This window comes from Sorex fumeus, unplaced genomic scaffold (assembly GCF_029834395.1).
Source record: "Sorex fumeus unplaced genomic scaffold, SorFum_2.1 ptg000015l, whole genome shotgun sequence".
In the NCBI taxonomy this organism is placed as follows: domain Eukaryota; kingdom Metazoa; phylum Chordata; class Mammalia; order Eulipotyphla; family Soricidae; genus Sorex; species Sorex fumeus.
In genome coordinates this window covers 19460353-19531987 of record NW_026606072.1, presented here as the reverse complement: position 1 = coordinate 19531987, position 71635 = coordinate 19460353, and the positions used below count along the sequence as shown (strand labels likewise).

The 71635-nt window shown below is 45.3% G+C and overlaps 2 protein-coding genes across 2 annotated transcripts; one reads left to right on the top strand and one right to left on the bottom strand.

The window, feature by feature from the left end:
• Positions 1-19554: 19554 nt before the first annotated feature.
• On the bottom strand, positions 19555-22673 carry LOC130021300 (transcriptional regulatory protein AlgP-like). Its single transcript, XM_056112030.1, has 2 exons — positions 22274-22673; positions 19555-19781 (listed from the first exon to the last, which is right to left on the bottom strand). The coding sequence occupies exons 1-2, from the start codon at positions 22671-22673 to the stop codon at positions 19555-19557; spliced, it is 627 nt and encodes a 208-aa protein (XP_055968005.1).
• On the top strand, positions 22668-55637 carry SNX18 (sorting nexin 18). The gene is made up of 2 exons (XM_056112074.1): positions 22668-24253; positions 52313-55637. Exons 1-2 carry the CDS (start codon positions 22672-22674, stop codon positions 52564-52566), a joined length of 1836 nt encoding a protein of 611 aa, XP_055968049.1. The 5' UTR covers positions 22668-22671; the 3' UTR covers positions 52567-55637.
• Positions 55638-71635: the final 15998 nt, after the last annotated feature.

The following is a 71635-nucleotide window of genomic DNA, read 5'->3' as shown; positions in this document are numbered from 1 at the left end:
GATATCAGAGACACTATTAGTACTCTCCCCCATAAATGACTCTGGTCCTCCTGAAAGATCCCAGAAAAGGACAGTGTAGGTCTGATCCAGTGCTCCTTTTCTAGAAAGGTATGTTCAGTTCTGTCCCTTGACTGACTCACTGTCAATGCTGTGATAATGTAGAACTATGCACACAGCATGTACCACATATTAAACATGGGTCTATACTATGTCTGTCACCACAGGAAGCAATTGGGGAAAAGGTATGTAGCAGAAGTCACAATTTCTTAAACTGAATTTGAATCATCATCACAAGATAATTAATGCAATTAAAAGCACATTCACTTTTATCATTTCCAATGTTTGACCGTTGAATATGAGATTTAAAAAATTTGAGCAGATTCCCCAGGAATCCAGACATTAGTTTTTATTTTCTCCAGAAGGAAAACTCAGAGTCACTTGATCTGCTACGACCTGGGACTTGGCTTCAGTCAAACACAGCTGTTGTTGCCTGGAATAAAATAGGATAAATCTCAGGCCTGGCCGGAGGCTTTGGAAAACCAGTAAACAAATAGAATGTAATTGGGCCTCATGAGCACACGGGGTCCACTGCTTGCCCAGATATCGTGATAAAGCTGCCTGTCTGCATGCATCTGCCTCTCCCAGAGACAGGATTAAACCCCTCGATGCTGTTGCTCTTTCAGAGGCTTAGCTAATGGAATCAACTAGCTTATTTATCTCTAGAATAAAGTAGTAATTGAAGAAAAGCAACATTAACAGATTCATTTAGGGACCAACAGCTGCTCCAAGATCCCAGAGGAGAAGGGGAAATTTAATTCCTGATTCCAATCTAAGACATTTCTAGATTGAAAGTGTCCGCTTCTCAACTCAATTGAAATAAATATTTGGACAATATAAACAATATGTCAATTTTCCATGAACTTTTTATTCCCCAGACCTTTTTTAAAAAAAATTAATAATGCTATGTTTCACAGACTTTAATAAAAAGCTTGAAAGGTGAAGTTTTGTAGAAAACTGAAAATTCTTGGTACTAAATACAAAAATAAATCTCACTGATAGTATGTGCTCCTTATTAATATTTCGTTTTTACTTTTGCTTACATTAAAATCGTATACTGAATCAGAGTCAGAGAAGTACAGCAGGTTAGGTGCTTGCCTTGCATGCAGCTGGCCTGGGCTCAATCCCTGCTACTCCATACATTTCCCTAAGACTCTTCAGGAGTGATTCCTGAGCACAGAGCCAGTAAGTCCTAAGAATTATGTCCCCCCCCCCCACAAAAAAAAACCCACAATCAAATAGAAAAAGAAAAATAACCATTTGCTTTGACTTTAAAAATATTTTTCAGGTAGGGGAAGAAGAGACAATAGAGGGGTTTAGGGATATAACTTGCATGCAGCTGAACCAAGCTGAATGTCTGGTGCCTCATGGTCCTGAGCATCACTGGTGTAATCTTGGAGGATTCTGGGACATAGCTGGGGTGTCTCACATAATCCCTGGCACCACAGGGTCTAAGCAGTACTCAGTTTTTGAACTCTCACATTGAACCAGTGGCCAAGTTGATAGAGAATCCTCAGACCTCCTGAGCACTGCTTGGGAGGTCTCCCAAAATGTTTTGAGGTATAACTGACATTTAATTTTAAATTAGTTCCATGTATGTAAAATAATCTTTAGATGTTTCTTTGTGCTGAAAAATATCCCTGTGATAAGTGTAGTTAACATCTGTTATCACACAGCTATAAGGTTTTGCGTTATGATAAGAACATTTTAGGATTTAGTCTGTTAGCAACTTTCATCTATACAATTCCATATTATTGACTATAGTTTCCATGAGTACATCTCTATGACTTTTAAAATTTAATTACTTAAAATTTGTAGTAACTTTGAACTCCTTAAACTGTTTGAAAGCCCATTCCCCAATTCTACCAAATACTCATCAGTACTCCATGAGTTTGATTTTCTTAATATTCCACATGTAAGCGAGATCATATTATATTTGTATTTTCCTGAAATTTCACTTAGTAAAATGACTGCAAAGGGGATAATGTTCTTTATAATAACTAAATAATATTCCACTGTGTCATATGCCTGCACATTTTCTGCACATTTTTACCTCTTGATGGATACTAAGTTCATTTGTCTATCTTGTGACAATCTCTGTGATAATCTATATTTGGTATCTTACTATGAAATCTCCTAGGGTAGCTAATAAATTTCATATCCTGCCATCTTGTGTGCTTTATTAATTACTCTCTGAACCCTCACTTTATTAATTACCCTCATCTGAACACTTCATAGATGAGGCCATAGAATTTATGCAAAGTGACATCAAGGGGGTACCAAATATGTTTTTGAATTTGTGCTTCTGTTTTCCTTGGGAAAATAATGGAAGTAAAATGGCTAAATTGTATACAGTTGTATTTTTTGTATTTTGAAGACCTTAATGTTCATATTCACTTAAGAGCGTGGGGGGTGGGGGGAGAGTTGTTTTGCTGCCTCCCCCCCAGTGGTGCTAAGTGTTTAGTCCTGGCTCACCAGGGATCACTCCTGACAGCGACTGGGGGACCTTGTGTGCAGCCAGGGATTTAATCAGGGTTCGCTAATGCAAGATAAGATCCTTAGGTCCTGTATTATCTCTCCAGCCTATTTGCACATTCCTGAAGAATAAGGTTTAAATAGTTTTATTTGAGGATAAGAAGTTTTTCGCACTGAAAGTAGACTATAGACCAAACATGATTGCCACCCATTGCCTCTTTTGCAAACCACAACACCCAAGAGGAGAGAGAGAACAAAAGGGGATGCCCTGACACAGAGGCAGGGTGGGATGGGGGGAATGGGGGGTGGGAGGGATACTGGTATCTGTGGTGGTGGGAAATGGGCACTGGTGGAGGGATGGGTATTTGATCATTGTATAATTGAAACCCAAGCACAAAAATTTGTAAGTCTACAACTGTACCTCATGGTGTCTCACTAATAAAAATTAAAAAAAAAATTAACACCAAAAAAAAAAGAAGTTTTTCACAGAAGATCAATATGGATTGTTTTTCCTCTATATATTATAATTAGAACTAAAGTATTATTTTCTATTCCTCATATGAAAACAATAAAGGCAACTTGTAAAAAAAAGCAGCTAGACTAGAAAATACTGGGCATTAAAATGAATAGTTCTAAACTCATTGTGATTTTAGTGAACAGCTTCAGATTCAAGAGAATCTTGGGACTAATTTTAAGACCCATGATATAAAGCACATGCCTGCTCAATTTGGAGGATAGCATTGCTTACAATGCAGGGCAATTTTAACACAGCTCGATGTGAGTCATGAAGGCATACTTTCATTCTAGGAACCATGATGGAAACCCAAGGCTATTCCATTTAAAGAGCTTCCTTTGCTAGAACATAGACTTATACCCTGAACACACACACACACACACACACACACACACACACACGGGATGAGGTCACCACAGGTATAAGGCCAACTGGTTTATTTATTTATTTATTTATTTATTTATTTTTGGGTCAGACCTAGTGATGTTCAGGGGTTACTCCTGGCTCTTCACTCAAGAATCATTCCTGGTGGTGCTTGGGGGACCACATGAGATGCTGGAAATCGCACATGGGATGCTGGAAATCGAACCCAGGTCGGTCGTGTGCAAGGCAAATGCCCTACCCACTGTGCTATGGCTCCAGCCTCACGACCAACTGGTTTCTTTATGAAATAAAATGGCTTTTTATAGTTTGCCGTCTTAAATGACCCCACTAATTAAATTCAGTAGAAGAGGATGGAGACATAGTGCGCCAAGTGGAATTGAAAAAAGAGTCTAGTGCATCTAAAACATGCTATGCTATACTCCATTTAGCTGTAAACCACATTTAAATTATTTATTTTGAACCCTGATGACCTCCCATTGTCAAGGTGAACAGGTCACCTCTCTAACAGTGAAAGAAACTCCTGGGAGTGACTTACGTCAGGGAAACAGTAATTGGCATCACTAGACAGTTCCTGGTTTTATTTGCCAATCCTGACCTGGGTTCAGAACCTAAATAAGCCATCCTGTGTAGCTGTAAAGTCTTGAGGAAGTGATGTGACTTTCTGGAACTTTTATGGCCTCATCTATGAGGGTAATTAATGTGAAATGTGTTTGCTACTCTGGGCGAGTTCATGGTAACAAACCAGACACAGATTCTCTCAGATTTTCATGCCTCTTCTCTACTTAAGAAAATCCTAAGAGGAGCTGGAGAGATAATATTTCTTCGGGTAAGGCTCTTGCCTTGCACGCAACTGGCCAGCAGACCTGGGTTTGATCACACACCACCAGGATCAATTTCTGAACGCAAGATTACAGGAGTAATTCCTGAGTATTGTTTGGTGTGGCCCATAGAACAGGACCAAATCAAAACAAAGGAAGATGGAAGGAAGGAAGGAAGGAAGGAAGGAAGGAAGGAAGGAAGGAAGGAAGGAAGGAAGGAGGAAAGATAGGAAGGAATAACAAACAGAGGAAAAAGAGGAGAGAGAGAGAGAGGGAGAGAGAGAAGAAGAAGGAGGAGGAAGAGGAGGAGGAGAAGGAGGAGGAGGAGGAGGAGGAGGAGGAGGAGGAGGAGGAGGAGGAGGAGGAGGAGGAGGAGGAGGAGGAGGAGGAGGAGGAGGAAGAGGAAAAGAGAAGCATGGAAACCACTGCTGTGTTGCTATTGGGTTTTGACAGATCAGAGAGGAGATAGTGTCCTCTAGTGGTTAACCGTGATAAGCCCAAAGGGCACTGGTGTTCTGCTTGGGAAAAACAAGCCAAAAATACAATGTCAGGCTATCAAGTCAAATATAATTACTAATTGGGAAGGATTTGATCAATAAAGAGAAAATTCCATTGTCTGTTGTACATTTGAAACTTAGTAATAGCAGGAACTTAAAAGAATCAGGAACAACTGTCTTGTTTCCTAATCAAACGTGGGTTACACTGACTCCTTTTTTGTGCTCACAAATATTCTATAAAACAATGATTTCAATGCAGACACTTTGTCAAATGGTGGAATAGATACCAACCAAGTTACCTACTGAAGAACAACTAGAAATAAACAAAACTGCCTCTAAAATCCCTCATTCACCTTGTTCGCTAGTTTCTCTGAGGCACATAAACCCGAGCATCGGAAGGCAGGTGGTTGAGGTGCGGAATGGAATGGAAGGGCTGGGATGGATGCCCAGGGGTTGCAGAGAGCAGCAGCAGCCTGTGCGTGGAGAAGGGGAGTGCCAGTCCATGGGAACAGCAGCCCACCTTCACACGGAGGAGAGACTAGCTGTGCTGCTGGAGAAACCGCTTCCTAGGACAAACAACAAGCAGTAAAACCAGAGACCCGGTTCCTTGGGCTAAGAGCAGCTGGACCAGCGGAGTTTCCTGCTGACAGGAACAGTTCAAACAGGAGGTGGAAGCCCAGTGACAGAGACGCAGGGCAGCCTGGGGCAAGAAGCGAGCTGGGGCTGGAGAATCAGCGTCATCCCAACCTGCTCCTCTAGGTGGCTCCAAGTCCCCACTGGCAATACAGTGAGAGCAACTGAAGTTTCTGTCCCTCCCTCTCCCACTCCGCCCGTCCTGGGCAGGACCATGGGAACAAAGGAGAATTCCAGTATTAAAGCGCACCACTGCCTTCTGGAAAACCAGAGAATTTAACCCAGAGGCATAAGCTGGAGAGTTCTGCAGAAAACCTTTGCAAAATTTAGGAATGGAATTCCCGCCAAGAAATTGAGTTTCCAAGAACATAAGTTTTCTTGGAAATAAGTTTTCTCCAAGAGAAATAAGTTTGTCTCTGGAAGACAAAACTGAAGGAGGTAACTAAGAATGGAGCCACCATAACAAAACTTAGTGACGTTATCAAGTAAACAGAAAAGCAGGGAGGGCCAAGATTTGGAAAAAGCGCTGCACGAGCACAGAAAGTTCTTCACTAAGAGACTGGAGATATTTTTAAAATTCTAAAGGGCAATGCCTGATATGAAGAAAACATGGAATGAAATTAAGTGTGCTCTGGAAAGTATAACAAGTAGCTCCAGTCTCACAGAAGAAAGAGTATATTGAATCGAAGTTGAATTCATATCAGTGACTCCCATGGAAAAGAAGGGGGAGAGTTAGAACAAAACAAAGAAAATATATTAGCAACATTGGATTTCAATAGAAGGGTAAATATCAGAGTACTAGGAATAACTGAAGGTGGAGATTGGGAGAAAGGAACTGAGACCATCTTTCAAAGAAATTCTAGTTGTGTTTCTGAGTCTAAGGAAAGAACTAACAATTAGATGTTCAGGAAGCTGAAAGAACATACAAATATTTTCTTTTTCTCTTTTTTCTTTTTCTCTTTGGGTCACATTCGGCGATGCACAGTGGTTAGTCCTGGCTCATGCACTCAGGAATTACTTCTGGTGGTGCTCAGGGGACCATATGGGATGCTGGGAATCGAATCTGGGTCAGCCACGTGCAAGGCAAATGCCTACCCACTGTGCTATCACTCCAGCCCCCATAAAAATATTTTAATCCAAAATGATCTGCAAAGGTATATCATTGTTGAAGTATTAATAGTAATAAAGAAAAGACATTGAAAGCTATTGGGGAAAAGAAAAAGGTAACGTGTAAAAGCACCTTATTAGGCTTTCATCAAACTTCTCAGGAGAGACGCTAGAGGCTAAAAAAATCAACTTTTATGTAACTAAGATACAAAATCTACTGGTCAAGGAGACTTGATTCTATGAAGTTATCATTAAAGTATGATGGGGAAATAAGGGCTGTTCAGGCAGTTAAAAACTGAACTTGACCACTGCCAGACTTGCTCCACAGGAAATGAAGAAATATTCGGAGTTGGTTTCTACATGAAGAGAAGAAACAAATAATCATGAGATATTGAGCAAGGAGAGAAACAGTAATACAGGAGCAGGAACAGAAACAACGGTGATAAGAGACAATAAGAAATGATGAAAGGAAAAGAAAGGACCACTCCAGTCAATTGATGCTGAGTCAATACTAGCACAAAGTAGACATTTTTAGAGACAGATAATAGGAATGCAATCTCCTTGGTTACCACAAAACAAAAATCTGGGGCAGAGACATTTAGAAGAAATGTGAGAGAAGCAAGGAAAACCATCCTCATGAAAAGACAGAAATAAGGTGAAGGTGAGGATGGGGTGAACAATTGACGTAGAAAAAAATGAGAAAATGGCAGTAATCTAGTTTGGCAGTCATACATAAATAAACTACTATAAGGCAGTGGTATGTGAAAAAAAAAATCACCTAACACCATGTTAAGCAAAATAAACCAGAGGGAGAAGGACAATACCAGATGATCTCACTCATCTGTGTTATACAAGCAAAACAAGGGAACAGACAGGATTAAATGATGACAAGCCCTTAGCCTCAGAGACTATAAAATCCAGCTCCCGGACGAGAACAGTGCAGTCTCCTGCCCCCGCGCCTGGCTGTTCCTTGCTGGGGCCCCTTGGAGGAGAGCGGGTTGAGCTTTCCTCCCCGCCCCGACCAGGGCTCCGGCAGCCGAAGACCTCCAGGGCCAGCCACCACCATGCTGAGACCACTCTCCGCACACATGAAGGTACTGGCAGAGGGACAAAGCCACGCGGGTTCCGGGGCCGAGATCTCCAAGCCTACTCGGATTGGAGTGGAGCATCCTCCACCCAGATTCTCCAAATTCCAGTAGGTGGGGGTCACACCCACCACCTGGCCCCCTGGCACCGTGTAATCCCATCAACGGCCAAGACTCAGAGACTATAAAATCCAGCTCCTGGAACTGCGCGGCCGCATTTGCGGCCGCGCGACATCTTATCAAGACATCTTTTTTTTATGACATCTTATTATCTTATTCCTACTTTGGACAAACTTGCAGGCTATCGAATGTGGCCTGCCCACAGGGCAGAGTCTGGCAAACTCCCCGTGGCGTACCAAATATGCCAGATACCAGTAACAATGATGGGTCTCATTCTCCTAAATAGCCTTGAATATAATCTCAGGGCTAGGATGAAAGAGACGTTACTGGGGCCTGCTCGAGGCACTCGACGAATAACAGGATGATGAAAATGAAATGAAAAGCCCTTAGCCTTAGTTATAAGAGTGAGATTACCAAGGTAGTGGTGACGGTGAGTCAGATTAAACTAAGGACAGTGATAAGGTATCTCTGGCACTTTGGTGGTGGTGAGGTACAATAACACCAAAACTGTAAGTGCGGGCTGGAGATAAAGTACAGCATGTAGGACGCTTGGCTTGCATGCGGCTTACTCTAGTTTATTGCCTAGTTCCCCAGAGTACAGCCAGGTGAGATTCTTGAGCACAGAGCCAGGAGTTAAGTTCTGAGCACATCTAGGTGTGGTCCCCAAACCAAACACAACAATAACAACAACAAATACCATCAGTGTTAACACTCTGTAACCATGTTGCCTAACTATGATAGCACTGTAGGACTGTCCTCCCACTGTTCATTGATTTACTCGAGTGGGCCCAGTAACGTCTCCATTGTGAGACTTGTTACTGTGTTTGGCATATCGAATACGTCATGGGTAGCTTGCCAGGCTTTGCTGTGCTCTCGGTAGCTTGCCAGGCTCTCTGAGAGGGGTGGAGGAATCAAACTGGGTCGGCCCAATCAGCCGCATGCAAGGCAAATGCCCTACCTGCTGTGCTATAGCTCCAGCCCACCTAACTATAATAATAATAATAATAATAATAATAATCATAATCACAGTCACGGTCCTCCCGTTGTTCATCGATTTGCTCAAGCGAGCCCAGTAACATCTCCATCGTGAGACTTGTTACTGTGTTTGGCATATTGAATACATCACAATAATAATAATAATAATAATAATAATAATAATAATAATAAACATACCCATGCTCTAAATGTGAACTCATCAGTGGATGTATCAGAAAAATCTACAAAAAACCAACTCTGCATAAAAGGATCTCACATAAGCTATAAAGACAAACAGGCTGAACAAAAGGCTGAGTAAAAGGCAAGGAGCTCAGTCAATGCAAAGAAAAGTGAAGACATTGCTATTCTCACATCTGGTCAAACAGACTTTCAACAAATAAGGTATTGAGAGACAACGATAGACTCCAAAAATTGATTAAGGAATCAATCTAGAAAAATGATATAACCTTATTTGATGTGCTTTATGTAGAGGGCACTCAAATGTAAAGGAAACAGGGATGCATTGAGTGGCACACAATAATTCGTGGAGAATTTCAACTCACCCCTTACAGCAATGTAGAGATCACCCAGACAAATATTCCAAATATTCTAAATGCACAATTATATTATCCAAAAGAAGATATCAGTGATTTCAGTTCAGTGGAATGGGCATTATGTGTGTATGAGGATGAGGCAGAACAACACAAGAACCTTAATCTGTATATTGCTTGGCCAGCGGTGGGCAAAGGCACGTTGGAACCTGTTCTCACCCTTTTTTTAAGGACCTTGAAAGGCAGGCAGGAAGGATGTATTGGAGATTTTCTATTTATACTTTAGAGTTTTTAGGGTTTCTCCTCCGTGTATTTGAGTCACTTTGGAAAACTGAAAATGTGACTCACCGGCTCTGTAGACCCTTATGTGAATTGTTTTGATTTCAGTGATAAATCATTGGATTAATTTCTCTACTCTTCTGTCCTCCAGTTTTAATAAATATGTTTTCTTAGTTTGATCAATATGCATAGAAGGGGATGGAGAAAATTGTTAGACATAAACAGTTTTCTCTTTCCTGTTTGACCAGGGAATCTGACCTGTTTGATCTGGATGGCACTTGTCACTTTAAAGAGAACCATGGCTATCTCTAGAGGAGAGTTCTGGTTCAGAGCAGCTGCGAGGGGGTAATCCATGGCCCCAACTTGATTGGAAATGGGGTTTCTTCTCCAGATGTCATTTATAACCTGACCTTTTCAAAGTTCCTCAAAAATTTCCAAGAAAAGTGCTCTAAGAAAATCATTACTTATGATTTTATTTCCAGAAAATGATTTTATTTCCAAGAAAATAATTCATGCTATTCAGTACTGCTTTGCAGGTTTTTAGATATTCTTTCTCTAGCCAGTATTATGTCAGGTAAGAAAGAGTCTTTCAAAGTGAACACTGCAGTGGGAACTGAGTAGAATGTAGACTGTCCTTAGACATATGTGCTTTCTCATGATTTTTTAAATCCCAGGACATTTAACTGACAAATCAGGATTTCTGGCCTCTCAGAAAAATCAAGAAGCATGGCAATAGAAGACCAAATTCTGGCATGTCATCAGATGACAGACCCAGCTCAGGTCTCCTTTATGGGGGGAGGGGGGTTCACCTCAATTCACTGCGGACCCCAACTCTTTGTTGCTCACTCCCCAGGCCCATTTCTGAAACCTACATTTGTACAGATCTCTTGATCTCTTGATTACTTGACATCCCGTTACTCATTGATTTGCTCAAGCGGGCGCCAGTAACACCTCCATTCATTCCTGTCGCATGCTAATGTAGCCCAATGGCATCTGCTCGTTCTAGAAACATGAAGAGCCTCATACTGATCATTCAATCATTCAGTCTTGACGAAGAAGTCCAACCATCTCATAAGTGGGTGGCCACACGATCTTTTGACATCCCGTGAAATCCACTCGGTAATGGCTCTAGTCCAGCGGTCATCTCCAAATCTCATTACGTATCCAGCCCATCTGATTTTTGACACCTTGGCAAATGAGACAGCGTCCCTGATTCTTGACCGTCCACAGAGGTCGGAACTCCAGATTCTTTCTCTCATTTGAGTGAAGCGTGATACTCCAAGCATAGCACTTTTGATTCCTCTTTGGGAGACCCGAACAGTGTTCTCATCCTGTTTTTGTAGGGCCCAGGTCACTGAGGCATATATTAATGCAGGAAGAACAATGTAATCGAAGAGATGTGCCCAGAGCCGGAGGTTCTTCATCCTCTTGGCTATTTCTTCGACGCTCTTGATGGCGTTCCAGGCCTCTCTCTTCCTCCTGTGCAACTCAGGTGTACAGATGAATTAAAAACATTTTTTTTAATTTAATGTAGAAAAAAGTGGAAACTGTTGATACAAGCCTAGGATTAAAATTGATTAGATAATAAAGTTGCAATAGTAATATCAATAGATCTAGAAAATAAATTCATGTGAACACTGTTATAACTGATTTCAGAGTTGGTAAATCCTTGTCTAAGAATTTGCTAAGCTTTTTGTTGCTTCAGGAGGCGTTGCACATGACCATACAGTGCAGGCATTTTCAGATCTATTGTCTGGGGCAAAGAGCAGACAAGGCTACAGGACTGGGTGGTGGTGGGTAGGGCTGCGGAGGCTTCTGCGAGTATGGGGGTTGGCGTCCGGGAGAGGCTACCCAACAGACTCAGAAAAAACACCAGAGTTCTCAGTCCCGGCGCCAGTATCTGAAGTTAATTGGAACTTGGTGTTTCTGCAGAGTATTATTGAGGCAGTGGGGTTGAGCTTTGGTGTAGCTATAGTGGTTACTGGGTGCTGAGTGCAGCTGCCGGAGCCTTAATTTGGTGGGTATTTGGCCTACCTGCCTCCTGTGGATGCTCTGGGGTTTTGGGGGGCGGGAATAAGTGGCATTTCCATAAAGTTTAGCTATCTGGTGAGCATCTCCTGGAAGATTTAGTTGGGATTTGGTGGAGCAGAGGCTGGCCCTGTGAGTGAGTCGAACTGGTGGCAGTCATGGATAGTGGGCCTGTACAAATGACTTTTTGCTTTAAATGTGCTTATAGGGACCAGAGCGATAGTTTAACGGGGAGGATATTTGCCTCCATGAGGCCAGCCTGAGTTCCTTCCCTGGATCTCCAGTCCCTGGAGCCCTGCATTTGTGATTCTTGAACACAACTGGTGTGACCCCAAAACAAAACAAAAGTGCTTAGCATCAATTTCATTTAACTATCTATTACTTACTCCTCACGCATGAGTGAAGTCCCACGGAACCCAAACACGGAACTTTGTGACCTTGGACTCTGGGCTCAGCGGGACCTAGGAGCAGACATCCTCTGCCAGCTTCCCCCAGTCTCCTGAGACCCAGGGTTCACACCCATAAGCCACCTCCTGCCAGCGCCAGATAATCTCCTCATTGGCCACCCTCCAGAACTCATGGATGCTTCTCCTGGAAGAGAGCATAAAATGAGGACCCCGTAACCATGCCACTGGACTTTGTGCCAGGCTGTTTTCACTCGGGGCGCCCCAGAGGAGGCAGGTGAGAGCCCGCCCCACCCCAAGGGACCCAGCAGTCGACCTCCTTTACCCAACTGCCGCCACATTCCAGGACCCTTTCCACATGCTCCAGCCAAACCTCACGCATGAGTGAACGTATTCCTGGATACATCATAAGACACTCCCTACCCATTTTCCATACTTACCACACCATATTTGATAGGGTTCAGACAGTAGGCAACAAATCATAGAGGGAAATATATATATATGCATATACGTGCAACAAATCATAGAGGGAAATATCTATCTATCTATCAGAGAACACGGCAAGAGACAGAGAATATCCTGCTCACACGGCAGAGCCTGGCAAGCTACCCGTGGCGTATTTGTATGCTAAAAACAGTAAAAATAGTGAGTCTCATTCCCCTGACCCTGAAAGAGCCTCCAATACGGCAGCTTTGGGAAAGACAAGCAAGGAGAGGCTGCTCAAATCTCAGGGTTGGGACAAATGGAGAGGTTACTGGTGCCCGCTCTAGTAAATCAATGAACAACAGTTTGACAGTAATACAGGGATTACTTAAATAACCATACAGCGATCAACTTTATACCTATCCCATGAAAATTTCATTAGTGCAGTTTTACCCTTTCAAAAGCTAATTTGTAAATGGCAATGCACTTTTGGAATGCTTTATTAAGTTCCTAATGTGCTAAATGTTCCCTACTATGCTCACATTTTTCTCTTTCAAATTACTTTTTTTACTGTAGAGACATTTGTTAGTGTGTTTTGCATAGGGGTCTTAAGGAGTGACAATATGTTGTGAAAATTGATCTTTTGATGTATTTTAATTTAGGTTCTGTCTATTCTTTCAGACAAAAGATTTGGGGGTTTGATTTACTTATCTAAATAGTAAAATTTTTGCTATCTTATTTATTTGGGGGGCCTTGGGACCTACACCTGGCAATGCTTAGTAGCCATTCCTACTAATGCTTGGTGGAAGATCCATGTGGGATGGAACTAGGGTCAACATCATGCAAAACAAAGGCCCTAATCTCTGTACTATCTCTCTAGCTTGTATTTTTTACTTTCTGCCCTCACTGTCATTGTTTTTGTGATGAACAGGGATACCACTACGGGAAGTTGTGTTCGTACATTTTTCAGTTATGCTTCCAGAAGATTGTACATCATGTTGGAGTTCTTGCTCCCTCAGTGATGGTGCTTACCAGTGACTTCTCTCCTTGTTAGTTGCCGTGCTTTTCACACATACTTGCCAGGAATCACACTTCTTAGTTGTGGTACTCATGAACATTTTAGTTATAGAGCTCACTGGGAGCATCACGGTGTTCACACACTGCTTACCAGCAAGGAGGGCTTCCTTCCTGACTGTGCTACACACACATCTTTTGCTGGTGTGCACTGGGGGTTGTACCCCTTTCATTTGTGGTGCTCACATAAACACTTGGTTTTGATGCAATTGGAAATAGTGTATGGCACTGGAGTTCACTGAGAGCAGAGCGGCCTCATGCAAGCAGCTGAGGGTTCTTGATGTGGCAGCACCAAGGATTGAACTCAAGATCTTATGTCCCTCTGAGTTTTAGACCTCTGGGCAAAGATTAGTAAGCAGTGTCTCGATATATTAATACAATAAAGGCATTATTCTAGTTCACGGAAATATAAAAGGAGAGTCCCCGTCAACAGCAGTGGGAGAAAAAATTCAGGGACTCTCTTAGAGTACTAACTGCACTGACCAGTGATTATTTTCTCCCTATTTTATTCTTCCCCTTTGCTTCCTTAACCTTTACATTTTGATTTCACAAATAACTTTATTATTATTATTATTAGTAGTAGTAGTAGTAATAGTAGTATCTGAGCTAAACAATGGAAACAGAAAATTCAACTTTCATGTCCTCCCAAAACATCTCCTTATCAACAACCAAAGTCAGTTAAAATCCGCACTTTATTTTTATTTATTTTTTAAAAATTTTTATTAGTGAGACACCATGAGGTACAGTTGTAGACGTACAAATTTTTGTGCTTGGGTTTCAGTTATACAATGATCGAATACTCATCCCTCCACCAGTGCTCATTTCCCACCACCACAGATCCCAGTATCCCTCCCACCCCCCATCGCCCCCATCCCACCCTGCCTCTGTGGCAGGGCATTCCCTTTGTTCTCTCTCTCCTCTTGGGTGTTGTGGTTTGCAAAAGAGGCATTGAGTGGCAATCATGTTTGGTCTATAGTCTACTTTCCGCATGCTTCTTCCATCCTGGGAGAATCCTCCCAACACCTTATATTTGGTGCTCCCTTCTCTATCTGAGCTCCCCTAGCATGTGTGGCTGGCCTCCAAGTCATGGAGTTAACTTCCTGGTACTAATCTCGACCATTCTTGGGTGTTAGTCTCCTATTTTGTTACTTTATGTTCCCCAGATGAATGCAATCTTTCTATGTCTATCCCTCTCTTTCTGACTCATTTCGCTTAGCATGATACTTTCCATGTAGTACCACTTGTATGTAAATTTTATGACTTCATCTTTTCTAACAGCTACACAGTACTCCATTGTGTAGATGTACCAAAGTTTCTTTAACCAGTCATCTGTTCTCGGGCACTCAGGTTTTTTCCAGATTCTGGCTATTGTAAAGAGTGCTGCAATGAACAAACAAGTGCAGATGTCACTTCGTAAAGTCTGCACTTTAAAACATGTTTATATTTCCTGTAGCAACTACACGTTTGATTAATTCCAACACAAAATATTTACTGACCTCCCAATTCCCATGACGAGTTACAGAAAGTATAGGTATAAACCTGGATCACTTAAGTCACTGGATCATGCTTGTTTTTAAAAACCATCTCACAAAGTCTTGGAATTTCAACTCTGAAATGCATGTAAACGGAATAGAAGGATAGAATGGTAATCAGTCTGAGAAGTTACAGAACTGGTTGATCCTGATAGAGCTTCTATGTTATCATGTTCATTCATTGAACTTGGTGGGTTTCTCAGCATCTTCCCCATTGGTTTTGCTGCGTTCCAGATGTGCTGAGAGTGAATCTTTGTAGTTAGCCTCTCTTACCTCTGCCCCTCACCCTAATCTGAGGGGTTAGGCTTTTTTTTTTCTACCTGTGTTCACCCAATGACAGGAGGTAGGGGTGTGTGCAGAGTGAGGTCTGATGAGTACAACCACTGTATGGCTGGGTGGTTGAGATGTGGAGGTGTTCTTCTGAGAAGATGGTAGAGACTTGGGCATGGAGAGGTATTTTGTATTCACGGAGAGGAAGACTCAGTTGTCACCAAGATACCAGTGCTTCCCAATTTAACCTATAGTTTCAATGCAATTTTAATCAAAACCTCTGGGAATCTTTTTCCATGGATACTGTGAAGTTTGTAAACAAAGGCAAACTGTGGGGGCTGAAGAGATAGCACAGCAGGTAGGGCATTTGCCTTGCATGCAGCCGACCCGGGTTCAATTCCCAGCATCCCATGTGGTCCCCTGAGCACTGCCAGGCGTAATTCCTGAGTGCAGAGCCAGGAGTAAACCCTGGCATCACTGGGTGTGACCGAAAAAGCAAAACAAACAAACAAACAAACAAACAAAAAACAAAGGCAAACTGTGAAGTTTGTAAACAAAGCAACTGTGAAGTTTGTAAACAAAGGCAAATGACTCAGATTACAAACATTGACAAAATGATCTTAAGGGATAACTGAATTAGAGGATTGCTAAAATGCAACTTCGGGGCTTGCTAAAAATCTACAAAGATCAGAGCAATGTGTAACTGGCTGGCAAAACAACAGAAAAACTAAACAATGGAATAGAATAGACAGCCCAGAAATGGATTTACACAAATACAGCCAACTGATCCTTGACAGAGGAGAAAAAAGTCTTTTTCTTTCTTTTAAATTTTATTTTATTACATTATTTTTTTTACACATGGGCCACATCAGGAACTTTTCTGGGTTTGTTCCTGAGTGGTGCTCATGGGTACCATGCGGTATCAGGGATCAAACCCAGACGTCCTGCATACAAAGCTTGCACTCAGCTCGTTGAGTTATCTCAGACTCTGTGACTTTTCAACAGATGACTCTGGAATAACTTGGCATATATATATGCAGAGTCTCCTGCCCCCGTGCCTGACTGTCCTCGCGGGGGCCCCTTGGAGGGGAGCAGGTTGAGTTTCCCTCCCCGCACCAGCCAGGGCTCTGGCAGCCGAAGACCTCCAGAACCAGCCAACACCATGCTGAGACCACTTTCCACATGCATGAAGATACTGGCAGAGGAACAAAGGCATGCGGGTCCCGGGGCTGAGATCTCTATGCCTGCTCAGATCGGGGCTGAGCATCCTCCACCCAGATCCTCCAAATTCCAGTAGGTAGGGGTCACACCCACCAACTGGCCCCCTGGTGCCGTGTAATCCCATCAATGGCCAAGACCCAGAGACTATAAACCCAGCTCCTGGAAGCACGCAGCCGCATTCGCGGCCATGCGACACCTTATTATCTCATTCTTACTTTGGACAAAATGGCAGGCTACCGAATGTAACCTGCCCACATGGCAGAGTCTGGCAAACTCCCCGTGGTGTATCCAATATGCCAAATACCAGTAACAATTATAGGTCTCATTCTCTTAACCCTGGAAGAGCTTCTAATATGGCACTTTTTATTTAAAAAAATCTCAAGGCTAGGATGAAGGAGACGTTACTGGGGCCTGCTTGAGGCAATCGACGAACAACAGGATGGTCGTGATCGTGATATATGCAAGAAAACAAAATCTAGATATAAACCTCATCTCTCTGCTAATTGTAAAGCATTAAGTCTTAAATATAAAGTGAAAAACTGCCAATCTCCTAGAAAATAACATAGGAGAAAACCTAGGTCACTTTGAACATGATAATGGCATTTTAGATATAACTCCAGAGGCTCAATTCATGAAAGAAATCAGTGATAAGCTGGACTTCATTAAAATGTAAAACTTCTTGAAAGCCAGAGAGAAATAACAATAGATAAGACACTTGCCTTGCAAGCTGACAACCAAGTTCCATCCCTGGCACCACATACAGTCCCCTGAGATCTGCTCGGAGTGATTTCTGAGCACAGAGACAGGAGGAGTCCCAGAGTCCCAGAACACCACTGGAGTGGCCCAAAAACAACATGAAAACTTATTCTCTAGGAAAGATAATGTCAAGATAACATAAGACAATTCACAGAGTGGAAGAAATATTTCCAAAATATATATCTGATAAAGGAATATAGTCCTTTTCCAGAACAGATAATATCTTTTATTTGCTGATTTATGTATTGAATTACCATAAGATACACAATTACAAAATAGTTCATCATTGGGTTGGGCTGGAACGATAGCACAGCGGGTAGGGCGTTCGCCTTACAAGCGGCCAACATGGCCGACCCGAGTTGGATTCCTCCGCCCCTCTCGGAGAGCCCGGCAAGCTACCGAGAGTGTTCGATATGCCAGACACAGTAACAACAAAGTCTCCAATGGAGACGTTACTGGGCCCGCTCGAGCAAATCGACGATCAACGGGAGGGCCTTTACCTTACCTTTATTGGGTTTCAGTCATACAATGTTCCAACATCTGTCCTTCACTAGTATACATTTTCTACTACCAATGTCCCCAGTTTCCTTCCCGCCATCATGTTTCCCCCAGCCTGCCTCTATGGTAGACACTTCTCTCTCTCTCTCTCTCTCTCTCTCTCTCTCTCTCTCTCTCTCTCTCTCTCTCTCTCTCTCTCCCCTTTTGTATAATGTGATTTAAAATACAGATACTCAAAGGTTAGCATATATATCCCTTAACTTCCCTTCTGCGCTCAATTCTTGTCCAGAGTGATCATTTCCAACTATCATTGTCATAGTGGTCTTTTCTCTGCCTTAACTGCCTCCCCCAGCTCTGATTCCACCCCTCTATTTGTGGCACGTTTCCAACAATTTACCAGTCCTCCTGGCCCTCGTTTCTACTGTCCTTGGGTATTAGTCTTATACTATATCTTTTCAGATCCCACAGATGAGTGCTATCAGCCTATGTCTGTCCCTCCCCCTCTGACTCATTTCACTCAGCATGATATTCTTCATGTAAAGAACTATATCTTGGGGCTGGAGCGATAGCACAGCAGGCATTTGCCTTGCACACAGCCAACACGGGTTTGATTCCTAGCATCCCATATGGTCCCCTGGGCACTGGCAGGGGTAAATCCTGAGTGCAGAGCCAGGAGTAATCCCTATGCATCGCCAGGTGTGACCAAAAAAGAAAAAAACCCTATATCTTAAACATATAAAACCTGGGGCTGGAGCGATAGCACAGCGGGTAGGGCGTTTGCCTTGCACGCAGCCAACATGGCCGACACAGGTTCGATTCCCAGCACCCCATATGGTCCCCTGAGCACTGCCAGGAGCAACTCCAGAGTGCATGAGTCAGGAGTAGCCCCTGAGCATCGCCGGGTGTGACCCAAAAAGCAAAAAAAAAAAAACAAAAAAAAACACATAAAACCTAAAGAATAGCAAAACAAAAGCCTAATTTAAAAATTAGAGCCAAAGATCTTAATAGACACTTCACCAAAGAATATAAGCAGATAGCAAATAAGTATGTGAAAAGTTTCTCATCCTATTTCATCAGGCAATGCAAAATATAACAGACACATTTTATAATGGCTCAAACCCAGAACACCAGCATCAGAAGCTGAGGAAGAAGTAGTGTCGCAGGAACTCCATTGCTGTTGGGAATGCAAACTGTAAAGTCATATTGATAGTTTGGTGTTTGTTTTTTAATAAAATTAAGCAAACTCTTACCAAAGAACCTAGCAAGCAATAAGCTTACTTTTACCTAAATTTGTTGAAAGCATATCTACACAAAGCCTTGATAGAGATGTTATGTTATCTTTTTGTCATAATTTCCAAAATGTTGGATGTTTTTCCAAGATGTTTTTCAGTTTGGTGGGTGGTTAAATAAATTTCAGTAAGTACAGAGAAGGGGATATCATTCAGAGGGGGGAAAAACTCAATACTATTTAATATGGAGTAAACGAAAATGCATATTAGTAAGAGAAAAAAATCTAAAAATGTTACACACCAAATGAATCCAAGTTGTGACATTATGGCAAACTACACTACACTGTCCTCCCGTTGTTCATCGATTTTGCTCGAGCGGGCCCAGTAACGTCTCCATTGTGAGACTTCTTGTTACTGTGTTTGGCATATTGAATACTCTCGGTAGCTTGCCAGGCTCTCTGAGAGGGGCGGAGGAATCGAACCCGGCTCTGCTGGGCTGGCTGCGTGCAAGGCAAACGCCCTACCGCTGTGCTATGGCAAAGGGAAAAAATATGAAGATCCATGATTACCAGTGTTTAGGGTGGAGGGAAATAAAAAAGCAAATAGGCAGAGTACTGAGAACACTTAACGATGGCTATCGGTCACTATGTATTTGTCCAAACCCATGGAATGTATAACACCAGGAGTAAATGCCAGTGTAACTGATGGGTTCTGAACGATGACAAGTGTCAGTGTGGGTTCATCGATTGGCCAGATGGCAGTGTCCGTTGCTAATGAGGAAGGCCATAAAGTCAGGTAAGGGGCTATCTGGGAAATCATTCTTGGCTCAATTTTGCTGAAAATAATTCTCTCTAAAAAAAGGAAAATGACATTTATGTTAGAAAAATATCTGAGGCACAATACTTGGTTTGTTCCAAAAATAGCAAGTAAAGCCTTGTGGCTTCTTGCTAATTGAAGAGAGGGATGGAAAAAGAGGCACCACTGAGGCAAGCAACTGCCTCTTTTGGGAAGACATTTCAACTGCTTCGGTCTGGGACTGCCGACTGTGCCCCATGATTTGTCTTTGATGCTTGCATTCTGGAATAGAATCATTGATGACTGTGTAAATGAAATGATAAACAATGTACTTCATTTCTAGAGAAATCTTTTAAAATATGCATGGCTCTATCTATTTCCCTGAGTAAAAGCTTAGAGTTTCTAATACTCAGACACTTTTTTTTCTCTTTTTGATGTGTCGGTGATGCAGGAGATCAAATCCACGTCTCATGCTTCACAGGGCAAGTGCTTTACTGCACAACCACTTCTTTCTAGAGATCCAAGACTCTAGATGTTTAGAGTTTATCTTGCCCCTTGAGTGCTATATGGGAAACCTGATCTTGTCCTTCATAAAGTTGGAAGCCCTTGGAGGCGTATTCCAGCAGGCTTGCAACCCCCTCCCCACTCCCCTGTAATTCCTCCACCCCCTTTCCGAAGAGCAGTTCAGCTTGTCTGTAAATGCCATTACCCCTTGAAACTTTCACACCTTAAACATACTTTTATTCTCCCCCTTTTCAAATGCTTTAAGCAGTGTAAGTGTAAAATCAACTACTACAAAGAAACTACCAGATGAATAATAAGACTGAAACTCAATGTATCTTAAATTCATTTAACATAAATGTATTTATCTTAAAGAAATACATTTCTACTAGCACCACATGCTTAGATAAGTAATATTAATTGTTATAGTTATTTTGTAAATGCGAATTCCATTTCTTTCCTGACCACCTATCTTGTTTACATTGAAATTCAGTGACCTGTCTGCTTCCTGGGAGAATTGTATTATCCTAGAATTTGTAGCTAAAGACATTGCATTTTACATTTTGCTTACTGAATTGAATTAGGGTCTTGAATCAGGCATAAACACTGTGGGAGAAATCCTGGTACACTGGGTTGGCAGTTTTGTGCAGGATGCTTAGAATACCGCAGCCCTTAAAATAATTGTATACTCTTCTGGCCTGTTTCCCGGCTTTGCTTGAAAAGGGTCAGAGGACAGGGTGAAAGTAATGACAAGTGAATGCTGAATCCCAATTAGAGGTGTCTTCAAAGGAATAATTAGGCTAGACTTAATAAGGGGGGATTGTGAGAAGAAAGGGCTTTGGGCAAATTAGACAGGGAAGGAAAAGAAGTGAGACAGGGCAATTGGGGGAGAGTAGAGTTGATGAATATTGCAGGAAGTGATTTTTAATCCACTTATCTCAAAAATGACATAAATGTAATGAGACAGATGAATGGGGAGGGATGGCTACTGATCGCAGACTTCTGGGATCCATACTCAGTGCTCATACTCAGGTCTGGGGTTTGAGGATCCTAACTCACTTCCTGTAGGACAGAGTTGTTTTTTGCTGTTTTAGTCAGAAAATACTTAAACTGGGCATACTACACGCACAGTTAGCCATATAGTAACTTTTCACTCATTTTCCTCATCTATAAAATAGGGCATATTATTTTGTTGTCTCCACAAGCAGCCTGGAGGGTAGGTACAGTTAGTGACTTGCTCAAGGCCATACAGCACGCGAAGTCAGAGCTCTGAGTCTTACCTCTGCTTACCTCCTCCGGGAAGGGACAGGGACAAACGGCTCTGTGCACACTTCCTTTATTGCAAACTCTCCCTTCCGACACTACCCTTCAGCTCTTAATTGGAAGAACAGAGCACCTTCCTTGCTTTCTTCGGTCATTCTTCTCTTTTTACCAAAAAGCCCTGGAGGGTAGAAGAGAAAAAGGCCCTTCTGAAACAACGTGCCGATCTCTACCTGGTACAAGCGTCCTGCCTTTCTTCCGCTACTATCAGTATAATTTATTGACAATTCCTTTATTAGACAACTGGGCCTTGTAGGGGCATTCACCGAGTGCTCTGAGTGGAAACGTTTGGCAGAAATGCAAATTTAAGGAAAATTAGAGTGGGGGTGGGGTGGGGCAGGGGTCAAGGGCTTCTGGTCCATGGGAGGGGGGTGTAGAGGAGAGGAATAGCTATACATCTGAACCGCAAACATCAACACTGGAAACATAAGATCCAAACTACAGGCACCAAATTTGAAAGCGTGCCTGTCCAGGTAGGTGGCAGGCTGGCGGGATGCCCAGGGTGTGGGAGGGAACTCGGGGACACCGGCGGCAGGATCTGGATCTGGAACATCACACGCCTAAAACTCAACTATGAATAACATTCTAAATCACGACTCTTCAAGACTAAAAAAAACAAAAACCAACACAAGCATTGACTGACTCGCTACGCGTCGAAGCCGAAAGAGCCCAAAGCATCCCCAGCTCAGTTGTCGATTTGTCCACGGAGCTGAGCGGCCGCGCTCACCCCGCCGCCGCTCTTGCCGGGCGCTGGCCGCGCGGGGGCAGTAGCCCCGCGGAGTGCGGAGGGCGGGCGCCGCGGCTCGGTCATCGTCTGCTCTCGCCTGGCGCGCGGCTCTCGGCCGTGGATTAGCGCAGCTGGGGACGTGGGAGGCCGCGGGCCACGCCCCCGGCCGGCGGCGGCGGCGGCGGCGGCGGCGGCAGTCGGCGCTGCGAGCGGAGCGGCGCGGAGGGCGCCGGCGGCGGCGAGCGGAGGGCCGGGCCGGAGGCTGGGCGCGAGCCGCCGGGGCGCTCCCCTGTGTGCTGCGGGGCGCGGGCACCCCCCGCGGGCCCCTCGGGCGGGCCGGGGGCTCGCGGCTGCTCCGGGAGGCGGGGCGCGCGCTCGGGGCGGGGGACGCCGGCACCATGGCGCTGCGCGCCCGGGCGCTGTACGACTTCAGGTCGGAGAACCCGGGCGAGATCTCGCTGCGGGAGCACGAGCTGCTGAGCCTGTGCAGCGAGCAGGACATCGAGGGCTGGCTCGAGGGCATCAACAGCCGCGGCGACCGGGGCCTCTTCCCGGCCTCGTACGTGCAGGTGATCCGCGCCCCCGAGCCCGGCCCGGCGGGCGACGGGGCCCCCGCCGGCCCGGCCCGCTACGCCAACGTGCCGCCCGGGGGGTTCGAGCCCGCGCCCGCGCCCGCCGCGCCGCCCGCCGCCTTCGCGCCGCCGCCGAGCACCTTCCAGCCGCCGCCCGGCGCGGGCTTCCCGTTCGGCGGGGCCGCCCCGCAGCCGTCGCCGCAGCCGCCCTACGGCGGCTACCAGGCCAGCCAGGGCAGCGACGACGACTGGGACGACGAGTGGGACGACAGCTCCACCGTGGCCGACGAGCCCGGCGCGCTGGGCGGCGGCGCCTACCCGGACCTCGACGGCGCGGCCGGCCGCTACCGCCTGTCCACGCGCTCCGAGCTGTCGCTGGGCTCGCGGGGCGGCGCCGCGCCGCCGCCCCACGCCCACCAGCAGCACCCCCCGGCCGGGGGCGCCAAGAGCTCGGCCACGGTGAGCCGCAACCTCAACCGCTTCTCCACCTTCGTCAAGTCCGGCGGCGAGGCCTTCGTGCTGGGCGAGGCGTCGGGCTTCGTGAAGGACGGCGACAAGCTGTGCGTGGTGCTGGGCCCCTACGGGCCCGAGTGGCAGGAGAACCCCTACCCCTTCCAGTGCACCATCGACGACCCCACCAAGCAGACCAAGTTCAAGGGCATGAAGAGCTACATCTCCTACAAGCTGGTGCCCACGCACACGCAGGTGCCCGTGCACCGGCGCTACAAGCACTTCGACTGGCTGTACGCGCGCCTGGCCGAGAAGTTCCCGGTCATCTCGGTGCCCCACCTGCCCGAGAAGCAGGCCACGGGCCGCTTCGAGGAGGACTTCATCTCCAAGCGCCGCAAGGGCCTCCTCTGGTGGATGAACCACATGGCCAGCCACCCGGTGCTGGCGCAGTGCGACGTCTTCCAGCACTTCCTCACGTGCCCCAGCGGCACCGACGAGAAGGCCTGGAAGCAGGGCAAGCGCAAGGCCGAGAAGGACGAGATGGTGGGCGCCAACTTCTTCCTGACGCTCAGCACGCCGCCCGCCGCCGCCCTCGACCTGCAGGAGGTGGAGAGCAGGATCGACGGCTTCAAGAGCTTCACCAAGAAGATGGACGACAGCGCGCTGCAGCTCAACCACACGGCCAACGAGTTCGCGCGCAAGCAGGTGACGGGCTTCAAGAAGGAGTACCAGAAGGTGGGCCAGTCCTTCCGCGGCCTCAGCCAGGCCTTCGAGCTGGACCAGCAGGCCTTCTCGGCCGGCCTGAACCAGGCCATCGCCTTCACCGGGGACGCCTACGACGCCATCGGCGAGCTCTTCGCCGACCAGCCCAGGCAGGACCTGGACCCCGTCATGGACCTGTTGGCGCTCTACCAGGGCCACCTGGCCAACTTCCCGGACATCATCCACGTGCAGAAAGGTACGCCGGTGTCGGGGGCCCAGCCGGGAGGGTGGGATGCAGGCGAAGGGGTCTGCTTGGCCCTTGGTGGCCTCCCTTTCTGAGGACCACCCCACTAGGGTGGCGGTTCGGGTTCCCTGCACGGAGCCCTGGTGGGCGCCTGGGCCGGCTCCGAGCCTGCGCCCTGCGGGCAGATGGGTTCCCCGCGAGGGGCATTTGCAGCCCACCCCATCTCTGGAGAGCAGGTTCTGACAGTGCTTTGTGGACTGTGCTCTCATTTGACAGTTTGACTTGTGGGGTGGTCGGCCGCGCGGGGAGCTGTGGGCTTGTGTCTTTTGGTGGACGTCGAAGGGTGTGGTGTGTTTGCCACTCATCATGATTCCTTTCCCTGCCACCTCCCGACCACAGCCTCCTGCTCCGATTGGGGAGGCTGGGCGAGCTTCTTCGAGACACCCGTATTCGAAGAACTTCCCCTCTAGGCTTCTTGGTTGGAAACTTTGCAAAAATAGGAAGGAAAGGCTCAGACTCACCTCAAGAATTGAAGTGAATCTTGAAGTTTGCAGCCTGTGCACCCAGTAAAGTGAAGAATGATGTTTCAGGCCAGGCGGAGGACTGGAGCCGGCCGAGTTAGAGCCCCAGGGTGCTGGGTCTGCTCTGCACTGACAGGTGTGACCCGAAAGCGTAGTGGGATTGGCGGGGAGCTGCTTAGCTTTAGGGAAGAGACAGAGAGTCACAGCCCTTGAGTAGTGCGTCTGAGAGGCCTGTCCCAGGTGTCACTGCAAGGTAATCACCCAACTCTCAGTATCACATGAGTGACTATCGGGTCCCTGAGCACTGAATTCGGTAGATGAACTTTATTAAAGGACACATGAGAGCTGGATTGCCTGTCTTTGTAATGCCAGTTGTTAATGCTCTAATTTGCATTCTGATGGGATTTCTTGGAGAGAAGGAAAGGGAAGAGCTGGGGTCTGCGAGGCTGACTGCTGTCCAGTGCAGGAGAGGCTGGGAAGAGGGGGGTCACCGGACGGTAACTTCCTGCTGAGGCGGACACCAAAAGGGTCATCGGTTCTGGGCCTCAGTCTCGAGGCACTTGCTACCTGTCCAGCTGGCTCTGTCCAGTTAGGCGCAACTCTGATCTTCGACTGTGGTTTTCTTCCTGGTATATCGGCCTCCCAGTTCTTTCTGTTCCATGTCCCCACGTGCTGGAACTCTATTCCTTATCAGCATGCAACAGACATTCAGATACAGCAGTCTCGTTTTTCTCCCAGTCTTCTCTCCTTCCCTCCAAGTGTGTCACTAGTCTCTGACTCACCAAGGGGGTGAGGGGTGGAAGGGGAGGATCCTGCAGACACCTGGAACTTGTGCTCACTTCTGTGAAAATGCAGTACCTGAAATAATCTCTGGTTCCAATTTTGGTCCAGAATGGCAACTTCCATGATAATTTACATTTTGTAAAAGATTGAGTTTTATTAAACCACTTTATCTCGGGGGGGGGGGGGCATATAACGGCTGCACAGACATTCCCTATGAACTCGCTCCTGAACCCCTGCCTCCCTCCCCCCCAAAATTGGTGGGTCTTTGATCCTTTGGTGTTGGTCAAACAGACTTTCTGAGCTTTAGAACTTATATTTAATTTCCGTTGTCATGTCAATTTGGATTTGTGCTAGCTCTCTTTTTTTTTTTTTTTTTTGCAAATTTCTGCGTTTATTCAAACTGTTCGGTGAAGACTAAGGCTGCCATCTGCAGCTGCTATAAACTGTCTGGGAGCTGGAGCGATGGTACAGTGGGTAGGGCGTTTACCTTCACACGGCCGACCTGGGTTCGGTTTCCAGCATCCCATCTGGTCCCCCAAGCACCTCCAGGAGTAATTCCTGAGTGTAGAGCCAGGAGTGACCCCTGTGCATCGCCAGGTGTGACCCAAAAAGCTCCCCTCCCCCCCCCCAAAAAAAGTGACTCTGCTGGGGGGGGGGGGGGCAGCACCACATGCACCAGCTTTACTGCCTTTCATACCACACTTGCAGCCTTGCCTGGAGCTCTGCCCTGGAAGCCGTTTGTCAGAAGTAAAGGGTGTTTGATCTGAAGTCGCTTTTGAGTTTCTAACCATGGCTTATTAAGCTCTCTAGTTTTGTCACGTGTTTTCCATCCTAGTTACATTTTCCCCTGTAACTTGGGGTTTGTGAGACATCCTTCATTAAAAGCGTTTCCATTTTGTGATATGAAGACCTGGATTCAATTCCCAGCACTTTCCCCACACCCCCCATAAACGCTGCCAGTTTATGTTTAAGGAGATTCAGGGGCATTGAGCATAGTGGTTAGACACTTTAGAAAGAACACTGCGAATAATTCAGTGTAGTTTGTCTTTGCTGCAGCCCTTCATCCCTAGATGACATTTCTTTAGAATGTGTTGCCATTTTTATTTTTGGGTTTTGGTTTTTGGACCACACCCAGCAATGTTCAGCCCTTACTCCTGACTCTGTGCTCAGGGATCACTCCCAGCAGGCTTGGGGAGCCATTTGGGGTGCCAGAAATTGAACCCGGGCCTGCAGTGTGCAAGGCAAACGTCCCGCGTGCTGTGCTCTCTCTCCGGCCTCTTGCTCTGCAATTTAAAGGTGAAGTGTGTAATGCTTAAAGCTACAAGTATTCATCCAGAACCTGTATGTCAAGCATGCTAGTATTGGAAACTTGGAGGAATATGGATGGGATGAATATCATAAGTCAGACTAAAACTTTTCCGATGTATTTTGTTTAACACCGACCACACCCTCCCCCACCATACTCCCACCCCTGTTTCCACACAGTTGCTCTTGGAATTCACGTTTTATAAGAGCACTTGGGGATTTTGTTTACAGGTGGTTTTTCCCACGAAGGTCTTAAAAGTGAAATTAGATCAAAGGACTTATTGTTCCTAGGAAGAGAACACGCCTCTCCCCAAATAAGCTAAAAATTTTTAGACACGGGCTGGAGTGATAGCACAGTGCATGGGGTGTTGGCCTTGCACGCAGCTGACACGGGTTCAATTCCCAGCATCCCATATGGTCCCCTGAGTACCGCCAGGAGTAATTCCTGAGCAGAGTCAGGAGTAACCCCTGTGCATCGCTGGGTCTGACCCCCCCAAAAAATAAAAAAAAAAAAAACATCTTAGACACGTTAAAAGTCTTTAGCTGTATTTGGTTCAAAGGTTTGAACCAAATACAGCAGGTAAAGATTTTTGAATTATGGAAAAATTTAAAACCTTAATTATTTCACTATTATGTTTGTTGTTGTTTACAGTAAAAGGAAAGCGATGTTGATACTTCTGTATTTTACATGTTCTAACCAGGTAGAATGTGATTAGGAAATGCCTTTTGATTGTGGAAGCATTAGGCCCCTGAGCCTTTTTCAGCTGGCTTCTTAAGCATTCTAGATTTTTTTTTTCATCTGCTGCTCCATGTGCCAGCACTAGTGCCCAGGCATCGAAAGTTTGAGAACCACTGTGACCTGTGCTGTGGAGTGTACAATCTGTGAGCCACCTGTGCCTTTTTATGGTTGGTTTTATGTGAATTAGGGATCACAGTAGTGGTACTTGGGGGGCTGCTCCTGGGTGGAGCTGGAGTAACTGGTGTGGGTGGTGGCAGTGGAGGGGACCGAACCTGCGGCTTCTGCATGTAGAACATGTACTGACCGCACTGCTTTGACTCATCTCCCAGGCCCACATGCGGCATTTAAATTTCAATTAGATGAGATTAAAAATTTGCTCGAGCGGGCCCAGTAACGTCTCCATTGGAGACTTTATTGTTACTGTGTTTGGCATATCGAATACGTCACGGGGAGCTTGCCAGGCTCTGCCGTGCGGGCGAGATACTCTCGGTAGCTTGCCGGGCTCTCGGAGAGGGGCGGAGGAATCGAACTCGGGTCGGCCATGTTGGCCGCTTGTAAGGCGAACGCCCTACCCGCTGTGCTATCACTTCTCTTCCTTGGTCACACTATCTTTGCTTCAGCTGCTTTCCAGCTAGTGGCACTATATTGTACAGTGGAGATAGAGAAATTACTTTCACCACTGAAGGTTGCCTTGGGCAGCTCTGTGCTGGACAGTTGGCCGCAGGGTGACCATCTATCAGCCCTATCAGACATATATCCAGTAGATCGATGGATTTTCACATAGTTTTCACTTGGCCATCTCGTAACTTCCCTTCTTTCTAATTGGCTTTAGTCCTAGGAATTGTGAAGGGAGATGGTACCTCACTTTGGAGATGTCCCCAGGCATCTAAGCATTGAGTAACATTTCTGTGAGAGTGAGGACATCCGTCTGTTTTGCAGCTGCTTTCATATCCATTGAGAAAATGCAACTGGTCTCCGCATGGACATCTGAGGCCAGTGTGGATCTTGCAGCAGAAGAGTGGAAAACCCATCCACTCTTAAATGTGGTACACTGGCATTTCCCTAACTGTGGGTAGTGTGGAAACCATTGCTTAAAACGGATGGTTTCCGTGTAAAGACTCGGTACAGAAGTGAAGAGAGCCATATGGTTCCTTCAGTAACAGAGAATTGTAGATCTCATATTTTTTCATCAACGAGAGACATCTGAGATAAACAGACTTATTTAGGTTGATGGAGTCGAGTGTTGGAAGAAGGCAGTTTGCTGTAACTTGCAGCGCAGAGTCCTTTTGAATTTTACTCATATTTTGCTTTGCTTTTGCTTTGTCTTGGTAGAAGTCCCTTAGTTTCTTTGTTCATCAGCAACTCGTGATTCTCAGTAACCCTGATGAGGCAGTAAGCAGTGTTGATTCATGGAGGGAGTCTTGATTGTTTTCTTTCCTTAAAATGGTAACATTTCATTCCTTGTTTTCTCCATTGGCCCTTATTGTAAAGTCTTACTTTTTCAGGAGTTTGGGGCTGTACTTCGAGTATACTTCACTAACAGTGGTTTAACACAGTCAGGTTTGTTTCCCAGGATAGAATTAATCTCTCCCATAAAGCTAAGTCTGGGTGGTAGTAAATCCTTTTGATTCCAGAGTTTTAGGCTTTACCTCTAGGGGAGTCTTGAGTCTTGAGTGAGAGGGGGAGGTGATGAGAAGTATTGGTTTCATCTTGTTTACGAAGGAGGGAGGTCCTTAAAGGGAAATAGCTTCATTTTATTTCATAAAAAAATTATTTTCTTTGCATTTTGGGTCATGCCCGGTGATGTTCAGGCATTACTCCTGGCTCTGCACTCAGGAATTACTCCTGGCGGTGCTCAGGGCACCCTATGGGATGCTAAGGATCGAACTCAGGTCAACCTCGTGGAAGGCAAATGCCCTACCCATTGTACTACCGCTCTGGCCCCACTAACTTTATTTTAAGGAAAAATTATAAATCATACAAAAATGGGTCATGGGGCCCGAAGTATTGGTCCCTGGCACCCTTTATGGTCCCCTGAAACCTATCAGGAGTGATCCCTGAGCATAGAACAGGGGACAGTCTCCGAGCAGTGCCAGAGACTCACAAATAGCAAAAAGTCACTGTTACCAGGGATTCCGAATGTGTGAAGTCAGGGTCAGAACCAGATCAGCTGGCAGGAGCTGCTTTGTGGTACTCTTCAGTTATGCAGGGTCTACTTCTTCGCTCTCTGAAAGTGGTCCAGATGGAGCCTTCTCTTCTGCAAAAAACCACCCCTGGCCCTAAGGAATGGTATACCAGCCTCTGGCTGATCTGTCTGGCGGGGTTTGGTTTCACCTCTGTGCTTCCCTCACCTTGGGGAGGGTCAGGCCTCTGTCCCTCGGACATTAATTAAAGATAGCCAGTGTCTCTGCAGGGCCCTTAAGGTAAGATGGGGCCACAGCTCAGCGCTTCCTTCTCTGCTCCTTGTTCTCCTGGGGCTGAAAATAGCCCTAACAGAAAGAGGGACCCCAGGCAGACTGAGGAGGAAGAGTCAGAAAAGTGGAACTCATCTGCAGACTCATCTGTGTTTCAAAATCTCTGGGTCTGAAATTGAGCTCTCTCATGTTTTAGTTTCAGCTCTGTCTTACTTGAGCCCTTTTTTTCCTTTCCCCGACTGCCAGCCCTGGTGTGTTTGTAAGATACCAGTTCTGGCTCTGTGCAGGCTGCTTTTCCTTGTGAAAATAGTATTTCCGCTGGAAGGAGGTGGCAGAGTTTCTTGGTTCCAGTGTTCATTGACTGGTACTGACAGTCTCCATCATGAAGCTTGAATGGGGGGGGAGGGGAGGGGTGGGTGGTGGTGGTGGTTCCGCTGCTGCTCATATCACCCAGTCAGTGGCGGGGGTGGGGGCGGGTGGGTGTATTACACTTCTTTTTCAACTGTCCAGTGTTCCTCCGAGCCCCACCAGGAGCCCTGCGGATCAGGCTGATGCCAGCTGGGCTGAAAGGAGGCAGTGACCTTTGTCCTGTCTATACGCTGGATTTGACTGAGTTTTCTACCTCATTAAAGAAGGGTGTCACACTTCTCTGGATCTGTTAGTGCCACTCAACACAATGGTGGGACCCAAACATCTGAGCAGCCCTGTGAGGAGAAGCTGGCGTTCCTTCCCTTCCAAACCTGTCACTTCCTGTGAATTTGGTTTCTTTTCTCTAGGATGCATAGGAATCAATTTTTTGCATTGTCTCAGAGCATCTTTAAATCACTTTTATAACAAGGTAGATTTTGCCTTCTGTTCATGTCACTGTCACTGTGCTCCCGTTGTTCATCAGTTTTGCTTGAGCGGGCCCAGTAATGTCTCCATTGGAGACTTTTGTTGTTACTGTGTCTGGCATATCGAATACGTCATGGGGAACTTGCCAGGCTCTGCCGTGCGAGCGAGATACTCTCGGTAGCTTGCCGGGCTCTCCAAGAGGGGCGGAGGAATCGAACTCGGGTCGGCCATGTTGGCTGCGTGCAAGGCAAACGCCCTACCGCTGTGCTATCGCTCCAGCCCATTCTGTTCGTGAAGTTTCAGTATTTAAATGATTATCACCAGTAAAATTGCAGTCATGCTTGGCTTTGTCTCAAAAACTTGACCCTGGACCCTTTGTCATCTGCCTTCACCAAAACAAAGACCCGGTCCCCCTCTCTGGGAGGGCCCGACAGAACTGTCTGATCCTGGGTGGGTTGATGGAACAGTGACCGAGCCAGCCCGCTGAGAGCTTGTGTGCACCAGTGTGCGGCTGAGGGGCGCTGAGTTGACCTACTCGCCAGAAGAGGGGTGAGGATACATGAAGCCATGAGTTCCTCCACTCCCTCCCCATGCAGTATTCTCTCTGACCAGTGCAGGATCTGGACTAGGGTGAGGATATAAGGGGAGCTTTGACCGGGTCAACCTTCCCTCCACCTCAGTATTCTAATGAGTCTCACTAGGACCGAATATTGCAGCTCTTAGTGGTTCCCACGCGCTTCATTGTAAAAAGTAGAAAGAAGCTGTTGAAATGGGGGCACTCACCTTTCAGACAGTCGGTTATCGCCTGTTACCACCAGAGTTTGTTGACTGGATTGAATCCTGTCACCTATCACCACACCAGAACTTCTGGCAAAACTATAAGAGCTATTAGTTAAATTTAGGGTTTTGGGGTTGCTGCCCCACTTGCATGGGGGAGCAGTGGCCACAGGGCTCTTTCACGGTGGTGTTCATAGAGAAGAATGGATGGGAAATGCCTTCCGCCAGCTCTTCTAACTACTTTTACCCTTGTACACATCCCTAATATTCTTGAGCTTCAGTTCCTGAGAGGTTTGTGATCACCACTTGATAAGCTGATTTTTAAAATCCCCGTTTTCCTGTACTGAAAAGTGCTCACGCGTCTGGTAGACTTGTAGGCCCAGTTTCAGGTGTGTCTTTGCAATGTTATTGGGGCTTGCGGCGTGGGGCTTGGTGGCTGTGGAAACCAGTCGTGGTACAGGCACCATGCAGGTGGACACTGGAGCAGTTCCTGCCCCCCCAGCTGTCCTCAGAGTGCAGGAACTCAGGTGCCTGCCAGCTCCAGCAGCTTCTGTGTGGCTCGAAGGGTGTCCTCAAAGACAGTAATTGTTGGGGGCTGGAGTGATAGCACAGCGGGTAGGGCGTTTGCCTTGCATGCGGCCAACCTGGGTTCGATTCCCAGCATCCCTTATGGTCCCCTGAGCACCGCCAGGAGTAATTCCTGAGTGCAGAACCAGGAATAACCCTTGAGCATCACCAGTGTGACCCAAAAACCAAAAAAAAAAAAAGACAGTAATTATTGTTTTTCCCCACCAACAATGTTTGTTTCACTTTTCCCCTAAGTTATCTTCTTCTCTTAAAAAAGGAAGCAATTTGATGTGCTCTTGTGTGTTTTGCTTGATTCAATCAGAATATCAGCAAGCTGTAGTGTTGCAATGGGCGCAGCCCTTTTCTTAGAACTTTTCCATCTTTCTCTGTGGTTTTACTTGTCCTGATGACTTTTTGTGTTATTACTTAGCAATTAGGGCAACAGTGGTTTGTGAGGAGAGCTGAAATGATGAGGTGTGTTCATAGGGGCCTCTGAAAGGTAAAAGTGATGTTATTCAGTCAGTGTTTACGTGCCCATTGACAATCAAGGGCAAGTCCAGATGCCATTTTGTAAGGCTGAGTGGGTGCGGAGCGCTTCCCTGGTGGAGGTCGCATTCTAGCAGGGTGAGACTCTTGGAAATAGAAGCACCTTAAGTGAATTAAAGTGTTGTAGTGTAGCAGTTGGGGAAGAAAGAAAAGACTAACAGGTGACATAGGGAGTAAGAACGAAGTATGAAAAGAGGCAGGCAGAGCAGGCTTCTTGAGAAGGTGAGCTTTAAGCAGAGCTCTGGAGCCCGTAAGGGAGTTACCCAGACACAGGTAGGTTTTGGGGGGATGGGGCATGAGGGTGGGGTCTCTTCATAATTGCACGTAGCACATCCAGTGATCCTAAAGTCTTGGGGCATTGCCAAAGAATGTGGTCTGATGGTTCAGTGCATGGCCCAGTGGTGTGGCATTCGGGGGCCACCAGAGCCATACGTGCTAGTGCCCAGGGGGCTAGAGTGACATTGAGGGTCAGACTCAGGGCCTCACCCAGGCAAGGCATGTGCTGTGCTGGATGGTCTTCCTGGCCCCTGCAGGGGAAAGCTTTTGAGGCACAAGATACACCGAGGACAAAGGCCCTGGGCTAGGTGTGTGTTGGGCAGCCTGAGGACTGACCGGGCGGTCAGTGATGAGAGCTGTTTCCAGGGCCTCAGCTGTCATTGCCAAGACTTGGAGACTTCAGAGGCGTCTGAGCCAAGGAATGAGCCCTGTCCAGCTGCATGTGTCAGCCGGCTCCGGAATGCTGTGCTGGGAGCGGAAGGGAAGGCAGGTAGAACATCGGAGAGAGGCACGCAGAACCATTTGGGAGCTGCTGAATCCAAGAGAAGTGAGGGTGGCCTCAACCAAGAGAAGGCTCGTGGAGGCCCGGAGCAGGGATCCTCTCAGGATATATTTTCTTCGTTACTATTACATGACTTTTGGACCATACCTGATGGTACTTGGGGCCTGGTCCTGAGTTTGTACTCAGAATTGTTCCTGCTTGTGTTCATGGGGCCATGCTGAGCTGGGGCCTGAACCCTGTTTTCCCATGTGTACTCTAGCTCTTGAAGTTTTGTCCCTAGCCCTCTGGATCTGGTTTATTTTGTTTTGTTTTGAGGCTGTATCTGCTGGTGCTTGGGGCCTGCTCCCAGCTCTGTGCTTGCAGATCTCACGTATCAGGCCCCCAGGCTTTCTCCTGGCACTGCTCAGGAGACCAGAGTTTCAGGTATTGAACCTGGGCCTCCCGCGTGCGCAAAGCACGTGCGCAGCCCCTTGAGCTAGCTCTCCAGCCCCGTGCATTTTAGAGGTAGAAGCAGTAAGATTTCCTGAGGGGGCAGGTGAGCTTCGGGAAGCGGCTCCCTCGTTTCTGGCTGAGCAACAAAATGGCTTTTGTGACAACAGAAAAAGACCTTGAGTCTGATTCTGTCAGATGGGAGACTGCTGCGTCCAGCCCCCTTGTCCACCTTCTGCACCCTCAGACAGTGACGCCGCAGTCCCAGTTCCCTTCCCAGGGGTGTCTGTTGCAGCCCTTTGCTTTCTAAGCCAGCCTCACTGTTGATCAGAGCTCCAGCGCCCTGCAGCAGGTTAGTGAGGGGTGTGGGACTTACGTTGTGCCGTTCATCTGGTGGATGACTGCGCTGTTTTCTCAAAGTAGGCACTCAATAAGCACTTCTTGGCCAACTTCTTCAGAGGGGCACACTCGGGGTGCTTAGAGATGACTCCTGGCTCTGTGCTCAGAGGCCATGACCTGAGGCCTTAGTTCTCCACTTGAGAGTGGAGCCTGTCTGTTTTGTTTAGGGGCCACGCCTAGTGTTTCTCCGAGCTTCCTCCTGGCTCTGTGCTTGCAGATCACTCCTGGTGGGACTCAGGAGATGAGGGGGCACATGTGTTGCTGGGGATCGGACCTGGGTTGGCAGCATGCAAGGTAAATGCAGTCCTTGCTATACTATTATTACTCTGGCCCTCCCCCCCCCTTTTTTTTTAACTTTTCAAGTACACATATGAAGTCATTCTTGTTTTTGGAAACACTTTGGGGCAGGTTTGTTTTTTTCTTGGTTTGTGTTTTTGTTTTTTGCTTTTTGGATCACACCCAGTGATGCTCAGGGGTTATTCCTGGTTCTGCACTCAGGCATTACTCCTGGCGGTGCGTTGCCATATGGGTTGTGCCATATGGACCATATGGGTTGCCGGGGATTGAACCCTGGTTAGCTGTGTGCAAGGCAAATGCCCTACTTGCTGTGCTACTGCTCTGGGCTCTGGGGCAGGTTCGATATGCATGCAATATGCTGCATAGCCAGAGCTTGGGGCACAGGAGATGGACGGTGACTCGCTCTCACTTTTGAGCATAACACAGTCCGGGGCATGGGCTACGGGGTGAAGGGGTGCCAGTGGGTAATTGTTGGTCATGGGGCCTGGGGGGATGCCGAGAGGAGTTCGCTTGACTCCTCCCAGTCTTGGACTAAGAGTTTTGAAAAGCAGCTGGAGGTTTGCCCAGCAAGCAGAGTGGGAAAGGGGCTTGGCAGGCAGAGCCATCCATGTATACAGAAATTGGGGGTCTAAGTCCCCAGTGTATCTGAATCCGCCATGGAACGGCCACAGCTATAGATCGGGCCCTACAAGGATCTACTATTAAATCAGAGTGTCCAGGGTGGCTGATAGAGATTTTGATGTGCTTTCTAGGTTGGCGGTTGCTGGGGAGGTGGTGCTGGGTGTTCAGAGGGGATCAAGCAGGGTATTGACGTGGCCAGGTGTGTACTTTCCGTGGACAGGTTCTGGTGGCAGGTGTGAAGCGTGGTTCAGGATGGGGAGCAGGGTGAGCTCTGGCAGGGATTCAGGTAGGACATAATGGAGTCCTAAATAGAGGCTCTGGAGGTGGCGTGTGGCTGAGCTGTTTGATGATATGGTGACAGGCAAAGGGAATAGACACCCACTTCTGCCTGACCTCACCAGCCTCCAAGGGGAGAGTCTCCTGAGCCCAGCCGAGTGTGACGAATTTACCAGAAGGATTGCCGAATTGGGGTTCCCCTCAGATCCTGTTCAGGAGAGATACGGAAAAGGCCACAGGTGAGCAGTTAATGAGGAGATGCCGAAGATACAGTGTCAGAGTGTCCCCAAACAGGTGCTCCTGTTCCCATAAAATTGGGGTGTGCCATTCTCTGGGTGTGACTGTCCACTGGCCAGGGAGTGCTTGCAACCCCCTGCCCTGAGATTCTGTGGCACCTCCTTGCATGGGCACTGCCATTTCTCTTTGTATTTTGGGTTTGGGGCCACACCCAGATGTGCTCAGGCCTTACTCCTGGCTCTGCACTTAGGAATTACTTCTGGTGGTGTGTGGGGAACCATATGGGATGCTGGGGATCGAACCTGGGTCAGCCACATGCAAGGTAAACACTCTCCCCACTGTACTATCGCTTTGAGCCCCAGCACTACCAGTTCTTAAAGCTATTCTTAGTCTCTTTACCTCCGCCAGACTGGGGGGAGTGGGGGGCGCGGGACCTCACCGTGGCTGGGTCTTTCTGGCACCAGAGGCACCCCGTTAGGCCTAAAACCCTTTCAGAAATGCTGAGGAGTTTCAGGAACTCTGAGCCAGGAAGCGGTGCCCGAGACCAGCGTGTTCTGGCCCCTCCCCAGGTGACATCATGGGAAACATTGGCTGGTTCTTGCAGCTGAGGCCCAGCAGGTCAGCGGGCTAGAGCAGCGACTCAGTGACCACTGGTTGTCACTGTCCAGTACTCTGGGCATTTGTGGACCTTGTATCTGACTCCGATCCCTCGTGGTGCGGTCTGCCCGGATTGGCCAGCTGTGTGGCGTTGGCTTCCTGCCAGCTTCCCTGTGTCTAACTCAGCCTTGGTGTCCTCGTGTCTCACAGGAACTGGCCGTTGTTCTGGGGTCCTTATTTCTGAGCACTTGGTTCACAGGGCTGCCGGGGCAGTGCCACGCCTGGGGTGCCTCTGAACAACCGAAATATTCTCCCCGTGCGGGGCTCCGCATCCATGGTGAGGGTGTGAGCCGCAACGCCGCCTTCCCTGGCACCCACAAACGAAGGTCTTATGGTGCTTTCCCATGCCCGGTACCAACTCCTTCACCAGTGGTCCCTTGTCCTACACACTCACCTGGCTGTCTCTTATGTGGTGTTTGTTTACTTTTTGGCATCTCATAAGAACTCTAGTCACAGGGCTGAGAGAGACGGTACAAAGGTTAGGGCAGTTGCCTAGCACGCAGCTGTGGCCACCACACTGGTTCCAGTCCCAGCATCAATGGGTATGGACCCTTCCCCCGCCTCAAGGGAAGGACACTGATCCCCTTGGATTTAGGTAGGACCCGTTCTCATTCAGCAAGCTCTCACGTTAACCAGATGTGCAAGACCCTCTATCCAGATAAAGCTGCACATTACCGGGCAACTGGAGAACCTGGGACTGCCCGCTCAAGCCTTGAACATCCCCAAAGGCCTCTGTTCCCTGTTGGGTGCCAGTGCCAACAGACACTGAGAAGTGGTTTCCAGGATCACCCAGCTATTAAGGATTTGCATTCGTTTGCGTGGTTTCGTTTGTTTTGTTTTTGAGGTTTGAGCATTGGGGCACGCTGGGGCGTCCCTGGAATCAAACTGCGGCCGTCTGCGTACCAGGCAGGTTCCTTACCAGCCATCCAGTGTCGCCGGCCCTGAGTTCCTCTCGCATTGACACCTGTCTACGTTATGCTCTGATGAGTGGTGTGCTTGTGGGAAAACTGAGGTATCAGTCCATAGGCAGGCAGCAGCCTCTGACAGTCTGTAGCCAGAGAGACATCTGAATCATGGGGAAAACCCAGCTAATGTCCTGAGTGGTTTGGGAGAGGCACTTGCTGTGTGCCAGGCATTGTGCCCCCTGTTTACAGTTAATGAAACCCACCCATCCATTCAGTCCTCACGGAAGCCTTTTTCCCCCCTCCTTGGTGTGGTTTTGGGCTACATCCGGTGTGCTCAGGGTTTACTCCTGCACTCAGAGATCACTCCTGGCAGTCCTTGGGGGGTAGAAGGGTGCCCCATCCACCTGCTGTACCGTCTCATCTGCCTAGGAGCTTATGAAGTAAATACTCGCATGACTCCAGGCCTGTGGCAGAACCTGTGCTGAAGGAGTTGTCCTGCCAGCTCTTGGTGGCATCCTCCTCTGGAGACTCCATAGCTGCTTCTGCAGTTGGCTGCAAATGTGAGGAGGGCAGTAGGGCAGACAGACTTGAGAGGGGCTTGAGGAAAGACTAGGGCAATTTGAGACACTTGCAGGATTTGGTCTGGAGGAACCTGGGGTTGCCTTTGAGGTTTAAGCTTAGCTGACGGAGAGTGTCCTGATGCCTTGAATAGAAATGGGCTCTTGGAGAGGAGGAGTGTGATTAGAGGCAAGATAAAAAATGGAGCTGACATTTGTGAGTTTCTGGCGAAGTCATCTGTTTCCCACAGTGAGACTTTTTAAAATTATGACTAGATGTCGGCAAGATGCAAGATAAATTCTTTTAACTTTTTTTTTCCCTTTTTGGTTCTCACCCGGTGATGCTCAGGGGTTACTCCTGGCTCTGCACTCAGGAATTACTCCTGGTGGTGCTCGGAGGGACCATAAAGGATGTTGGGAATCGAACCCAGGTTGGCTGTGTGCAAGGCCAATGCTCTACCCGCTGTCGCTCCAGCCCTCTTTAACGTTTTATGAATAGTTTATACATATGTTAGAATGATCTATTTCAAGATGTTTTGTTTTGTCTTTTTTTGGTATTTGTTTTTGGTTGTGGGGGGACATACCCAGAGGTGCTCAGAGGTACCTCCAACCTGGTGTTCAGGAGACCATGAGGTGCTAGGGATGGAACCCAGGCCTCTTGCATGCACACATGGTATGTGCCTGGCCCATTTGAGCTGCTTCTCCAGCCCCTACTGTTGTTGAATCTAGTTCAAGGAAGTTCATAGGTGACTAGAGTAAAGAACGCATAGCCTCTGGGCACTAGATAGGCAGGGCGTTGGGGGAGGGGCAGGCCCTGGTCAAGGATATTCTGAAGCATGAAAGCTGATTTAGGGCTTGTTCCAAAGCTGAGAGCACCAAGCCTTGTGAGCCCAGTGGGTGGCACTGAGGAAACCTGTTGAGTGTGGGTGGACTGCTCAACCCTCTGGTTGCTGCAGCTCAAGTAGCAGTGTGTAACATCTGGCATCACAATTTCACTTCTGAACTAGATGCTATTTGGGAAAAAAAAAAAGAAAAAGAAAAAGAAACACTTGAATGCGAATATTACGTTCTCTGAAAATATTCAAACTCTAGCATTCGCTGCAGCACTCCGGATGGTAAGCTGAGGTCCCAGAGGGACTGACAGAGGGACAGACAGCCCTGGCTTGGGCGTGTTAGCGTATTTCTTCTGAAGAGCTGGTGTCACCTTTCTCTCTTCTTGTCCTGTCCAGAGGAGCTTGTTTATTTTAGCAGCTTCTGTTAGGTGTAATTTTGTTTGTTTGTTTGTTTTGGAGTCACACCCAGCGGTGCTCACAGATTACTCCTAGCTCTGTGCTCAGGGATCACTCCTGACAGGACTGGGAGGGTCCTAATGGGATGCTGGTGATCAAACCCAGGTGTGTTGTGTGCAGGGCCAGCGCCCTGCCCACTGTAATATCTCTCCTGTCCATGTTGGGTTTATTTTAGCCTAGGCCTTCCTTTATGTTCCTGGGATGCAGAACAGCAACAGCAGCAGAGGAAGCTTCCAAAGTTCAGTCGTTCTGATTGATGTGTGTCAGAGGTCTCAAGCCGAGTCACTGACAGTGTGCAAACATGGCTGCACCTGCTTTGTTTATCTAGATTGTGTATGTTTGTATAGATCTGCTATGTAGATGACCAAAGGATTAGGCGGTTTGGAATTGGGGACTGAGGATATCAGGCATCAGTTATGTTATCTGAATTGAAACCATTTTATGCATCTACTGCCGTAATATTGACATAACACATTAATTTTAACTGATTATGTAAAAACCAAAAGGTTTATTATATATTTCTGATTACTGCTTTTTTCTCTATTTTTAATAGGGGCTATACCCAGCAGTGTTTGGGGGCTGGGGTCGCTCCCCTTGGTGCTGGGGTGCCCCATGGTGCCAGGACGTGAGCTCAAGGCTTTGTACCTGCTAGACATTTCCTCTGCCACCTGAGCTGTCACTCTGACTTAGGTAGAGCATCCTTAAGGAAAGAAATAACTGCTTTTCTTTTCCTGTTTGCAAATTTTACAGCCTTTATATTTGTTGAGCCATAGGCAGATAAACATTTTTACAGTTTTGTTCAGGTTCTTGTAAATAAAAATATTTTATTACAGAATTATCATAAATATACCACCCTAGGAATTTCATCTCATGAGTAATGTGTCCTAAAACATCTTTACATACATATTGCATATATACATAAACACTACATAAATATATGTTTCCCATCAATGGGCAGCTTGTTTTACCAAATAAGCCACAAGAGGTATAATCGTGATTTTTCCTCCTCCTTTTTGGAACTAGGTGAGTTGCATGATATACGTACATAGTAAAAAGTAACCAACTGATTTAAAAAAGTAACCAAATGGTTTAAGATGTGATACAGTTAAGTGAATGCTTTCATTCATACTCAGTATCATTCATTCTGCCCTTACATATTTGAGTGTTGAATGAAGCGATACAAGAATTGCTTAAATAGAATATAACAAGATTTTCGCCTAGAACAGAATGCTTCTTATTTTATCCTCAGGGCCAAGCAAGGCACTGAGGCCTTAAATGATAAAATTTTTATCATTGAGAAATCAGGTGATTTCTTTTTGTCAATTTACTGCTGTTGCCCTGGTCCTCTACTCTCTTTTTAAGAAATGACTCAGAAGTTCTCTTTTGTTATTCATTATATCTGTGGAATTAAAGGTAATTTTAATTTTATTTTTGCATGCTGGGCATTGTTTTCTTTTTCTTTCTTTCTTTTTTTTTTTTTTTTGGCTTTTTGGGTCATACCTCAAATGCTCAGGGGTTACTCCTGGCTCTGCACTCAAGAATTACTCCTGGCGGTTTTCCGGGGACTGTATAGGATGCTGGAGATGGAACTCAGGTTGTCTGTGTGCAAGGCAAATGCCCTTCCCGCTGTTCTATGGCTCCAGCCCATCCTGGGCATTGTTAACAGCAGGGTGTTTGGGGCTGTCACCTTTAGTGGCCTGGGTTCAGTGTTTCTGTGTTCGCCCTTCCAGAGCTCATAGACGAGGTCTAACCCTGGAGCGCACCCTGTAGGAATGGGTGCAGGAGTGACCTTTGAGGACCTGCAGGTGGCCAATGGGCTATTTGTGCCTAGGGTGACGTGGGGCTCTAGAGGGGCTTGATGCTGTGGCAACGTTGTGTGCTGAGGCTGAGAATGTGATGGTCCTAGTTGCCAACTCCCTGAGGGGGGTCAGCCAGCATCCTCCAGTCTCTCATGCTCCCTCCTGAGCTTCCCTCAGCCCCTCGAAAGGTGGAGGTGGTGGTTGCTTCTCTCCCAGAGTGAAGGTGAATGCCCAGAGCTGGTGCCCCCAGGCTGGTGTTCCCACGGGTTGCTGTCACTTGGAGGGGCAGTCATTGACCTCTCTTTTAGATAAACGTTGGCCTTTGGGTTTTGAGACATTTTATTTAGGAAGGAAAGAAGGAAGGGAGGGAGGGAAGGAACTCTGAGAGCAGAGAGGGAAAGATTGTTCATCGAGAAGGTGGGTGAGTCCAGGAGGGAGGGAGAATGGAGGGAGAAGTCTGTGGAGGGTCACTGGGGACCAGGACAGTGTGAGCACCAGCCAGGAGAGAGGGTTAAGAGCGAAATAGGCCGCCTTGGCCAAATTAGCATTTTCTTTGAACATTTTCCATGTGCGAGGTAAGAGAGACAGGCCTCGTCCAGCCCGGACAACTTCGGCTCTGCCCTTCAGCCCATCTCTGGGACAAGGCCCTGGGAAGACAGAAAATCTAGTTAGTGGTTTGGGAACATTCCTGATTTCAAAATTAAATAAAGTGCTTTTTTTTTTTTTTTTTGGAGAAAATGTAGTCTTTGGATCCTTGTTGCTTAGTGACTAGGCCTTTTGTATAATTGGTCTTAGGCAGGACAGAACATACTGAGAATAAGTGATTTGGTCAAGGAAAGGAAGGCAAAGTTCAGGTGCAGAAACTGGACTCCTCGGATTGGGCTGGAGTGGGGAGCCCGTCGGCCAGGCCTGCGGGGCATAAGGCGGTGGGAGAGGGCCAATGCGGGCAGATGGAAAGGCAGCTTCTTCCCCTGCCTCTGGAGAGGGCGCTCCCTGCGTAAAATGCTGCTGGCTGTGCTGAGGATGGGAAGATTGCTCCCCCTTGCCAGGAAAGCCACTTGTCTCTGCGCAGCCCAAGGGTGATGGAGCCTGGCTGAGAGATGTGGAGATGCTGAGTGGGGTGTGGCTGCATTTCCAGTGTGCCCAGTTCAGCTCGCAGCTATGTCAGGGAAAAAAAAAAAACCCAAATGGCATCCACATGCCTCGTATAGCGTGGTCTTACTGATACCTTCTGCCCATCCCAGTGAAGCTAGAAAATGAGTTTGAGGTGGAGCCCTTTCCAGCTGCTAGAAGGGGCTGTGTCGCGGCATTCAAATTTGGTTTCAGGTAGTCTGTGTTTGTTAGAGGCATGTCCAACAATTCCTCCAGTGGTTGAGTGGGCACCTGTGGACAAGACGGGGGATGAGAACATGCTTTGCCCTTGCCAGCAACGCCCCCCCCCCCCCACCTCCCAAATGGCAGCTCAGGTGGGTAAGAAGAGATGAGAAAGGGAGGTAGAGGTACTTGACGCCAGTGGAGCTGGGTTTGGGGCTGACCAGGGCGGGCCAGGGAGCTTGTTTCTGCCTCTGCAGTAGGTGAGCAACTGCAGTCTGTATCCTCGGGGACCCTGGGGGCTATTTGGCTTTTGCTCCAGCAAATTGACCAATAATGGGAGGACAGTGCTACAGTGCTACAGGGTGTCTGAGATTCTGTTGGGAGAAGCCCTCAAGCAAGGTCACAGGACGGGTTTAGCTTTCCTTTATCGCTGCCCCTTGGAAAGGGAAGGTCCCTTTCCCACCGAGAGCTGCAGTGGCCTGGCTGGAATGTTAAGTGGAAAATAGCAGACGGGCAGCAGGCACAGGTCAGAATGGCGACGGTTGGTGTCCCACTGCTGAAATGAGCCGCGGGATTCAGGCAAGTCACCTGGCCTCGTGGTCGCAGTGGGAGAGGACAGTGCAGGAACTGCTAGGGCCCTTTCAGCTGTTGGAAAGCCGCGGGAATCAACCCTGCCTTTCTCGCCTGGCATCAGCACTCCCCCCACAGCCCCAGTCAGCCCTCCCATGGCAGTTTCAGTGGGGAAAGGAAACCTGTGAATTGATTCTCCCTCCTTTGCAGTATGTCCTGGGTGCTTAGACTTCATGTCCCGTAGGGAAATTCTGATAACTTACTACACTAATTTAATAAGCAGATTGAATGCTTGGTTGACAAGCTCATTCTCAGCCCGTAAGCCACGTGTCTCAGCTGCCTTTTCTCCCTCTTTCCCCGAGGAAGAAACTTGACAGAAATGTGCGTAATGCAGCCCTGTGGCCTGGAGAGTGGCCGGGAGCACAGCTCCTGGGGTGTGGTGGAAATATATTGCTTCATTTTGAATAATCCCTTTTCCTGTACGTCAAATGCATTTGTAAGAATTTCTGTCAATTGTGTAACTCGGAGGCCTGCACTATTTCATGTGTTCCCTCCTGTTGGGTCATATTTTCTTCTGAACTAGGAATACTTTATTAGTTTTTCATTGTTTTTGCATCTATTTTTTACTTATTTTCTCATGTTTACAGGGTGTTGGCGTATTTTTAGTTAGTTCTTGATCATTAACATTATTATAATCAGTAATTTTTTAATTTTAATTTCTTATTATATATTAGATAGCACAATTAAACAGTGTTAACATTTATGGTTTTGCTACACACCGTTAGCACACATCACCACACCAAAGTGCCCAAAACCCTCCACCTGTGTGTCCTTAACATCTTTTTGTTGTTGTTGTTGTTTGGTTTGGGGCCGCACATGGCAATGTTGGGCTTGCTCCTGGCTCTGCACTCAGGAATCACTCATGGCGGGACTCAGGGAACCGTGTCTGATGCTGGGGATTGGACCCAGGCTGGATGCGTATCAAGTAACCCCTGTAGTATCTCACTTTCCCCACGGCCTTGTGTCTTGTGTTCCTTCTTTTCTACATCTGCACTCTGGGCCTCCCTGTCCCCCTCCTCCACCCCGTCCTCCGTCATGCAATTCCAGGCTGAGGGCTTCTCTATATTTGTGATACTGTCTGTTTCTAAGTTTTTGTTTTTTCACCTGCCATAGATGAGAGAAATGATTACTATTTGTCCTTTTCCCTCTGACTTATTTCACTTATCTGATGCCCTCAGGTCCCATCCAAGTTGCAAGAAGTTGCAACAACTTTCTTTTTTTTTTTTTTGTGGTTAAGTTGCATAGATTTCCATTGTGCACATATACCACAGATGCTGCTGCTTTGTTTATTTGTGTATTTGGGGGCCACACCCAGCAGTGCTCAGGGCATACTCCTGGCTCTGCACTCAGGGATGCTGACAGGGCTCAGGAGACTATATGGGGTGGAGAAGATTGAACCCAGGCCAGCTGTGTTCAGGACAGGTGCCTTGCCTGCTGAACCGTCTCTAGCCCTACACCAACCCCTTTTCCCAGGCATCTGTTTGGTTTGGATTTCGGGGTTGTTTCCACATCCTGAGTATTGTAGTGATGCCACAGATGAATAATGGAGTACACATATCTTTTCAAATGAATAAAATTGTGTCTTAGGGGAAGACGGCGTAGAAGTAGACCTCAGTATCAGATCGAATCCATGGACTGTATCACAGAAAACATAGGTAGAACATGTCATGACTTTGGAGCTAGAGGGTATCTTTAGTGACTCAGTGCCACCAGCCAAGCAAACAGAAGCAAAGGTCAACAAATGGGACTGCACTGCAAGAGAAATGAGGACCAGAATAAAAAGATACCCCCACAGACTGGGTGAAAATGTTTGCCCACCACTTATCTGATAAAGGGTTTATTCTTATTATTATTTTACTGTAGAGTATATTTATACTATTCTGTTTTATAAGCGTCCTTCATATTTAATATAATACTTACCTACAATGTTTTCATAATAAAAGTTTAGTATGTCCATAGAGTATTTTAGATACAGCCACCTAAGAGACAACTTTGGAGTAAAATGCTTCCACCCCCCTTCTATGATGTTTCTTTATCGGATCAGCCCCATTTGTAATTTTTTTTAATTTAAAAATTGTTACCTATGAGGTGGGGGGGATGGCTTTTGATTAATCTAGCTGCGTTCACAGTTCACCTTAGACTTTATTGTATACTTACCTTACTCTCTGATCTTGTTTTGAAATCTCTGTGACCATGTGATACTCTGGAGGGGAGGGGGCTGGCGGGGAGCAGATTTCTCCTAACTTAACCTCTTAAAAAGTAGAGATTTGGAAACTCTCGGCTTGGTTTTTGTATCGTTTCCATCATAAAAATGTGTGGTCCCTTTGTTCTTCGGATCTGGACAGCATTTCTCGCTCTTATTTACAGTTCTCTTGGGTTTGAGTGCAGCCCGGCTGAGAGAATGCCTGAGAGTTGTTGTAATGCTTTGTCACAGTTCTGCAGCTGGTTCCGGGTACCTCAGCAGCCGCATCTTAAGCAGCCACAGATTACTTTAATTTTGAAAGTTTTCCTGAAGGTAGCAAGCGCAGAGTGACCTGACTTGACCTCAGTATGTTATCTGCCACCTCCCACTCCCACACCTGAGAAAGATGTAGCCTTCTCTGCCTTTCTTGTGTTATTTAAATTTTTTAATATAAGCAGAATATTAAGTCTAGAAACAAGTATAGATATTTCCCAGTTGAAAGTTGTCATAGCAACTAAGAGCAGAGCCATTTGTAACTAACCCCAGATTCTAGTTCTTATACTACCCCAATCATATGTAAGCAGTGTTTATAATGTATTTCTTATTTATTTATTTATTTTTCTTTTTGGGTCACACCCAGCGATGCACAGGAGTTACTCCTGGCTTTGCACTGGGGAATTACTCCTCACGGTGCTCAGGGGAACCATATGGGATGCTGAGAATCGAACCTGTGTCGGCCGCGTGCAAGGCAAACGCCCTACTCGCTAAACTATCGCTCCAGCCCCTATAATATATTTCTTTTTCTTCCTTTTTTTTTTTTTAAATTTTGGATCATCTCCAGTGGTGCTCAGGGGTTACTGCTGGCTCTGCACTCAGGAATCACTCACTCCTAGCTGGCTTGGGGGACCATATGGGATAACAGGGATCGAACCCCGGGACAGCCGCTTGCAAGGCAGACGCCCTCCCCGAGGTACAAGATTTTTCTGGCCACATTTATCATGTATTTCTATTGGAAAAATGATGCTCCCATTCTCTTCTCAAGAGAATACAAGTAATTACAAGCTTGGTGGGTAAAGACTGAGCTCCCTGGAAGCCCAGAAAGGTGGTGCTTGTCAGTCTCCAAGTGTTGAAACTCCTTGGCTGTTTGCTCAGTGGTATGACTTGGGCTGTAGAAAGATTGCCTTGTTTACTGTTTCCCAGTCAGTCAGCCCATAACCAGCTTCCACATAAAACCCATAGAACCCAGACTTTTAATAAACATCCATATGGGAAAAACTAAGCAGGGAATGCTAAAAGGCCCATGGAAAACAAGTTTGATTTCCCAGGCAAAACATTTTTTTTTTAAGTTTTGAAAAGTGTTTTACAAGAGACACCTTTTGTTGGGGGTGAGGATGATTAAGAATTGTCACTGTGACCCTGAGTAGCCAGCTGAAGGAGCGCCTTGAGGAGCCGCCATAGAGCCAGGGTTTTCGGGTGTAATTTTCTTTAATTATTTTGCCATCATCTTCTCATTTTCCTTTTTCCTAAAGATGAATCCAGGTGGAAGAAAATCTCGTGAGGTAGCTTTTTTTTTTTAATGTGCTATGCATTTTGTGGAGTCATAATCTTCCTTCATGCCCTGTAGCACCCACTGTTCTATCATAGTTGTTTGTGTATTTTTTAGTATCTTCATTCTGTGTTTCATAAAGCACTTATTTCAGGAATATGCCCCATGGCTGTTAAAATGACTTGAGTCCCACAAATAGGAGCTTTATCTATTTGATGCAAGATACATATCTTGTATCACCTCCTTTGTACTTCTGCAGCTCTGCTACATCAAGCTCATAAATTTAAGTTGCATTAAGATGGATTAAACTGTAAATGGAACTCACCTTTGAGTGCCTTTGCTCCACAGGGCCTTGTTTTATTCTTCCCAGATTGCAAAGTCTATATATATATATATTTTTTTCTGGGATCTCTAATTGCACCAAAGCAAACACAGCCAGATCCTGTGAATTCCTGTGGGATTGTGTGTTGTTAATATTTTTGGTGGTAATTTTTTTTAAAAAAGGAATAATCTTGGGGCTGGAGCGATAGCACAGTGGGTAGGGCGTTTGCCTTGCACGCAGCCAAGATGGCCGATGCAGGTTCGATTCCCAGCATCCCATATGGTCCCCCAAGCACCGCCAGGAGTGATTCCTGAGTGCATGAGCCAGGAGTAACCCCTGAGCATCGCCGAGTGTGACCCAAAAAGGAAAAAAAAAAAGGAATAATCTTTTTTTTAAAAAATGTGTGTGAATATAATGGTGGTAATTCTGAATTTCTGTCATCCTCTGGCAGGCAGGCACAGCGTGGCACTCCTCCCTTTTAAATGTGCTCTGCGATTATTGCCTAATGTCTTTTGCATACCCACAGGATCTTTCACCTTAGAAAGAGGGTGAGAAGGGTGGGTGTGGGAGGGGGTGAGGTGGGGCAGTGCATGGAAATGGGGAGACATTTGCATGGCCAAGGGCAGGAGGGGCAAAAGCCTTCCCTCATGCTCCCCCTGGCCCACTTTGCCCTCTGACCCACTCAGACTCCAGTTCCTCTTCTGAGTGTCTTCCCGGCTGCTCATTTGGAGCTGATTGTTTTCAGATCCCGTCTCTTCCTCTTCCGGGGTTGCCTGATGACCCTGAGGCTCCAGGATGCTGAGGCACACTTTCTGGGTTTCCTTGTCCGAGCAGATATTGTGGGGGGTTGATGGAGACAGGAGACCTGCAGCAGGTTCAGAGCGCCTGTGGGGAAGGATCTTCTGCAGGCGGCATTCCTCTTCAGGGTGGGCACACTCACCGTGTGTAATGCCTGTTCCCGCCCATCCCCTGCCCGCATCCTCCCCAAACTCCCCAGCACAATCTCTTAGCATTTTCCATGATGACACAGTTTCCATGTTATCTTGGGGAAGATACTACTTAGCTCCCATGCAGCGTTCTGTCGTTTCTGGCCCCGTTTCACTTGGTGGCAAAGCTGTCGGCCTTCCTGATGTTCTCCGAGGTGTGGCTTCCTTGAGAGCTGACAGAGGGTGGGGCCTTGCGTGTTAAAGTGTTTGAATCTCCCTCTTCTAACAACGGGCTCTGTATCTATGCATGAGGCTTTCCATGACTGTTTGTGAATACGAGTTGGCATCCATGCCCCAAAGCCCAGCCTTTTGGGGGAGGGAGGGAGTCAGGGTTTGGAAATAGCAATGTTTTTATTACTTACTAAACAGATTCATACTTGGGTGAATTCATACTTGACTTCTCCTTGCCTCCTTTCGTTATGCACACATAAAATACTTAAAGAGTATTAACTGCCAAAAGTTCTTTAGGCTGCAGAGAGAGTACTTACTTGATACTTGTGACTGCTTCCGGGAGTTCTGAGCATGCGTGCTGGTTGTCAGAACACTAGACTCGCCCTTTTTAGCTGCTGGTTTTTCCAGACTCTTTGGATGTGCGTCAGGCGGTATAATAGCAGGTGGCTTCTAGGAATATAGTTAATGCCTTTGGAGAGCAGCAGTCTGCATGCAGCTAGTTCGCATTCCTGTAGCCCTGGCCACCACACTTGGAGCTCCTTCCACATTGACCCCTCTTCTCTGTCACCAGAAGCCGGACGTTATTAGCTGCAGTGATAGAAACACTCAGCGTATCGCCACTGTAGGCAGCAGCTCTCGACATGTACCAGGGTTCAAGCAGGTTAGGACACCGTGGGCTCATCCTCGGTGGTGCGTGCTGGGCTGTGGGCTCGTGTCCCTGGGCTCACAGCTCAGAATCTGATGAAAAGGAGCCTCAGGTACCGCTTAACTTCCGGCTCCCAGCCTCTCCTCCTTCCCTTCCCCCATCTCCCTCTCTCTCTTCCTCTCCAATTTTAAACATTTATTTCATAATTGTGTTTTCAGGTTTTCAGCTTTTATTTCTACTTCTTCCTCATATACTTTCCAGTTGTGTTTTGGTTTTAGGGTGTTTTGTTTTGAGGGGGATTGTGGTGTGGGCCACACCCATTTGTACTCAGGACTTACTCCTGGCTCTGTGCTCAGGGTTCACTCTCCTGGCGGACTCAGGGAACCATACGCATATGGGATGCCAGGATCATACCCAGCGTGGTCGCGTGCAAGGCAGTGCCCTGCCCGCTGTATTGTCCAGCCTCCTAAGGGTTTTATTTAATACTAGGTGTATTCTGTTTTGCCAGAGATTTGGAGCAATTTAGAAGACTTTTCCTGTCTGTCGTTCATCATGAACTACAGCGGCCGTTTGCAGAGTCTCTTGCCCAAACTCCTGCCTGACAGCTTGGCTGCCTTGTTCCCCACTCATGTTCCCAGGCTGCCAGGGCCCTTGTCCTCTGTTTCTCTCCCCTTGTCTCTGCCTTCCCCTTCTTTCCCTCCCTTTCTCTATGGGGTCTTGTCTTTGGGCCTCTCAGAGTATGTGTGCAGGGAGTAGGGGGTGGGGCTTGGGTCACTCCTGGCACTGCTCGGGGGACCATATGTGGTACCGGGGATTGGACCTGGGTGGGTCTTTGCAAGGCAGGTGCCTTCCCTGCTTATCTTTCCAGCTCCTCTCCCGTCTTTAGAACATGTGCTGGATAGAGTTAGGGAATAGCGATTCACAAGCCATTGGTGCTCAGGCAATTTGAGCCCTGCCTGTGCTCATCACAGCAGCCTGTGTGTTCCTGTTTCCCACCCCTAGACATTCTTACTGTCTGTGTCTTCCTGCGAGTGAACCTGCTACTGGGGGAGGGCCCCCGACTTGTCACCTGCTGCCTCAACTGGCCACCTTCTCCTCCTCCTTGGGCCTCTCAGAGTAAGCCCCCGTGATGCTTTGATTTTTTTTTCTTTTTGGGTCACACCCAGCAATGCACACGAGTTTCTCCTGGCTCTGCACTCAGGAATTACTCCTGGCGGTGCTCGGGGGACCATATGGGATGCCGGGGATTGAACTCAGGTCGGCCACGTTTAAGGCAAATGCCCTGCCCGCTGTGCTATTGCTCCAGCCCTCTCGCGATGCTTTGGCGGAGCTGCTCTGGCACCTCTGCTTCTTTCCCAGGTGTTCGTGAAGCTAGAACCAACTCACTGGGCCTGCTTAAACCACCCCAAGAGAAGAGGCTGGAGAGATAGTCCAGGGGTTATAGCACTTGTTTTGCATACAGCTGTCCTGGGTTTGATTCCCGCCATCACATATGGCCCCTTGATCCCGTCCACATGTAATCCCTTAGTGCAGTCAGAAGTAAACACAGAGCACGGCTGAGTGTGTCTCACCCCCCCCCCCCCCCCCGCACTCTCCAAAATAAAATATAAGAAAAGAAAACAAAGACTGAATCAGCAGTCTCTTGTGCCCCTGGTGAAGCCTTCTGTTGCAGTATGTCTGCAGTTCAGGTGGTTCCTGCATCATTTGCATCTTTATCACTAGCAAGATAAGAACTTGGCTAGCTGCAGTGGCCTAATCGAAGACAGTTTATATTGATAGGATAGGATTTCCAAAATATATACCAAGTCTACTAATAGGTCTGTGTCTAGTTCTGAAGTCTCTTGTGATACTGCTGTAGAAAGACTCTGAGGAAACAGGTGTGACTTTCTCCATATATGTGTGCATAATAGTATCACATTCTCAGAAGCCTGTGAAAACTGCAGTTTTCTTGTCTCTTAAGGAATATGTCCTTGCAGCTTATCTGTTATGTAGTATCTTTGCTTGGAAGAGATGAAATCTGTTCTCAGTAGTTGTTAGTGGGAAGGGCTACTTTTGACAAATGAAATCTCAGTAATGGAGCTGGAAAATTTGCCATATTCTCGCTCTCACCCCCTTACCCCCAAACCCTTTTCAGTTTTGGGTCGTATTCAGCAGTGCTGAGATCACTCCTGGAAGGGATCAAGGAGCCATATGTGGTGCCTTGGATTGAACTTGGGTTGGCCATATGCAATAATGCTTTCTATTAACAATAACTTTTAAGGCTGGGGATGTAATTTAGTGGTAAGGCATTTGCCTTCCATGAGTGAATTTGATCTCCAGCAACTTTTTATTACTAGTATCTTTATGCTATGCTAGTATCAAATGCCCTACCCTCTGTACTAGCTGTTCCCTCCCTCTCTCCTTTCCTTCTTTCCTTTTATTTTTTTTATTTTATTAAGAATTTTATTAAGAAATTTGTACTGAAGAAAAGGAACAAAAGCACACAAACTGTACCCCTGATATAACTATAAGAAAATGATTAATAGATCACAAAATTAAAGTAAACCCAATATTCAAAAATATCAATTCACTAAATAAATTTAGTAGCACTGTAGCACTGTCCTGTTGCTCGAGCAGGCACCAGTAAGGTCTCACAACAAATCATGAGACTTGTTGTTACTGTTTTTGGCAGTTTACAACTTTACAAGCTGATCCACTCAACATTTTTGTACTACTTTCTACCAATACAAAGGAGTAAATGAAATAAAATTATTGGTACATTGGGAAGCAAACTCTATCTCAAAAAGTTATCAGTACATAAACAAATAAATATAGTATATATAATTGGGTAATGAAATACCATGTAGCATTAAAAATTTTGCTTTTTTTCATGACCTGGTATATCATTATGAGCATTTTATAATAAGTGACCAAATGACCAACCAAGATATAAGTCATATAACAATTCTAATTTGGGAAGAGGTGATAACTCAGTATAAAGTACATGCCTACCATTCGTGAGGCCTTCAGTTCAACCCCATTGTCTTGGTCCTGCCCACCCCCAGCAAGACCAGGCATTTCTCCTTGAAAAATTTAAAAATTCTAATTTTTTAAAGTATATCACGCAGAAATTTTTCTGAATCTAATGCTCTCTAGATAATAATGCTTTCTATTAACAATAACTTTTAAGGCTGGGGATGTAATTTAGTGGTAAAGCATTTGCCTTCCATGAGTGAATTTGATCTCCAGCAACTTTTTATTACTAGTATCTTTATTAACATGCTTTATGTTTTAATACTATCATCAGCTTCATTTAGGGATCTTTTTAAAAATAAGCAAAAATAGAGCTTTACCATGTTTTGTATTTGATAACTAAACGCTGTCTCTTAAGCATGCCCTGTTCTTTCCTTTCTTTTAAATAGGCACAATAATCTTTAAATTCCGAAAGACTTTAAAATAATTGAAACAAATACTTAAGATGCCTGAGTTCTGATTGATGTGTAACTCTGCTATTGAAATACGCATGTATATATTTTTTATTTTTCTCTTTATTTTTAAACTACAGGAGCTCTTACCAAAGTAAAGGAGAGTAGGCGACACGTGGAAGAAGGGAAGATGGAGGTCCAAAAGGCTGATGGCATTCAAGATCGTTGTAACACTATTTCTTTTGCCACTTTGGCTGAAATTCACCACTTCCATCAGATTCGAGTCAGAGACTTTAAATCACAGATGCAGCATTTCTTACAACAACAGATAATATTTTTCCAAAAAGTGACCCAGAAGTTGGAAGAAGCTCTTCACAAATACGATAGTGTTTAATGACTGGACATTGGATTGTGCACTTTTTTTTTTTCAGTTCATGGATAATTTCTCCAGCAGAATACAGACTGCTATCAAAGAGCTATTGCCAACTATCAGTGGTGGTACAAGGATGGTTTTGTGTTCAACTGAAACTCTGCTGAATATATAATTATGTAGGAAAGAAACAGTTAATATGGTTATGTAATAGAAACAGTACCACACATTGTAACTAAATTATACTATGTATGCCTACACTACCATTGTAACTTTTGGAATAATGAGTATACTATTTGCCTTATTGCTTTTTTGAAGTATGGGTATTTTAGTGCATACTTTGTAGACCTCAAAAACCCATGAAGGGTCTCAAAGAAGCTGGCTGGATAAAAGCCTGCTGTGGATGCCTTTTTTACTCTCATAGATTGGGATTGCCGAAATTCAACCTATTCTCTGTTTACAAACTCCAACTAGAGCAGCTATGCGACTTTGTGCCTTTAGACTCTTGGTTTTTCATTTCATCCACTCTTCCCCACCCAGCCTTATTCCTCCCCTCCCCCGCCCTCACCTGTTTAGAATAACCACACATGTTCTGATCGGAAGAGAGAAAGGCCGTGCATATAACGACATGCTGCTGGTCGTCTCATACTGGGGATGGACGGTGTGGGGGCAGGATTAGCTGTCATCAGTTGGCACTGCAAGTCCTGGACTTGAGTCTTGCTGGGAGCGTAGCGGAGGGATCCTCAATGCTCATCTTTGGGTATGGAGTCTGTTAGGGGAGAAAATGGTGCACACTTTTCCCATAGATGTAACAGTAGCATAGCCCTTCACTCAAGTGTCCTGGGAACTTGGCGTGGAGATTGAGAACATGTCTTACAACACAGAGAAGGAGGAGTCTGGTCAGCAGGGGACACAAGCACAGAATCGGTGACGACACACTAGGTTTTATTTCTTAGGAAGGTTTTGTTTTAGCTTGAATATTTTCTTTTCATTTCCAGTGTGATTTCGTTCTTTTTTTTTTTAATGGATCTACACTGTTAACTGATGGAGACTCCACTGTGATTCACTCGTTTACTTAATCAAAACTTTTCAGGGATGTCTGTAAAATTCAGTGTTATACATGATGAGTAGTGTTGGTTGAGCTAAGGAGGGACCAGAAATAATTTCTACTATTCCACATGTTGGAGAGGAAAAAAAATAATTTTTTAAAAAAGTATTGATAAGCCCCTGGGACATTTATTCTTAAAATTAGTTTAAATATATTCTTTTACTGGTAAAAGGGAAAAAAAACACAAATGGCTGATACATACCAAAAAGATTCAGAAACAGCTTAATTTTAAAAGCACAAAGAGGTTCTGGTTTGTAATGCCAAAATCTCATGTTTTTGTTGTTGTTTTTTTTATAGTTGCTGAGCTGAATAATGTGATTCTTGCGTTTACAGATTGAAAATTGTCACTGAAAGGTTTAAGTATCTGCTGTTCTTATGAAGTCAGATCAATACTGCCTCAGAAATCCCTGGGTATTGAAATGGTAACATGGAAGTAAGGAGGCCAGTTAAAAATATCAGTGAGTCACATTGATGAACGAACAGGATTGATAGAAAGAGGGTACCAAATAGCACATTTACTCAAAAAAAGTGATTGCAATTAGTCAAATTTTTGACCTCAGACTATCACAGTTTTGATCAAAATTTTGTACCTTACTTAGAGCCAGATTTAAATCATGTCCTTTGTCTTTACTGTGGACACTTGGAAAAGTAACCATATTGTTCTCTAAATGCTAAACATAGTTCTATTTACAAAATTCATATATGTGTAAAAGCTCATTTTATTGCAGAAGTTTGGAGATTATAATTATTGTATTTGAGTCTTTATTGGACAAATAAGCACCATGCTTTTCAAAGCATTTGAAAGTCAGTTATTAGCCTTTTTTTTTATGATGTTTGATTTTGTTTTAAAGCAAAATCAGTAACTTAGGCAATGGTAGCATGGAAGTTATTTGAGGTGTCTTGTATGATTGTGCTTTAGCCAGGGTGGACAGAGCTTAAATTATTAAAGGACTAAAGATTCAAGTACAAGGAAGTGTAAGTTCATGCTGCCTGCTATAGGGGAACTTTTTGTTCTTCATATCTACATAACATTATAAGCCACGGATTCTTAGGAGGTTAAAATTAATTCTGGGTGTAAGACACCGGATTTTTTAGTGTTCGTTTTCACCTAAGAACTTTATTTCTCTAACGTTCTTGGTCCTATTGAGACATTTCAGTATATTAAAATACTGCAATGTTAATACCCAAGAGAAAAAGCCATCATAATGTGTATGCTGGTCATCATGATCAGTGTGGTACAGTTTTTAAAAATAAACTCTCATGCCCTTCATACCATTATTTGTCTTTATTTCTAGAATTTATCATTCTGAAATGTATTTATAATGTGAGGGCGTGCCCTTGAGCTGGGTTTGCTGTTTTAATCACCGGTGAAGTTGTTTCTGTGTTGTAACTAGAAGGCAGGGAGATGGCTTCTGCAGCTGGGCATTGTAACCCATTGCACTTCTAGGCTGTTGTTTATGAAGGTACAGTTTAAATCCAGAATAAGGGCCCACATTTGAAGGCGAAACATAAGGTTGGTGCATGTTGGCTTGAATAAAGTAGCTGGGATTTTCTGGAGCTTCACTGATAAAATTGTCTTCTGTTTATTCATGACAATGCAGCAGAATCTTAAATGCCTGTTTTAATGGTCTTACAGTTTGCTGCTGTTCTCGTCATTAAGGACTTGGAAAGTGTTTTAGTTGCTGAAGTCAAACATGTAAGGTTTATGTGTAAGCCCTTAAATATCATTCTTTACTAAGTTCATTACGTTAGTCATTTTCCCCCATTTGTGTCTTCATTTCTTCATAATCAAATACTGTGTCCGATAGCGTTAACCAGTTTTCTCATTTCTGACTTTATTGTTGGCTAACAGAATAAGTAAAACAGGGTATTATTTATTTATAGACTAGAAATGTGGACTATTATTTTATTTCCTCCAGAATGTTATGACTAGTGCAGATCAGCCATGTTTATCTTTTAAAAAAATAAACAAAGGTTTATTCTCAGATTCAATGGAATACTATAATTATTTTTTCCTCTGCGAATCAAGGAGGCATTTATTTAACATACAAGAACTTGCACAAAAAGAAATAGAAGAATTTGTTCTCTTTCGTTTCCATCTGCAGTTGCCATGTAAACTGATTATGGAATTCTCTGGCTAGTTTGAGGAATATAAATCATAAATTAAGTCATTCAGGTCCCAGTGAGCTGCTGCCTGTGACAGTAGTATCAGTTACTATTTATTGAGCATGTGGCAGATATTTTCAAATACTATCTATGACATGTCCAGACCCACACTGAGACGTGCTTCAATCATGTGCCCTCTTCTCTCTCTGGTGTAGACTATTGGGTGATAAACACAATTGCTCAAGCCTTCTTTATCCAAAATATGAATGATTACAGGGATCCAGTGAAGCCCACAAAAAGAAATGGCCACAAAGTGCCATCAAGAACTAACCTTGCCCTCTCTGGGTCTTTGTCATCTGTCATATATTTTTTCTTAATGATCTGTCCTCCCTCCCTCACTCCCCTTGTGATCTGGCCTGCTCAGTATCTTCTGTGTCTACAGTGGCCCAGTTTTTAGTTTACCAGTTTTAGTTTACGAGGAAGCTTTTAGCTTACCAGTTTCCTCCAGCCATTGGTAGACAGGTCCCTGCCAACTGGACAGGCAGCCATGACTCAGGTGGGGAGGTGATAAGAAGGAGAATGTTAGAGCAAAGAAAGGAAACAGTACATTTTGGTCACTTTAATCTCATTCTCAAAATAAGCCTGGGGATTCCATTTCAGTTTGCAGATAATTGAAAGAATGATACTTTTGGGGTTCTAAGATTATGTTAAGTAGTGGAGCTGGAATTCAGAGTCAGGGATCAGGTACAAATTTGCACTTTTAAGTTGGGCTGCATTGGAAGATATTCCCAGTTCTTCAGGAAGCCTCTCATTCCCAGGGTACTGGACATGAAGGTGCAAAAGCAAGCCTCTGAAAATCTGCCCTTCACCTACATTTGGAAATTAATGTGGGGGAAGATGACAGTGTGTGGCCTTGTCGCCATGTTCCGGTTTCACGTACAGCTACTGTAAATGCTACTGTGCCTCAGGTGAGATACGGGCTAAGTATTACATTCCAGTGGTGTTATAAAGATACTAAAGAAGTTCAAACCCAGTGGATTCCCCTCTCTGCACCCCAAATTGGGGCTGGAGCGATAGCACAGGTGTACAGTGTTTGCCTTGCATGTGGCCAACTTGGCTGACTGGGTTTGATTCCTCTGCCCCTCTCGGAGAGCCTGGCAAGCTTCCGAGAGTATCTCACCGGCACAGCAAAGCTTGGCAAGCTACCCGTGATGTATTCGATATGCCAAATATAGTAACAACAAGTCTCACAATGGAGACATTACTGGGCCCGCACAAGCAAATCAATGAACAACGGGAGGACAGTGCTACGGTGCTACACCCCACATTCACGAGAACAGAAACACATTCAGCGGCCATCAGAACCACCTTGAGAATTCCACACAAACTAACGTCAGGACAAGCGTTTCCTTGGACTTGGTTGGGGTCTGGGTTAGCCATGACAAATACTGCTTGGTCACATGTAAGAGCATCAGCAGATTCCATCATGTCATCAATAAGTGCTGGTGAAGAAGAGATGGAGGAGGCATCTAGGTTTAATATTGTCCTGATGCCTCTGGGGCCTGGGGAGAAACCCAACTGAGCACTGATGTGTACTCCCAGCCTCTGAGTTAGGGGCAGTTAATCTGAAAAGGGTCACAGCTCTCTCCAGTTGATCCTGATTCTAGGGTGCCTCAATTCCCTTAACAGATCAGAGCTTCTAGAAATTCCCTATTGGGGCCGGGGAGATAGCTCAGAAGAATGGAGCATTTGCCTGGCATGTACAAGGCCCTGAGCTGGTAATATTTGACCCTCTAGACAGTTCCACATGAGGCCCTGGAGGCTGCAGCACTGCTGGGCCTGAGTAACACCACCACACTAAGTGTGCAAGAGTGGCTTTTGAGTCCCTAAGCCCTGCTAGGGTGGTTCCTTTCCCCTTTACCCAAAAAACAAAACAACCATAGCAGTTGCCTACTTCCAAGGACAGTTCAGCTTCTTGGGGTGAACTTAGAACTCTACCCATGGCCAGGCCAGTTGTCCCTATGGTTGCTTCACAACACACCGTGTCGGCTTGGCATTCTAGCTCTAGGTTTCATCAGCTTCTAGAAGGGAACTCTGATTTGAAGAGGCCAGAGGCAGCAGGTCTCTTTTTGCCCCTTTTTATTTATTCCAGGAAATAGCTCTCAGGACCTAGCTGTGTTCCCGAATTTTGCAGAGCTCCTGGGAAGCTGACCTAGCAAATCAGTGGAAAAAGCAACAGATCCACTCCCCATGATCTTGGACAGCTCACCAGCCCCTCTCAGCTCCCACTGCCTCAACTTTAACTGAACCTTTGAAAGTGTTGGGTTAACCAGAGTGTACCCCAGTTTGCCGACTTCTTTTGCAGTCTGCCCTCTCAGTCATGGACTTGGGAGTGATATCCAGAAATAGATATTTAATCAGTGGTAGCTATGTTCTGACATTATATGACTTTGGACTGATCATTTAAGCTCTCCCAGCCAGTTTGCTCATCTGTAAGGGCAGCAGATGATCCCCTTCATTGTTATTGTGAGAATTGAGCGGCAAGTGAAAAACTCTGAACTTGTGTTCGACAAGAAAAAGAATAAATGTTCTCCCCAGTTATGTTGAACAGGGATAAGACTATTGACTTAAATTATAAGAATTTTCATACTTGGACCCCAATCAGGCTGGAGGCCTTCCTCCAGCAGAGCCCTTCTTCCACTTCCCCCCGCCTGGGCTTGGCCTCCTACCAGCTACCATGAGCCAACCTCAGACCCAGCCTCCCCACTACCCAGGTTTCTGCTCCTGGAACCCTGGCATAGCATCTTTGCCTATTTTGCAGAAAAAACGAATTCACCACTTCCCAGTATCCAGGCTCCTCCAGCAGGTATGAAGGGGAGGAGCCCAGCTCTCCGCAGGTGCCTTTTGTTTTCCTACTTGAAGACCCAAGTGCCTCCGTGTTGACGAAGTTGTCCTGGTCCGGTGTGGTTCCAGGATACTGAGGCACAGCACAGCAGTGGTGTTGGGGCCATCTAGTCCCCCAGGTCAGGAGTACATCTGCCCAAAAAGCATGTGACCACACATTTCTTCTCCTCTCCATAATTCACCATGAGCAGACAAAGACGTCCTAACTGTAGTTACTTAACCACACAAAAAAATACAAGAAACAACTCCAAACTGCAAACACTGCCATGGCAAAGCAATGCAGGACCCCACCCACCAGGCTTAGTGAGTGAAGGTGGTAGCCTGGAAGACTCAACCAGTAATAAGGAGCTTTAAAACCTCTCTGATAAGAAATTTAGAGAGGAAATGTGAAGGATGTTTAAGAAGCTCAAAGAAACAATGGGACGGACTGCCAATAAAACAAGAGGATATGAGAGCAGAAATGAGGAAACTACGAACAGAAATGACAAAATGGAAAAACTTGGTAAGAAGTTGTCCTGTTGCTCTTACCAGACATGTCTGAAGGGAGAGCTCAGAATTCTCACTCCTCATCCATCATTTGCTTCCTTCTGACTGCTTTTCCACCTTCCAGATGCTATTCTGAAGACTGAGGGTGTAGCGGGCCAGGACTGCTGCAGTTACCCATGCTGCGTTTACCCTGGGAAGCTCAACTTTTCAGTCTCTCATGGTTTTCAGAACAGCCATGCCCCGGATCCAAGAACTAGTGTAGACCTAACAGAACTTGGTGATTCTGCTTTTTCTTTTTCCTTTTTTCCCTACCTAACAGTTTCAGAGAATGCTAAGTTTTAGTTTTGAATTAAATGGTTCCCCGATGAGAAAAATTTTGAAAAAAAAATTAGAGTGCAGTTTAGTATTTGACAGATTATGTTCAGTTTTCTGCCAGTCGTGGTGTTCCCAAGGGTCTGTCGATGTTCAAGTCTGTTGCATTTGATCCCTGTTTCCCCTTATCATTGGTGCCCTGTTGGTGAAGCCCTGCGGGAGCCACTGGAGTAGCCAGATGCTGGCTGTGTATTCAGAACAAGTCCTCGGCCATGCAAGAGCATCAGTTTCTGGTCCCGTGTTCTTTTCCTGAGCCAAACACTATGGAGAAAGCAAAGCCTGTAACCTCAGAGCAAAGGGACTCTGGACTAATGGTGCTTTCAATGCCTACTTTCTGAGAACTCATGGGACCAAAAATAAATTTTTTATCTTTTATTTGTATTGATTATTTTTTGTTTGTTTGAGAGGGGCTGCACACAGTGGTACTTACTTCTGCCTTTGTGCTCAGTGATCATTCCTGGTGCTACTCATGTGTGGTGCCAAAAATCCAGCCTGGCTCAGCTGCAAGTAAACCAGAACCTTACCTGCTGTACTATTTGTCCAGCTTCTAATTTTTTTTTTTAATTTTATTGAATCACCGAGATAGTTATACGCTTTCATGTTTGGGTTACAATCCCACAATGATCAAACACGCATCCCTCCACCAGTGCACATTCTCCATGACCAATATCCCCAGTATACCCCCCCCTTTCCCACCCCCTACCCCCGCCTTCATGGCAGACATGATTCCCCATACTCTCTCTCTACTTTTGGACATTATGGTTTGCAATACACATCCTGAGAGGTTATTATGTTTGGTCCTTTATCTATTTTCTGCACATCTCCCATCCCGACCGATTCCTCTAGCCATCTTTTTCTTAGTGATCCCTTCTCTATTCCAGCTGCCTTCTCCCCTTTGCTCATGAGGCAGACTTCCAGCTATGGAGCAATCTATCTGTCCCATGTATCTACTATCCTTAGGTATCAGCCTCATGTTATGTTGTTTTATACTCCACAAATGAGTGCAGTCCTTCTATGTCTGTCCCTCTCTTTCTGACTCATTTCACTTGGCATGATACTCTTCATGTCTATCCATTTATAAGCAAATTTCATGACTTTATCTCTCCTGACATCTGCATAGTATTCCATTGTGTAGATGTACCAAAGTTTCTTTAACCAGTCATCTGTTGTAGGGCACTTGGGTTGTTTCCAGATTTTGGCAATTGTGAACAGTGCTGCAATGAACATATAGGTACAGATGTCATTTCTACTGTGCTTTTTTGCATCCTCGGGATATATTCCCAGAAATGGTATTGCAGGCGCATATGGAAGCTCAATTTCTAGTTTTTGAAGGACTGTCCATATTGTTTTCCAGAAAGGCTGGACTGGTGGGCATTCATTCCCACCAACAGTGAAAGAGTGTCCCTTTTTCCCCACATCCACACCAGCACTGGTTGCTTTTGTTCTTTTGAATGTGTGCCAGTCTCTGTGGTGTGAGATGATATCTCGTTGTTGTTTTGATTTACATCTCCCTGATGGCTAGAGATGTGGAGCTTTTTTTCATGTGCCTTTTAGCCATTTGTATTTCTTTTTTGAAGAAACTTCTGTTCATTTCTTCTCCTCTTTTTTGATGGTGTTAGAGGTTTTTATCGTGTACAATTCTGCTAGTGTCTTGTAAAGGTAAAGGTAAAGGCCCTCCCGTTGATCGTCGATTTGCTCGAGCGGGCCCAGTAACGTCTCCCTTGGAGACTTTGTTGTTACTGTGTCTGGCATATCGAATACTCTCGGTAGCTTGCCGGGCTCTCCGAGAGGGGCGGAGGAATCGAACTCGGGTCGGCCATGTTGGCCGCTTGTAAGGCGAACGCCCTACCCGCTGTGCTATCGCTCCAGTGTCTTGTATATCCTGGATATTAATCCCTTATCAGATGGGTATTGGTAAATATTCTTTCCCATTCTGTGGGCTCTTTCTGTATTTTGGTCACTGTTTCTTTTGAAGTGCAGAAGCTTCTTAGTTTGATGTAGTCCCATTTGTTTATGTTTGCTTCCACTTGCATGGTCAGTACTCTTTCCTCCTTAAAGATGTTTTTAGCTTCAATGTTATGGAGAGTTCTGCCTACATTTTCCTCTATGTACCTTATGGATTCATGTCTGATATTGAGGTCTTTAATCCACTTTGATCTGACTTTTGTGCCTGGCATTAGACAGACAGCCTCTAAAATTTAACCTTCCAAACACTCATGTTGACAAGTCATATTTGTTATTGGAAGAATTAGAAGCAATAGATGTTATGTATTACTTTTTGTTTGATTTTGGGTTGACCTTGGCTGTGCTCAAGACTTATTCCTGGCTCTTTGCTCAGGAATCACTCATAACAAGCTTTGGAAAACCGTACGTGGTCTTAGAGATTGAACCTGGAAATACTATTTTTTAAGACATAAAATAGCTCAATAGGCTGAGTGCATGTTTTACATAGAAGAGGATTGATTCGAACCCCAACACCCCTGAACTCTGACATGTGCCACTTTCAAGCACAAAGGGCCAGGAGTAGCTCCTGAGCACTGCTGGGTGTGGCCCCCAGGCTAAGGAGACACAAACATTCTTTCTATGCCAACACTGGATTTTTCCCAAGAAAAGTACATGGGAAAAGAAAGGACAAAAAAATATTGTGCATGCTGTTCTTTGAGTCAATAAGAAGAGAAATATAAGCAAGATCATTTCTGGAAATTTTTTCTAACAAGCAGTAACAAGATAACATTGTTCACTTTTTGGGTAGCTAGGAGACAATGGGAGGGAGACTTTATATAGACCCTTAATATATTTTGGGTTTGAATAATTAAATATATTTTCTCTGGAAAAATTAAAATATAACTATCTAAAGATAGATTTAAAAATCAACACGAGGGGCTGGAGTGATATCACAGTGGGTAGGGCTTTTGCCTTGCATGCAGCCAACCTGGGTTCAATTCCCAGCATCCCACATGGTCCCCTGAGCAATGCCAGGAGTAATTCCTGAGTGCAGAACCTGGAGTAACCCCTGTGCATTGCCAGGTGACCAAAAGAAAAAAAAAATCAACACGCAGATCAACAAATAGGAAGAGTGGGATGGCAGGTGAAGCTCTGTACCAACCCCTCTGCTGCAGAATGTGAACCAGCCCCTGGGGGCAGTGGACTCAGCTCATGGCCAGCATGATCCCCTGCACCCTGCATCATGTTATTCTTTCTAGAAATGTATCAGCATCAGGAAGTGTGCTGCTGCTACTGCTGTTAGGGCCATAAGGGGAGATGTGGCTTAACTTGAGTCTTGTCTTCCTTAGTAGAGTTTACTCTTTCATCTTCTAAGTCAAAACCCTTCGTCTCCTCCCTCTGCTGCGAGACTTTCCGTGATGCTCATCCCTGGGTTTCGGCCTGTCTCTACGCACCAAAAACTGAGTGTCTGGATCCTGAGCTCAGCTCCATTTCTTTTTCCTACCCCTTTCCTGTGCTCTGCAGCATTGCATCCACCGTATTGAAGAACTTTCATACAAAGCTCTCTTACAAACGAGGAAGCGAGCTCAGAGACATTTCTTCATCGGCACCATCATAAGTGGCAGAGCTGAGGTTTGAACTCCGATCACCGAGCCCCACAGTTAATCCCTGAAAGGTGAAAGAAAGCGTGTGAACTGATGAAGAGGATGTGTGAGTCCCACTGAGACAAGACCTGGTTTGTCTCTCACCTCCCTGGGCGCCCAGCAGTACACTAGACCCAGGGACATGAAGACAGGAGCACGGTGGTTTGGAGAACAGAAAGGCCTTTGTGACTTACCTGGTCTGTGCTTGCACGTCATCAAAAACAGGAAATGCTGAAATGTTGGCCCTGTGGGTTCACATCATCAGTGCAAGCCGTCAGCCTTCTCATGAGAGTAGTTTTTCACAAAGACAGAACTCTGTTACAATTTAGGAGACGAAGGGAGGGTATCTCCCAGCAGCCCTGGGCCACAAAGCTGCATTGATGCAGTCTGGGGCTGCCCCTAGGCATGGCCTGAGGTTGTCAGAAGTGCAACATGTTCTTCTAATCCTACAACACAAAAGCTTGGAAGGAAGTCAGGTTGTGTGTCCTCTGATCAGCATATTCATACTCCAGGGCTAACCAAATCATCAAAAAGCTGTTGTGCAGATGATCTCACTTATCTGTGGTATGTAGAATGCTGGATGAGGAGATGTATTGTGATTAAAGAGGGAGGTCTAAATGACCATGAGAGTGAAGGACAGAGAAGGAAAGAAATCAAGGGTGACAGGGGAAGGAAGAGAACAGGAAGTAATGGATGAACAAGCATCAAGACTTCAGTTGTATCAGTGTTATGAGTGAGTGATACAGCCATATATCCGAAACAGACTCAACAACACTGAAAACATGAGATCTAACTGTGACCACTGAAGCTTTGTAATGTGCCTATCAAGTTGACAAGCAGGGATGAGTTGGGGGTTGGGGTGTGGAGGGACGGGAATATGGGAACACGGTGGAGGGAAGCTTACGCTGGTGGTGGGATTGGTGTTGAAACAGATAAGCCTAAAAACCAATGGTCAGTACCTTTGTAAATCACAGTTATTTAATTCAAAAAACTTTTTAATAAAAAAATTTTAGATGCTGTGCAAAGGTGGTTTACTCTAATACTGACATATACTTTTGCCTTTTGACTTTGCAAGCTTGATGAAGCAACCAGAACAGTATCCTGAACCTGGGTTTGAGGACTTCATCCCACAAATATTTATCCAATGCCTGTTCTATTCCAGGCATTATTTAGGCACCAGGAATACAGCTGTGAGCAAAACCAACCCCAGACTCTGTCATGGAGGCTTTATATTACAGTGGAGGCAATACATAAGTGACATATGTGATATTCAGATGTTGAAAAGGTGTGTGGGGGGGAATAAGGTTATAGAAAGGGGACGGAGTTTGGGGGAGGGGTCTTGAACCATGGTTATTTTGAACAAGGTAGTCAGGACAGTCCAGCCTTACCCCCTCACCTGTGGTAAAGACCTCAACAATGAGTGAGTCATGTGAATCCTAGAGGACGTTTATTTCTGAGGCCCTTCAGCGAGTGCACGGGCTGGAGGCAGGAGCAGCCTGGTGTGTCTGAAGCAAAGGGAGTAGAGAGGTGAGGTGGAGTGGGGGTGAGGGGTGAAGACAGGGTAGTTCTCTAGGCTGAGTAGGAGGAACCAAAGCCCAGAGCTCAGTGGGGAAAGGTGCAGCTCATTTTAGGCCATCTAGAGGCTGTTAGGAGGATGCTGGCTTTTACTCTGGAACAGGGTGTTGCTGAGTCTAAGCCTAACCAACAGGGTCTTCCCTATGTGGTGATAGGGTCACTCCTAGGGTGCTATAATCTCACTTCTTTTTGTCTGTTTGTTTTTTGAGTCACACCCACAGACTATAAAACCAAGCTCCCGAAAGCGCGCAGGTGCATTTGCGGCCACACTACCTCTTATTGTCTAGTTCTCGCTCTTGGAGAACCTGGCAGGCTACCGAAAGTCTCCTGCCCACACTGCAGAGTCTGGCAAGCTCCCCATGGCGTATTCGAGATGCCAAAACCCAGTAACAATGATGGGTCTCATTCCCCTGACCCTAAAAGAGCCTCCAATGTGGCACTTGCTAAAATCTCAGGGCTAGGACGAATAGAGATGTTACTGGTGCCTGCTCAAGGAAATCGATGAACAACAGGATGACAGTGATACAGTGATATAGTGGTACCCAGAATGCTCAGGTATTAATCCTGGCTCTGCACTCAGGAATGACTCCTGGCAGTGCTCAGGGGGAGCATATAAGATGCCAGAGATTGAACCAGGGTTGACTTTGTACAAAGCAAGCACTCCACCCACTGTACCATCTCTCAGGCCCTATAGTCTCACTTAAAAGCAAACATTTAAAAATAAAATTCTTTATGGCTTATTATTGGAAAATATTTAATTTATGTATCTATTTTATATATCTATGTACCTGGGTTTGCATAAAAATTTCTGGGGCAATAAGGGATTGTGAGTAGAAACAGTTGAAGAACTCTGGTCTGTAGGGGTAGCAAGAGCAGAAACAGGGAGACCAGTCAGGAGGCATTGGGGTGATCCAGACTCAGCAGGAACCCATGCTGAGATCTTAGCAGCAGAAGCTGAGGTCATTTTGAGTTCCTTGACCAAGGTGCCATGTCTCCTGTGTATAGTTTGGCAAGAGCAGGACCACTACTCTCTTTCTTCCCCTCACGATTAATGACTCTTAGTCCTCCTACTCTTATTCCTCCTCCTCCTCCTCCTCCTCCTCCTCCTCCTCCTCCTCCTCCTCCTCCTCCTCCTTCTTCTTCTTCTTCTTCTTCTTCTTCTTCTTCCTCTTCCTCTTCTTCTTCTTCCTCTTCCTCTTCCTCTTTTTACTTTATTTAAATACCATGGATTACAAAGTTAGTCATAAGTTATGAAAGTTTGCTGTTCCAACACCAATCCCACCACCTGTGTGATCTTTCCTCCACCATTGTGTCCAGTTTTCCAACCACCTCTCAAGTCTGCCCCCTTCGCAGGCATGCGATAATTTGTTTTATATTGCTTGTTATAACCAAATGACTAAAGGAATTATCAAAAATACTTTAGTAAAAGAAAATTTGTGAAAATTGTTAAATCTCACCATGGGGTTGTTAAGTCTCTATGACTTTTATTAATTATTTGCTAATTTACAATCCCCAATATAAAAGATTTATCATAAGGCATCATTATTTATAAAGAGCACAACTAAAGACAACTTAATAAGCTTTGAACTTGTCTAAAACAATGGCTTGACTAATTTCTTTAAAAATAAGAACTTGGGGCTGGAGCAATAGCATAGCAGGTAGAGCGTTTGCCCAGCATGCGGCTGACCTGGGTTCGATTCCCAGCATCCCATATGGTCCCCTGAGCACTGCCAGGAGGAATTCCTGAGTGGAGATCCAGGAGTAGCTGAGTATTGCCAGGTGTGACCCAAAAAGCTAAAATAAATAAATAAAATAAAAATAAGAACTTCTAGAAAGCTGTGAGGATTTACTAAACTGTTCATCACTTGTTGAGCCGTCTGTTATTGTTTTTGTTTGTTGAGTTTGGTTGGCTTCTATGTTACATTCTCATCTAATTTATTATACTTCTACTACTGCAAGTAGCCCTGTGGTGTTTGGAGGTGTCACGCTGCCGCAGTTCAGAAATTGCAGGTTCTATAGAACTGAAATGTATCTGCAGAGATTCTTAGCGAAGCCTTGAAGTTGGGCTGATGACAATCAGCAGTGGGGTGTGGGTGTGGCTGCCAGGGCTTCAGCAGGGCAGGACTCAGCCTGCCCTAGTCCTAAGGGGGGCCCAGAGTTTCCCTTGGGAGATTCATGTGGCTTTCATCTATCTCCTTGGAGATTTAGTTTGCAAATCTGAAGAGCAGGACCAGTGGGTGAATCAACACGGTTGCAGCTGTGGTAGGTGGGTTAAGTGACTACCCATTCTGATCACTGTATTCCTTACTTTATAGCTTAGCAATCTATCTCGAGTCATTCTCCTCGACTCATTCTCCTTAGCATGAGTCTTCTGACCACAGGCATGGTAACTCAGGGTTCTCCGAAACACTTTTACTTAAGTTATTAGTGGCCTTCTAACCACTATTTCCAGATGTGCCAGCCTGAAGAGAAGTCTGAGGGAGAGTTGATTGCCAAGGATCGTGGTGCATATATCTGTATTTCAGCCTTAGATGAGCTATTCTGGTTATAGCCTGGAGCTCCTTTCTCCCCAGTTATATCTGCCTGCTCACCTAATGGCTACCTCTGAGTGGTGCCGCTTCAACATAAGGGTTGAGGGTCCAGTGGCTACTTCTCTATCCACCCTGGAAACTTCAGAATGCCCAGTCAGAATGCATGCACACTGAATTTACAAACTTAGACTGTTCACATTAAAAAAATTCTTTCCCTCCTTTAATTATTTGAATATTTAAATATTCAATGTTAGTATTCAAATATTACTTTAAATCCTCCTTTAAATATTAATTTAATAATATTTAATTATTAACAAATATTTGAACCATTGCTCTTAGTGTTTGGGCCTCCACTGGGCTCTGTTGTCCATGGCCTCTCTTCCGTCCTCAGTGAACCTGTTTTTTTACCTTCCTTTTTGTTCCTAATTGTCTATTTTTAGCATTGTTTGTATTTAAACAAAAAAGTATGCAAATAAGTTGCTAAAGCTAAAGAATTCCTTTTTCAGTCTCTTCTACTTTCATTTATGGTATTTAAAAAAACTGCATTATCTGGGGAACTTTAAAAATAGTCACATGTCTGGACCTCATTTTCAACCTATTGAATCATAACCTAGAGAGTGAAACACAGGTTTCAGCATATTTTAAAAGCTCCCCCGATGATTCTGATGCACAGCTTAAGTTTATTTGAGTAAATATTAACAGGGTCTCATAATCCCAGGCTGTTTAGGTTTCTCATTCACTAAGACACTCAAAGATTTTCTCTAAATGAGGTTTTATAGGGAGTCAGAGAGAATTAGGAATGGGATTGAAAAAATACATTCATTATATTGATTTAAATCTTGATTCTATACTAGAACACATGGCCTGTAATGAACTATGAATTCATAGTTTCAGTCTGTGATCCATTTTGAATAGCTCAATTTTATTTCATTATATTTTATGTGGGATGTAATAGTCTGTTAAAATACCAGTAATGAATATGCTCACAAAATGTGCCTGAGTCTCTCTTCTTAAAGTGTTAGGACTTTAAAATATTGGAAGTAGATCCAGGCTGTCTAGCACAAAGTGCTGCTCTGGGAATAGCCATGGGTTAGTGGCTCCCAGGACTTGGGTCTTCTTTTTTCTGACTTCTCTAGACAGAGTCTCTCATCTTCCCTAGCCTGGAAGGCTTGATGATTCTATTACAGAGGTCCAAAGAACATAAAAAATTTTTTTGTGTGTGTAAGTCCTTATATGTTATTTCAGTGTTGTTGACTTTTGTGATACTGTGGCTTATAATAATATCTACATTTGCCCTGTACCTCTATTTCTAGCGTATCATTTCTAAAAACCTTGGAATTAAAAAAAATTAAGCTAAACAATAAAAGTATCTTTTGTTATTTTAGTGAGGTTTCATTTGAACTGCACCCAAGATGGGGCTGTTTGCTGGAAGAACTGACCAGGCGATCAGAGGGTTAGAGCTTTTCATCTTATTCCCTGACCTTCTAGAAAGGGAAAAGGATAGAAGTTGGCTCAACGTCTAATGGTTAATGACTTAATCAAACCAACCTATGTCATGAGGCCTCCATGAAACCTAAAGGGATTTGGAGAGATTTTAGGGTGATGAATATGTGAAGATTTGGGAAACATTGCCCACTCAGAGGGCAAGAAAGCTCAGTGTCCTTTCCTGTACTTTGCCTATGGGTCTAGACCGTCTGTTTTTGAGTTGTATCCTTTTACTGGTAGCCTACTAAGTAAATGTTTCTCTAAGTTCTGTGAGCTTCTCTGAACACAAGAAGGAGATTATTGAAATATCCAACCTGTATCCAGTTGTCAGAAGTACAGGTGATTTTTACCCCTGTTGGAAATTGGATCTCAGAATGTCCAAAAGGCCAACTCCTATTGTGTGCTACTCACACACCGTATTGCATGTCATGCCAACTACCTTTTGTAAGATGCTTTTTATAAAAGCTGCATGTGCAAGCTGCCCATTATACCTTTTTATCTGCCGTTAACCATTTACAATCTGGAAAACTCATTATCTGGATTTTCATTGTCATATTTTCCCTCTCCTTTTAAAAATATAGTTGGAAAGTCCTCACCAAAACAAAAAGACAAATTATTTCCAGAAGCAAAAGAGTAAAACTAGACCTCTATCTATACCATACATCAAACTGATATATATCCTGTACATGGCAGGAGTGTAGAGAAAAAGGGATGCTTATACATTAAAGAGAAACATAAAATTCCAGGGTCTATGGAAAATGGGGTGGAGGTTTCTCAAAAAGTTGGAATAGACCTGTCATTTGATCTAGGTCTCTGTCTGAAGAACACAAAAATGCTAATGCAAAAAGATCTGTATATACCTATATTTATTGAAGCATTATGTGCAATAGCCAAGATTCAGAAATGATCCAAATATCCAACAACCGATAGATAGATAGATAGATAGATAGATAGATAGATAGATAGATAGAGTGAGCAATATGGAAGATGTAGCTTCAAAGATAAGCTAATTAAACAACTACTATTGGGTACACATTATCACAGTCCCCAGTCACTGCTCAGCTCAGCTGGACTTTGACTTAGCCAGACATCTCTCTGAGCCTTGAGCCAGAGCGCAGGCCAGTTAAACCTCATACCTTAATCTAGGAAGTGCAGAGAATTCCAAACAAAATAAGATCACACAGAACATTGGGGAACACTGTAATCAAAACAGCAAGAATCAGAGAGACAAACTTCTAAAATCAGTGAGAAAAGGCAAAGACTCACATATAAATAACCCTCACCAAGACTCACGTTGGATTTTACAAATGAAACTCCTTAGGCCAGAAGGAAGGGGTACGATGCATCCAAACTCTCGAATAAAAAGAAACACCAACCAAGAATTCTCTGTCCTGCCAGGTTATCACTCAGATTTGAAGGAGTGATAAAAATATTTCATGCGGACACAGCTTAAAGGCATTCATTGCCTCCAAACCAGTTCTGCAAGAAACGCCAAGTGGTATTTTATAAAAGGCCAGTAGACTCCACTTAGAAGCAGAAAGGTACGTAAGTGATATAAAATGGGGGAAAGAAGGAGAGTAACAAAGGAGATCTCAAAATGGACTGGAGACTTACTGTAAGTTAAAAGGGAAAATAGGATAGAACTTGAGATGTAAACTACATGGTAACTCCAAAGCAATAAGTACTTAGGAGAAACTAACAACTAGAGGAAGATAGTAACAGAGTAGAACATAAAAGGTCCCTATCAGAGAAAATAAGAGGCACCAAAGAAACAAAACCAAACAGCCAAAACACCCAAAAACCTTCATAAAAAATAAAATTAAATTCCTTTGTATCAATAGCTTTTCAGAATGGCAGGGGATTGAGCTCGCCCATAAAAAGTCACAAAAGGACTAAATGGATTATGAAACAAAAGTCTTTCTTCTACTTCTTACAAGAGATATTTGAACTCTTAGAATAAACACAGACACATAAAATAAAGGATAAAAAATATTCAAATAGGCAATTGATAGCTTAAAAGAAGCCAGGACACCCATCCTTGTGTCAGACTAATTCGTGTCCAAACTAAAGAAGGCAATGCATGGTAGAGATGGACATTAAATATTCATTAAGTGATCCTTGAGTATGACAAGGGTACTTTTCATGGTAAGAAGAAATTCAATTTCAGCTGGAACTGAGCTTGCTAATCAGGTGACACTGAAATAGGAAGATCATCTTGGATTGCTGAGCAAATTCCATGTAGTTAAAAGCATCCTTATAAGTGAAAGGGGTTGGGGGGTAGGAAACAGCCAGAGCTGATGGGAATGAAAAAGAAACCTTCATTTACTTTTGGTGGGAGTGTCTTCTGGTTCATTGAGCAAAAATTAAGGTAAAGGCGGGGCTACATTCCTCTTGGAGACTCACACGGGTAAGAATCTATTTTCCTGCTTTTCTAGCTTTTAAAGGTTGCTGCATTCTTTGTCTTGTGGTTCCCACAAAATCACGAGGTTGATTAAATCTTACCCCCTCAGCAACATTAAAAATCTGACAATGATTCTTCTGCCTTCCTTCTCCACTTTTAAGTATCTCTTGGAATTATACTGGGCCCATTTAGTATCATCTAGAAATATCTGTTTTAACATTAGCTGAGTAGCAACAATAATTCTATCTGTACCACAGTGTTCATGTGCCATGAACATAAGCATATTCACAGAACCTCAGCTTCAGAATGTGGTCATATTTGAGAGATTATTCTTTAGCTTACTACCTGTGTGTGACTCTTTAACTAGGAATGGGCCTGTAGAGTTGCCAGGTGTGTAGAGGAAGAGGAGAAGACAGACATACATGGCTTTTAAGTGTTTCCATTTAAATTTTTATTTTTTAATTCTTTCTTTTTTCCCTTTCTTTTTGGGTCACACCGGTGATGCTCAGGGGAATTTCCTGGCTCTGCACTCAGGAAT

Excerpts from the sequence above, each read along its gene's own strand:
- SNX18 (XM_056112074.1), top strand. The coding sequence starts at position 22,672 with ATGGCGCTGCGCGCCCGGGCGCTGTACGACTTCAGGTCGGAGAACCCG. Across the intron at positions 24,254-52,312 it reads CATCATCCACGTGCAGAAAG|GAGCTCTTACCAAAGTAAAG; the intron begins GTACGCCGGTGT and ends TTTAAACTACAG.
- LOC130021300 (XM_056112030.1), bottom strand. The coding sequence starts at position 22,673 with ATGGTGCCGGCGTCCCCCGCCCCGAGCGCGCGCCCCGCCTCCCGGAGC. Across the intron at positions 19,782-22,273 it reads CCGGCAAGAGCGGCGGCGGG|AGAGAATTATTTTCAGCAAA; the intron begins GTGAGCGCGGCC and ends TCCTTTTTTTAG.